Here is a 72,089-nt window from a genome sequence, read left to right as displayed (position 1 = left end):
ATGAAATAGTATTAATTGTAGCTAAGTCACCCAAGATAAAATACCTTAAAAATTTATATTGATATTTTCACTTAAAGTTCAAGACTACAGAACTTTTATTTTGCTGTCTTCTCTGTTACATCATTACCCTCTGCTTCTACAAGACACAAGAATGATAGAATTTGAATATGCCAGTGCTCATTTGTTTTATCCCATATTACAGGCAAAATAGTCTCAGAATAACTGTACTAATCTTACCAGTTATATGGCTACTTGAACACATTAAGTTTTTTCTCCCTTCTCATTGTAACCCTCCATGAACAAACGTTTATAGGAAATAGCTATTGCATACCATACTTTCTTCCTCTTAGCCCTTATTTCATCATAATTCTATGGGCAATTAACTATATCCTCAGTGTTCACCACCAGCCCTTATGTCCATGTCTCTTTAGTCATTTTGGTTGTCTGTACGTTATTTCCTCATAGATTTCTCAGGTAATCCTCATGGGAACAATATTCTTTGAGTTCTTACATATTGATAACAGCTTGTATGTGCCCTTTGTAGTTGAAAGTCAGTTTCATGGGATATAAAATGGTTCACTTATGAATTCTTTGCTTGACTATATTAAACATTGTCTCCATTTTCTTCTTGCTTTACTACATATCTTAAAATTTGTGTGATAATCTAATATGCTTTCTCTAATAAAATATATGCCAGTTTTTCTAGGTTTAAAAAAGATTTTTCTTTCTCTTTCAAATTCAGTAATTTCATTTGAATATGCAGTGTGGTGCTGGTGATGCTGGGAAAGCATTCTTAGGTTCAGGATATGTTATCTCAAGATGTAGTTTCATACTGAATTCTGTTGGGGTTACGTGGAAGAATAGTTTTATAGAATACATTTTTAAGAAAAATGAGACTCCATTAACTTTTAGGATGAAACACATTTAAGGAAAGCTTTGTTAACTTCATATGACTCCCCCTTCTGCTGTTTTCCTCTAATGTTCAAATGAATGACAGCTTATTTTTTGATATATCGTGGTTCTTGACTTCTCCCCCATCTTGGTTTAGATCTTTAAACTTTTTGTCTATATTTTGATCTACTCCCAGAAGTTTTTCTTCACATTGAGGCCCTGTCCAAAATGGAGCTCTTGTGTGTCAGTTTTCAAATTCATAGGTGCTGTACTGCTCCAGCAGTTAAATATTCCTTTTTCATAAAATTTTGATACATACAACTATTCCCTTAGGAGACATTGGTAAAGTGAGAATAATTGATTAAATTGGGAAATATTAACATTTTTAAATGTATTGATATATAATGCCAAGTTTATATCCAGATATTTTGTGCCAGTCTACACCTTTATCACCATGGAAAGGCAAGTTCCATCTCGGCACACCCACGCAGGGGCTGAATGTTGTTTTTCTTCTCTGTGTTTGCCAATTTAATGAAAGACGGTTTCTCATTGTTTTAATTTGCCTTTCAACCTCAATCTCTGTCTACAAAACAGAGTAATGCCTAAGTAATATGATGGTAATGAGTTGGTTTTTTTCATATTTAGAAAAAAGTAGTACATTTGGTTTGAAACTTTGAAATTGAAAGTAATTGCGGAAGGTCTTAGATGTTACATGAGGCAACAAAACCCAGATTGACCATGACTGTTTTTTTCTCCATTATTCATGTCAGAATTAAAGGATTCCTCCAGACTCTTGTCATTAGGCTGTTCTTGCTGTTCTCCTGTTCTCCTGCTGCTCTCCCTTCTCTTCCTGATGATGCTCCTTAATTCTTCCATGTAGTTTCAATACAAACTTCCTCTTTTATGCTACAGAATACTCTTTTACACTATCTTCTGTCCTTCTACCACTTCACTTAAACCCCAACACACACACTCACACACACACACTCTCTCTCTCTCTCTCTCTCTCTCTCTTTCTCACACACACGCACACACACACAGATCTTACTTTCTCATGGGAAGTGTTTTTTGCATTCAACTCTGGACACTCCACCATCCTCAGATCAAAGCTGAAGTTTCATTTTGCAGGCTGGGAGAAGTAAGAAAATGCAATGATTTGGGGCACCTGGGTGGGTCAGTAGGTTAAGCGTCTGACTCTTGATTTCAGTTCAGATCATGATCTCATGGTTCTTGGATTCGAGCCCCATGTCAGGTTCCATACTGACAATGTGGAGTCTGTTTGGAATCCTCTCTCTCCCTCCCGCTCTGCCCCCTCCCACTTGCACACAACTCTCTGTCTCTCTCAAAATAAATAAATAAACTTTTTAAAAAAGAAAGAAAATGCAATGATTTATATGAAGTGGTAGAAACATAAGTTTTGAGTGTAATACCTGTGTTATTGGGAAACCAGCAGGAAGGAAACTAGAATTTACTCAGAAATTTTTTTCTCGGGCACTGCATCTAGTACTTTTTGTGCTATGTTGTTATCAATCCTTAACATCTAGTGAAATAGAAATAATTACCCCTATTTTACAGAAGAGGAAACTGAGGGCTTAAAAACATTACATGAACTACCCAAGGACACAGAGGTATTAGATCACTCTTACACATTACATGTGTGAGAGCTTAGACCTGTTGGATGCCACAGTCAATTTCTTCTCATACTATCAAACCACAGATAATATGTTTCTGTGAGGTCTTTATAACTGATGCTGTTTGGGCTATGATAAAATAGTGCATCTGTTTTAGCTTATTGTGCTTTGTAAAAGTAAACATCTTTTAAATATCCATTTTTGCCTATAGGCACACTTTTGTAACCATCTCATATGAATGAGGAGTTTTCAAATACCTTTCATGGAGATCTTTGAGACTGTTCCTAAGTAAACAGATTTAGAAACGTAAGTCGTGTGTGTGTGTGTGTGTGTGTGTGTGTGTGTGTGTTAAACACATAAAAATGTATAAGTATTTATGGTCTGGACTTCAAATATGATTAAAATTACTTACCTTATTAGTATGCATTTTAAACTGTATATTAAAATTAGAATGAGTCATAAGTATAATAATAACTTGATATTTTCCAAATCTGATTAAAACAGTTATATCATGCTGTAATTTAAATCTGTTCTGTTTTCAGTTCTATGAGTGTTGCCTATGAGGGGCAAAGAAAAGGAAATGAGTAGGTGTGTGTTGGGGTGGACTCCATGATTTTCCTGCAAACTTTGTCTCTTTTCTAGAAGTTTGGTTAACTTTAATGCCCTGTTAAACTAGGCCTAAACAGATTAACTCCTAAACTAGGCCTAGACAGATTAACATGACCTTTTAAGGGAAATTGCATACAATTTGTTAAATTTACCATTAAAGACTCTCTCCCTTCTTAACACACTCCTCCATTCTGCAACACAAAAGTCTTAATTTCATAATTTAATTAATTTCAGAGTACAGTATTTAGAGAAAGGAGGAAGATTTTTACATTGGAAGATTTTTTCCATATTACCACAATGAATACTTCCAGATATATGTTATTCCATTTTTAAAGTTTAAGTCTGGCTAAGCTTTATTGATTCCATTCAATAAAGAGCACTTTAATAATAATAAAAGAAATCACCCATGTTAAGACTATTTTAAAACCATGACAATAAAGAGAAAAATCAAAAAGCCTCCTAGTTTTTACTTTATTTTTTCTCTGTATTTTGCTTATGTGGGTTATATTACAGAATACTTGTTCTTTTCTGAAATGCATAGTAAAAAGATCTAAAATAATTGATTTTATGAATATATTATTATATTTAATGATAACACTTTTTCTCTAGCATTGTGATCAGTATGTCACAATCTTGTTCATTCAGGACTCTGATGAGAAAAGTTTCAAGCCATCCTTCTGAGGCATGAATCATTTAACCAAAAAAAAATATATAAATCAAAATAAACTCTCAATTAGATATGTTAGCATAACCTGGCTTTGCCCCTTCAAGTAATTTTATTGATCTTCCTAAATCTATATGCATGGGGAAACCAGATTGCTTAGAAATTATCCTTCTTTCTAATGTCAAAATGTCATCTGAAACAAACCAAGCTTTCCTGACTTTGATCTTGAGAATTTTAATACCCAGGCAAAGTTATTTGAAACTTTAAAAACTTTCAGTTATTTGAAACTGAAAATTTTGTTTTGACTCCTTCAAGCCTGTGCCTTATATGAGAACTCTTTGACCTTCGTTGTAAAACATGTGTTTGTTTCTAATGGAAATTTTAATTGCTAAATTATACATACATATAGGTATGTATGTTATATATAATAAAATATTAATAATTTTATAATATTATGCAGTTTGAATCACTTGGCTCAAATTTAGGTATCACCATTATATGGTCATGTGGCTTTGGGCAAATAAGTTAATTTTCCTAAATTTTAATTTCTTCACTTGTAAAACAGTAATTAGTAATACCTACTTTATAGGATTTTACAAGTGGTAGTTAGGACAAAATATAATGTGCATATTAAATATTTATCTAATGGAAAACAGTTACTGTTAGAAACTGCATTCATAGTATTATTCTTAATGTTTAAAAAAAAATGTCAAAACTGACCATTGACCAAACAAAAGCTCTACTTCAGACCAGATTTCTAGTCAAATGGATAAAACGTTTTAATGTTTTAGTATTATTTATATTACATATATAATTTGAACAAATATGTATTTTGGTGGAATAATTGCATAATGACTATTTTATATACATACATATGTGTATGTAATATAGCCATTGTATATAACATGTGTGTGTTCATACATTCTTCAAATGAAAGAAGGTTAATATTTATTGGTCATTAGATATGAAGGCACTTAATAAATACTTTAAATGAATAAAAGACTTTGAGAATATATTTTACAATCTCTGTATTTCATATGAGCTTCAAATTGAAGCTTAGAGAGAACAGAAAACATGCACAGGGCCAGCTAGCCAATTGGAATAAAAACCTAACTTTCAGACATAAATTAGTTTGATTTCAAAACCTATGTTTTACTAATCCATGAGGGATAACCTACAATAGGCTGGATTATATGTATTTAGAGACTTGAATAGAAAGAATGCATTTACAGAAACAAAAAACTACAGGAAAATTTTGCTATGTATTATACATAGCTCATTCTGCATTAGAACTTTATGTGAAACAATACTGTCATTAATCCTGTCTTTATGTGATCACAAAATCCTTTATGATCAGATTTGGGGAGTGAATTAGATAATGCTAACCAAAGAATAAAAAGTAAATATATTTGAATTTTTCTTTGCTTTTTGAAATTTTTTAGTAAGTCTGGAAAAATTAATATTGCCAGTTATTTAAATTCATCACTGTTAATATAAAACTCATTTGGGAGGAAGATAACACTGTCTAATATAAGAGCTACTACAAAAATAAGCAGTAAATGGTCTTTAAATGACTTTTATTTTCTATAGGAGAAAATATACTATAATTATATATATTCATATATATTTTAATTTTGAAAGAAAAATATATCACCCTGAGGAATACAAGCACAATATTGACCAAGGTTCTAAGGCAGAAAACAAATGCATAGGTACTTTCATGTAAGATGAGGTTACCAAACTTATCCAAGCAATACTGTCTCATTTCCAGTTTTATTCCATGAAAAGGTATCTTGATTATCTTATCCACCCTGACTGTACCTCAAGATGTTGACATAATATTAGTAAGACCTTATTTAGATACCATTCTTTAATATCTAAAGGAGATTTTTAAAAAAATTCAGTATTGGACTGCCTAGTTCTACTCACATTATGAAATAAATAATATACAGTTTCCTAACATGCATTCATTGATTTTAAAAAATATTTATTGACTCTCTGCTGCAAGTCAGGTAATATATGTCATTGATATGGCACTCAACCAAACCATTCATGTTCTCTGCATCTTGCTAGACATTAAATAAATCTTACCCAAATTGTCTAATAAAAGAACATTGCTAAATAAACTTTTTAAAATCCATGCATGTTATTCTCCAATGTTGAATCTCTTAGTAAATCCTCTTGGCTTTGCCTCCAGAATATATTCAGATCCCAACCTCTTCTTATCATGTCCATTGCTACTTGGTCCTAGCTCCTATTTTCTAGCTCTAGATTAATTATAATGGCTTCCCACTTGCCTTCTTCTCTCTGCCCTCACCTCTACCTTATCTCTCAGTGTTTATTTTCAACACAATAAACTTTAAAAATATGCTAGATGATGTAACTCCTCCACTTAAAATCTTCCAGTGGCATAACATCTCACTCAGAATTCAGATTCTAAGTTCTTGCCATTGCCTTATCTGGAATATTTTTGCCTCTGTATCCTTTGTGACCTCTTCTATCAATCCTTTCCCATGTAGTCCCACACTCAGATGTCACCTTGAGTTTGCTATTTCTGAAATATGCCAAATACAATCCTCCCTTAAATTCATTTAATACTGTTTTGTCTTCAGTTCAGTCTACAACATGTTTTCCTCAGGAATCCACTGGCTTACATTTTTAGTCCCTTCAGAGACCAACTCTTAGGAAGGTCTTCTCTTATCCCTTTTATAGAAAAATGGCTCCAGCCTCCAGCCCTTTATTCCTTTATCTGCTTTATTATTCTCCATATGATGTATCACTGTCGAACATCATTTGTTCCCTGTACAAGTTCCACTATGAGAATCAGCATCTGTAGTCAAGGAAGATGTCTTCTATTATTTAATTATTATATCTCACCATCCTTTACTGTTTCTCTTCCAGGAAAAACAATATTACTTGTATATTAGTGCTTTTGAATCTGTTCTTAAAGGTTCTAGTATTTTTACTTGTTATTTATATATTTTTGTTGTTGTGAGTTATAGTAATTTTTTGAAATTTTGATTAGTTTTAGGACATGCCTATCAGGGTTCCCCCCCACCCCAGTTTTATCAATTGAAATTTTATGTTTAGAAATTATATTATTTCTTTACATTGTTTTTTGTTCTGTGTTCCTCTTCTTGAGACTCATTAATGTTATTCACAAATGTTTTCTACCACCTCAATACAAGCTAACAATTTTAACATTTGGCTTTATGTCCTTACCTTGTATTCATAAATTATTTTAAATGGCATACTTACTTTTATCTTTGTGGACATTGTTTCCCGGGTAAATAAGTTGTCCTGGTGTCTCATGTAGTGGCTACTGGGAGAAAGTGATAAATCAGTTGCAGATGATGAACTTCTCCCATGGATCATTGGCTGACCTGGGAAGAATGGGTAGCTTATCTGATTCCAGGTTTCTTCATGTACAAGGAAGGATCCTGTAAAACACTGTGAGGTAATTAAGTTCACTTGGATAGAACCTCTCCAGTGTTTCCATCAACTCAATCAGACACAGAGAGCCCTACAGCAGAGTACCTTTAGAACTTTCTTCACACCATCAAAGCAATGATCTGACATCTATAATAGTTGGGGTTTTCTGTGGACTTTCTCCCAGATTCTACTGGAAAGTTGGGAGCCCTTGAATTATCTAGGCATCCCAGACAATTTTCCTCTGGGACATTATGGCCTGCAGTGCACTGAGATTTTCCCCTATCTACCCATCTCACTTATTTTATTTTTGAGTACTTTTGGTAGGGACTTAGAAGACAGGTGAGGTAAACATGTATGTTTCCAACATCTTCTCAAAATCATGCTCTGGGTATCATATTTTCTTTACATACTATAAAACCACCTAACAGTCAGTATATGGGAACTAGAAAAGAATGTGTTATTGCATTTAAGGAGGCAAACTTAAAACAATGATTATGATGATGATGATGATAAAAATACCTATCTGCAAAAGGTCAGAAACCATAGACACAAGAAAACTAATAGATCTTGTAATCACGCTCACTCATTCATTCATTTAGTTATTCAGTAATGTTTATTTGCATTCATGAAATGTGAGACACTTTTCTATTGGAGATACAAAGATGAGTAAGACAAAATCCTTCTTTTTAAAGGACTCTCAGTCTCAAAGTTTTGATAACGTTTTTGTAGCAATGTTGTAGTAATAGTAATCAACATTTCTTGCACACCTAGAATATTTAATTTTTTTCTAAGTGCTCTGCATGTGTTTTTTTTAATTTACATGCATTATCTCATTTTAATGTTCAAACTTTTCTATGAGATATGGATCTTATTATCTTCATTTTACATCTTAGAAAACAAAGGCATTGGGACACTAAGCAGCAAGATCGCACAACTAGTATAGGTGTTAGAATTCAAATTCAAGTAGTCTACCTCCAGAATCACATTGCTAGTTACTATGACATATATATAGCATGCATAGTTTATAAATCCATTCAGTAAAAAATATAATAAATGGGGCTCCTGGGTGGCTCAGTTGAGTAAGTGTCTGACTCTTGGTTTCCAGCTCAGGTCATGATCTCATGGTTATGGGATTGAGCACCATGTCCGCTCTGCACTGACAGCACAGAGACTGCTTAAGGTTCTCTGTCTCCCTCTTCTCTCTGTCCCTCCCCCCCACTCTCTCACTCTATCTCAAAATAAATAAACAAACAAACAAACTTTAAAAATACATATTTGCTAAAAAAAAAAACTTGAAAAGTCATCTAGGCAACACAGATAACGTAGGTAGGAAAGATCTGTTCTGTGGAATAGACACCTAAGACAGTCCTTGGTAATTCCTGTAATTATCAACACAACGTTAATCCCACTGGGTTAGCTGAGAAGGTTGAAAAAATATGAGAAAAATTATTACAAAAGAACACAATAAAATAGAGAAGATGTAATGTAGAAATATCTTACAGTTTTAGATGCAAAACTGACTTTGAATCTTCAAATATATGGACAATTAATTTTTTAAAACTCCTTTACATTATGAAAATTAATATGCCAACACTTATAAAATACATTTTGGAGCTGAAGAACACACAAAGTAGTTTTGTGAAAAAAAAAAGAAAAAAATTCTGTCAGATTAAATAATAAGAATCATTGAAAAACCTTGACAAGCAGACACAACTTATTTCCATTTTAGTCAAAACAAAAAGAAAAGTCAATCCTTAGTTTAATCATTTGAACATCTAAGCAAACATGGGTATGATGATATAACAAGTCTTAGCTAGGAGTAAAAGTTTAGTGTTCTATTACTGAAAAAAAAGCAGTGTTAATTCCCCTAATATGAGCTGTGTTTCTCTCACATCTATTCAACCCAACATGTGGCAAAATAAATTGTCAAGCCAAATGAACCCAACAAACCATGTCTATCATATATCAACTTTGTAGAGAATCTTGAAATTATTCTTTATGCACTGCCTTTCTTATGGTGAAAATATATTAATTGACAGAAATAGTAAGGAAATTGAGCTTCATTTTGGGCAGGGTTATGAACACTTCCATTTTAAATTTTTCAGACCCTTCCATTTTAAATTTTTCATGGCTTTATTCCTAACTGAATATCTCAATTTTCTTGGATGGCAAAGATGAAATTAACTTGAGTACCCACAGTCACTCATTGTTATGTACATATCTATGTAGATTTCTTTATAACTGTTATGTATACATTTATGCTATCACAGACGAATGGTTTTACTTTTTTCTTTCTACACTTTTGTAAAATTTGGCCTTGCCTTCATGCACAAAGATTTTCAATTTAATGGTGAATAAAAGTAATAAGACTAAACAACCTGTATTATTCCCAATTTTACTATTTCATAATTAAGTATGATATTAGGTGTATTTTTTAGTGGATGCTCTTTATTGGATGAAGAAAACTCTAGACTATTGCAAATTTGCTGAGATTTTAGAGTTATGAATGAATGTCAGATGCATTTTCTATATCTACTGAAATTTGTACACACATATTTAATCTATTAATATAGTGAGTTACATGGATTGTTTATTTAACACTGAGCCATCATTGTAATATTGTACTTTTAAATACATTGCTGGATTTGTTTTGGTAATTTGTGACAATGATTTTGTCAAGGGTTATAGTGGTGTGTAATTTCATTTTCATTTCATTTTTGGTTACTTTACTTTTCTTTTCCTGACTTCTTTTGTTCTAATCTAACAAGTATTTAAAAGTTTTTCCATTATTTCTCCTCTGTTAGCTATTTTTTTTCTTTTGGTCACGTTTTTAGTATCATTGACTTATTGGTTACTATAAAAATTACAAAATTCAACCTTAGTTTAAAAACAGTCTACTTTATGTTAGCATTTTTATTACCTCCCACAATATGACTGTCTCTTGCATTGCCTTTTGTGATACAAATTGCTTGTATGAGACAACTTTGATTATGTCTGACATCTGTTATGTCCTTGGTTTTTGATTCCTTTTTCTCTCAGTTTCACTCTGGACATTTTCTGCTCTCTGGATTGCTAAACATTTCTTTAACTATATCCAGACTATTGTTAAAGACATACAATATATTCTTTATTTCATATATTTATTACTGTAGCTTAAAAGTGGTAACTGCATTGTTTTATTAGGTTCTACTTTTCAATTTTAAATACTCTACTGATTTATCCAATTTATCCACATATGGTTCTATTAAATCTAGTTAGATTCCTGTTGTTAATCACAATGTCAGGATCACCTCTGGTTTTACTCCTATTGGCTGATTTAACTCTTCTTCATCAGTGAAATTTTTCTGCCTCTCACTATATCTAGTAACTTTTCATTTATGAAGTGCATTGAGAATGATATAATGTAGAGTTTATAGATAATATTTTCCTCCAAAAAGTGATGAGTTACATTCTGTCTGAAGTTATATTACCCATGGATCTTTCTAATGCTATTATTGAAGCATGTTTTTCTGATTCATTAAAGCAAGTCTATTTATTTTTCTCTTTTTTCTAGTCTTTTTCTCCTGTGCTTTACAGCTAGGGTATGTAGTGTACATATTTTCTGAGATCCCAACTCAATAGTCAATGTATGTATCACGATCCCTCTACTATGGCTTGACCTGAACATCAACATTTTTCCAACACTTAGTAAAAATAGCTGATCAGCAATCAGGTTCCCTTCAACTATATTCTCTCTCTGTCTCTGCCTTTGTCTCTTTCCTTTTTCTCACCTCTAATAGTCTCAATCTTTGCAAAAATAGCATAGAAGTTGGCCAAAGATGTAACGGAAATATTTCACAGGGCTTAGGGTTTCTGTTCTGCAAATACTTTTTCTTTGGTACCCTGTTCCTTCCATCATTTTTCCTGCTTTAGTAGTATTGAAGCAAATTAGTACTGAAGCACAGGAGTTCAAAAAGTACCCTCAGACTGAGCACTAGTGAAATATGGGTTTCACCTACTCTGCTTTCCTTCCCTCAAGAATCATAGCTTAGTGTTGGTTACTGTATAGTGCCTGCAGAGAGTTATTTACAACTTTCTACATCTTTTTATTTTGTTCTGCTTATTTTTAGGTACTTAGGAGGGTAAGTTTTTCATGCCCAGAACCAGAAGGCCCATAGTCATTTAGTTATCTTAAAATATTTATTGTAAGAATGAATTGGTTTCTGGGAATCCAGTGATGTGCAAAATAACAGTTTCTGCTTTCAAAGACCTTATGTTTTCATGGGGGATGAAGACAACTGGAGAGACACAGCATTCTGTCTGGCAAGGAATTTTGAAAGTTCATAAAGCACTCCAGAAATTGACTAAAAATATCTTTAAAAGTCATCATTTCCTTTTCCACAATTCTGCACAGAATTGCTCTGGCAACAGAATATAGATAAGATATCCAGCTCTAAATTTCTGGCATAAATTATAAGTCTCTGAAGTTGGTCATTAAAATATTGATGAAATCTTAAAAATACAACATTCTTATTTTATTAAAATTATGACATATATTTCATTGTGCTTTGTGCCCCTATTTGTATATACATTTTGAGATTCATGGCCATAGTTCTTTTGGAAAAGAAAGGTAGAAGGAAGAAACTAGTCAAAGTATCTCAGTCTGCATAAATATTTAATTTGAAATAAACATAATACATATTTATATGTGGATAAATACTAAATAATAGAAATTATTTTTCCATAAGCAACTAAAGTTAGCATTTCTTTCCATATCAAGGAATTAGTAATTCCTAAAACCTTCCATTGTATCTTCACTCTTTATCTTCAGTTAATGTACGTTAAGTCAGATAGTATGGAGTATTCTAGCTATGAACAAGCAGCTTTTAAATGCCTTTTAAGGCAGTTGCATGTAATATCCTAGAATTTGGAGAGTAACATAAGAATTTTTCTTTACCAATACTTTCAAAAAGAAGGATATTTCTCATTAAAGTTTGAATAAATTACTCACAAATTAACATAATTATAGTTATGTCTATGTTTTTCAGTATGTGGTTTTAATATCCCCAATTATTTTCAATAAATTTTATTAATGCTTCTGGTATTTTTATGTAAGGAAAGGCTTACCACAGGTCAACAATTTCTGGTCAAGAAAGTATGTGAAAACTTAAAAAAAAAAAAAAAAAACAAGAACACTGCAGCTAATGTAACATGTGTATGGTTTTACTGAAGATGTGCTGATTTGGTTATTGCTTCATGAGGCTTTTACCGTGCATCTTAGAGTATTTAGATGGCCTTAGTTACCCTGACTTACAGAAAACATATGACCTGCTATATAAGACTCAGGTTATCATTAAAGCACATTTACGAAGGTCTTTCCATTTTCTGTACGCATCTTAAAGATCAGTAGGGGAAACAAGATACTAGAGACGGTTTCTCAAATTCTGCGTCTGTTGTTAATTTGGGTGTGACAATTACTTGTCGTGATGAAGTGTCCTAAGAATTGTTGAATGTTTAGCAGCACCCTTGGCTTCTACATACCAGCAGGTATATATATATTTCCGCAACCAAATTGTGTCCGGTGATTGCTAAATGTGAGTTAGATACAAAATTGCTCTTAGTTAGCAACCATTGTACTGAAGGAAATAACTTAATTCCCACTAGAGAAGCATTGGGAAATATATGTCCATAGTGGCAGAATGGTAGAGCAGAAATGGAACAGCAAAATGACAGGAACTGCAACTAATGCATGTAATGCTTACTATTACTATGTGCTAGGCATTGCTGCAAGTTTTTTGCCTGTATTCAGTTACGTAACACTCTCTACAAGGTTAGTAGTTAGGTATTATTCTCTGCATTTTACAGATGAGGAAACTGAAGAATAAAAATTTTATTGCCCAAGGTCAAATGATCAGTAAGTAACTTTACTCCTAAGAAGCATATTTCTAGCATAAGAACTTTTTTGTTTGTTTTTATATATACTTTTACTCAGAATAGTTTTAGATTTATAGAAAAGCTGCAAAGATAGAGCCAGAGTTCCCACATAACTTATACCCAGTTTTTCCTATTGTTTCCCTTAACTTATATTAGTATGGTACATTTGTCCAAGTGATGAATAACTATGGGTACATTATGATGAACAAAATTCCTATATTATATAAATTTTCTTAGATTTTACCTAATGTCCTTGTTTTCTTCCAGAATCTCACCCAGGATACCACATTACATTTAGTATCTTCTTATTTTAGGCCTCTATAGAGTGTGACAGTTTCTCAGTTTTGAAGCATACTGGTTAGGTATTTTGTAGAATGTTCATTAACTAGGGTTTATTTGATGGTTTTTTTTTTCCTGAGTATACTGGGGTCATGGGATTTGGGGATGAAGAGCACAGAAGTAAACTGACCTTCTTATCACATCACATCAAGAGTAGTACATGCTGTCATGTGAATGGTCACTGCTGATGCTAACCTTGCTAACCGAGATGCAATAGTGTTTGTCAGATTTCTGTAAGATTTCTCTTTTGTTTGCTTGGTTGGTAAGGTTACTCTTCTTTAAGTGTAAAATTACTCTTTGTCCCCCCCCCCCCCTACTTTTCATTAAGTACCTTTGGGAAAAAGGTTGTTATGTGCAGCATAAAATTAAAGAGTCAGAAGTTATGCTCTATCATAAATTTATTTAATTTATGTACATGAACTACTTGGAATTTTTCTGAATATGAAATATGTTTAATATATCAATTATTTATTTTTTTCAATCATCTTCTTATATCAATATGGACTCATGACTATTTATTCTATACTGGGTTACAACCAGTACTACTCTTTTTTACTCAAATTTTTCCAGCTTTGGTCATTGAGGGTTTTTTCAGTTGGCTCTTAGTTCCCTTTGACATATTCTCATCAGTGTGTGTGTGTGTGTGTGTGTGTGTGTGTGTGTGTGTGTGTTTTAAGCATCTTCTTAATTTCTGGCCAAATAGGATGTTCTATGTTCATCCTGTATATTCCTGCCTTGGCCCTAGAATAAACCATTTCTCCTAGTCAATTTTATTGGAGACGGGTATCAGAAAGCAAGATATATGGTAACTAGGCTCTCTCATCTAACAGAGCAAGAGAATACATCTTTCTTTTTTTTTAATATGAAATTTATTGTCAAATTGGTTTCCATACAACACCCAGTGCTCATCCCAGCAGGTTCCCTCCTCAATGCCCATCACCCACCCACCCCTGCCTCCAACCCCCCATCAACCCTCAGTTTATTCTCAGTCCTTAAGAGTCTCTTCTGGTTTACCTCCCTCCCTCTCTGTAACTTTTTTTTTTCCCGTCCCCTCCCCCATGGTCTTCTGTTACATTTCTCAAGATCCACATATGAGTGAAAACGTATGGTGTCTTTCTCTTCCTGACATTTCACTTAGCATAACACTCTCCAGTTCCATCCACATTGCTACAAAAGGCCATATTTCATTCTTTCTCAAGTAGTAATTCTTGCCAAGTAGTAAAGAGAATACATCGTTCTAATCTAACACAGGTATATACAGATATCTATAAGTATTTCTATATGTATACGTCTGTATTTATATTAAGCTTAACAATAGTTCATGTTAATATATTTGTATCTAGTTCATTACATATGAAGAATTCAAGCTTTCTCCTCCTGCTTATCTGTAACCTCCTACTCCAACAGTGAGAAGTCTGTTTACTTAATTGCTCAGTACCATTATAAGTGAATAGCAGTATGAGAATTTTAATCCATACTTATCCTTAGAGAAACAGTGTATCAAGCAGACTACAATTCTAATGTGAAGTTCCTTTTGTCTTTGGCCATATAGTTTATACTCATTTTCAAAATTACTTAAATCAGCAACTTTTTCCCCACCATCCTCAGTAAGTTTATTTTGTACATTTTAAATACAGTTAGATTCTTTTGCTAAGGTCTGTATTTCATTCTTGGGATTCTGATCACCTCAATGATTTTTTTTAATTTCATATATTAAGGTTTACTCTGGTGTAACATTCTATGCATTTTGATAAATGTAAGTATCATATACAACAGTTTTATCACTCTACAATATATCTTGTTTCTTTATCAATTCAAACCTTCTCTGTCCTCAAATCTCTTGCAACCACTGATCTATTTATCATTTCTATCAGTTTACCTTTTCTGTAATCTCATATAAATGGAATACAATATATAACATTTTTAAAATGGCTTCCTTTATTAAGAATTATTCATTTAAGATCAATCAATCATGTATGATTTCATGGCTCATTTCTTTTCATAGCTGAATAGTATCTCATGGTATGAATGTGTTTATCAATTTACCCAACTTCACATAGCCTTTGTCTGAGACTTCCATAAGAAGTTTTGTAGTTTGCATTTACAATTAAGTCTTTGATCCATTTTGAATTTATTTTGTATAAAATATAAGTTCTGTGCCCAAGTTCTTTTTTTGCATATAGACATCTAATAATTTCAGCCCATTTGTTGAAAAGACTATGCTTTCTCTATTGAATTGTCTTTATATCTTTGTCAAAATAAGTTGACAATATTTGTGTGGTCATCCATATTTTCCATTGATCTACGTTTTTATTCTTTCACCAATACTTTCACCAATACTCTTTTGAATATTATGAAGGTTTATAGTAGGAATTAATATTGGATACTGTTGATTTTCTAGCATTGTTCTTTTCCAGTATACTGTGGGGTATTCTACATTCTTTGTCTTTCCATATAAAGTTTAGAATCAGTGTGTTGTTATCTAAAAAAAAGCTCAGTAAGAGTTATACTTGGAATTGTGTCATATCTATTAATCAACTTTGGAAGAACTGACATTCTAACAATATTGATTCTAAGAACATAATCTCTCCATTTATTTACATCTTTGATTTTTTTCCTCAGCATTTTGTAGTTTTCCACATAAAGGTACTGTATATATTTTGTAAGACTTATCCATAAATACTTCATTTTATTAAATGCTATAGTAAATGACATGTATTTTAATTTTTTTAATTCCAGTTGATTGTAGCTGGTATATGTGAAAGTGACAGACTTTGCACATTAACTTTGTATCCTGTGACCTTAAGTATATTTATTTAGTAGTTCCAAAAGAGCTATTTTTATGTCTGTAAATTCTTCAGGGTGTTTTACACTGATGACCACGTCATTTAAATACAGTTTTTGCATGAAGAATAGTCGGTCATCTGAAAAAAAGATTTCTCAATCTCTGGTTGACCATGGGCGACTAATAGTTCTAGACACTGCTCTTCAGTCTCATTAAGTGAGGTTTAAAGTGTTAAAGCTTCTTATTTTGAGCTTTAAGCTTTTGAGAGGAAATCAATTTGTCTGAAACCTTCTAGTGTGCACTTGAATCAACATAAAGTAAAGAATTACAGGTAAAACATAACATGAGTGAACAAAAAATCATGACTGCCTTTTTCAGTTATGCTATCCAAAGTTTTGGTCATCCTTTCTCAAAAATTTTAGTCTTTTTAAGAAAAGTGATACAAATTCCAAATCTACCTTCTATAAAATAATTGCATTAGATACTGAGTTAAGTCAATGTACAGAAAAAAAATCTAAGAATTAACTAAGAACTAATATGACGTGTCACATAAATCATAAGTGTCACCTTTATTGTTACTTGGAAGAAAAGACTATTATTAGGGAGATGTTCTTCAAAATTTGACCAAATAAAGACCATAGTTGAGTTCATAGATAGAAATGGAATTAAGACTGATGTGTAGACTAATCACTCTTTTCTAGTATAAGTAGCTTAGCCAATGGTAGGTCACAAATAAGATTAGTCTACCAAAGAAACAAGATAACCAGAAAACAAAGGCCAGTATCAGCCTTTGGGAATAAGCATATTAAGCAACCAGAGATTAATTAACTCAGTATATTATAAATTGTTCTTTGAATCCAGTATTTAAAGAAAAGTACTTCCTTAAAGTTATATTTTGGTTGTTTTTATTTTTAAAATTAGTTAAAGCTATTGGTAAAGTCAAATGACAAAAAGCATTGTTTCTCTTCTATTTTGACTTCAGTAGCAATACAATAGATAACAAAGATCAAAATGACTTTAACAGAAACTTTCATGTACAAAAACATTTTCATAGTTCTTGAGTCCATAAGCCAGGTAAAAGATGTGAGTGTGTTAGTTATGTTGAATAGCGAAACTATAGAGACTGAGGAGGGTGGTTAAAAGATTTCTCTGGAGGAGGTGTTGCTGAGCTGTTTCTTTACTTCTCGGGCAGGTAAAGGTGAGTATGAGTGTGTGCTATATGTGATTTATGATGAGGATGCCTATGTGACATATTAGAAAAATATGAAATATTATTTCCATAGTTGGGATATTTAGAACACTGGTAAGAAAGAAAACTGATGTTGTCTGTGGCCACAGTATGGAGGTAATTGTGCTGTGATTAGCCTTTGAAACAAGATTGAAGAATGACAAATAGATTGGATCAAACATTTTAGTTTCTGAACTGGGGTTGTATTTGCAACCAATTTGACAATATGTATATTCATTACCTAAAAGAAAATAGAGAAGTCATAAGCCTATTGGAGTTGTTATCCATTCATAGGTGAAGATAACTTTTTTAAATGTCTTATTCACTTTTATATTCTTATTTTTTATTTTATTTTAGTTCCAATGTAGTTAACATCCAGTGCTATATTAATTTCAGGTGCACAATATAGTGATTCAACAATTCCATATATTACTCAGTGCTCATCAAGATAAGTGTACTCTTAATCCTCTTCAACTCTTTCACCCATCTCCCACTCACCTCCCCTCTGGTAATCCTTTGTTTGTTCTCTATTTGCAAATGACATGTCTGATAAAGGGTTAGTATCCAAAATATATAAACAATTTATATGACTCAACACCAAAACAAACAAACAAACAAAAAACCCCACAAATAATCCAATTTAAAAATGAGCAGAAGCCATGAACAGACATTTCTCCAAAGATGACATATAGATGGTGTATAAGAATAACTTGGAAAGGGCAGTGAGTGAAAAAAAATGTTTAAAAAATAAACACATGAGTCTTTCTTTCTTTTTCTTTCTTTCTTTCTTTCTTTCTTTCTTTCTTTCTTTCTTTCTTTCTTTCTCCCTTTCTTTTACATCCCTGTTCAACATATAATTGTAAGCATTTGTTGGAAGCATGTATACAAGTTTTATAATTTTGTCAATTAAATAAAAGTTGAATTTTATTTTTCAATCGGCATAATAATTTTGATGATGTTTTGCCTCTTTGCATGATTTAGTTCTAAGGTGATGATTCCCTTTATTCAACTATGTGTTATTTAAATATTATACAGTAATTTATTCACTTGTTAGAAGCAAGAAGAAACAGTGAAGGAAATAGATTCTCCTCATACACATGAATAAACTGATTAACATTGGAGCTATATCTTTATCTTAGAGCCTATAGTAGCCTAAGAATAATAAATACATCATTCATATTGTAGACATTAGGAATATCACAAATGCTCCAAAAAATGCAATTCACTTTATTCTTTTAATGTTTATTTCTTTTTGCAAGACAGAGAGGGAGAGAGAAACAGAGCATGAGTGGCAAAGGGGCAGAGAGAGAACGAGACACAGAATCTGAGGCAGGCTCCAGGCTCTAAGCTGTCAGCACAGAGCCTGACATAGGGCTCAAACCCATGAGATGTGAGATCATGACCTGAGCCAAAGTGGGACACTCAAGGGACTGAGCCACCCAGGTGCCCTGAGATTCACTTTATAATTAGAGAAAGATTGGTGATGATTCATGAGGATTTGGATAATATAAAAAGAGAAGAAAAAACAGAATAAAACGAACCATGCAATAACAAATAATTCTAAAGAAGGATAAGATAGCAGAAGGACAATCCTGGCATAAAAGTCCCTTTGTTGAAGTCAAATGTTTTAAAATAAGGATGTATAAGAAGGCAATAATCAAAGGTAAATGTAAAACAGTGGTATGATACTTGTAATATATTTTCAGAAAGACAAAACTACACAAGCCAAGAAAATATCTATTTTATTTGCACCTGTTTTGGTTTCAGTAACAGAAATCAACTGGACTCAGCTCTAGAAAAAAAAGAAAAAAGATTAATTATAAAGTGACATAGTTGTCTAATCCAGGGCCAGGAATGTGGTAAAATTCACACACAGGATTGCATCAGGAGCTTAAACGACATCAGGAATTTTTCTCTGCCCCTAATTGTTTTGTATTTTATTGCATCTTCTTCAGTCTCCGTCCTTGGATGCACCAGCTTTCTCTGTTTCTCAGTCCTCATGATAAAGTAAAAAATATGGCCACCATTAGCGTTCGATTTTACATATTACAGATGCAGCTACATAGTGGGAGATGAAGTTTTTCTTTTAAACAAATTCCAGATTCTCAGAAGAGGGATTCTGATTGGCCCACTGGTGTTGCACATTCAAAGCTTGACCTATCAAATGCGGTCCAATGAATATGGTTACAATGACTAAAAGCATGGTGGTAGTGAATCCCAGTGTGAACTTGGTGTCCATCCCAATGGATCGAGGTGGAGCAGGCATCAGGGAAGGGGAGTTGTGACCTGAAGAGACTAACCAGCAGTGCCAAAACCAGCTGAGAAAACATATTTGTCATACATATAGTTGTTGACTCCTCTGACTCCTCTCCTACCATATGTTTCCTGAGAGGGCTGCCTTATGTTCCTGACCACTGTTTATTGGATTATACTTGAGATCCTGACTCAAGGGTTGCAGTCCATCCAATCAAGAATGATATTAATTAGCTATGCCAATCCAGTTCTTCTGTTCAGGATTTTTTTCCCCAATAGAGATAATAGCAATAACAATAAGCAATAACAACTTTTTTAAAAATTCATAAAGCAACTTCATAAGAATAGAGTGAAGGATATCTGCATTAATAACGTTTCTTGTGAGCTGACAATGGGACATAGCTACCTAGAAAATGAATGTAAATCTAGAGTATATCATCTGATACAAAGCCAGCATAGTTTTCAGAAGATAAAACATGATGCCATTATATGCATCACATGTCAGAAAACATTGGAGCATGGTGCTACGTTCTGAGCACAATGTTAAAAAAGAGATCTTAATAAATAGAAGCATGATTAGAACGATGTGATTTGAATAATCAAAACTTCTAAAAACGTGTTGTTTAAGGCAGTTTGAAAGGAATTTAGGAAGGTTAGTTTGGAATAAAACATTTGACGGGATGGAAAATATATGCACTATCTTTATAAATTTAAAGTCTATTTGGTAGAAGAGAAATAAACATTATTTTGAGTAACTATGTAGGGCAGAACCAAGAACAATGTATGTCATACATATATATATGTGTGTGTGTGTGTATGTATATATGTGTGTGTGTGTGTGTGTGTGTGTGTATGGAAACAATTCTACTTTCAACGCTCTATGATAATGTGTAATAGGGGGTGTTTAACAAAGCAGTGAGCCACTTTAATTGTGATCTCTCCATATGTAGATGTGTAAATGAGAGGCAAAATGACCATCTTTATTGATGTTGTGGAAGACTGATACATTCTAAAGTACCTTTTGATTGCAGTTAGGATCTAGCATTAAAAAGAAAGAGTGACGGCTGCTTGGAGCCTAAAGAGGGCCACTGGTACTGGTATAGACTTCAAAGCTACCAGAGGGAGAAAGGTTGTCTGTGTCCTCATCTTCAGGACATGAAGGAAGAACCTTCTCTTCAGGCTGCACACTGGGAAAGTAACTGCTATAATCAGACAAATCCGTTAATTTTCCACTTCCTCAGGTTTCTTATTTCAGACTAAGAGAATTAGACTGGTGCTATTTAAAATCCATTTTGCTTTTAAATTCTTTGAACACAGTATATTTATATTGCAGCGTACCCCAAAACAATAAAAACTAATCAGCATCCTCACATTAGCTGCCTATGCATTCATTAATATATCTATAAAGCTCTTACTATGGTTAGGCACTCAACCAGTTCATTCTCCTTACACTTTGGAGCTCTGTTTGGGAAACTGAGCAGTTATAAAAATATCTGTAGAGCTATATCATATCTTTGGAACTGGTTTCCACACCTCAATATAGTGTATTTGTAAGGGAATTTTAAAATCATTTATTTTAAATCTTTCATTTAATAAGAAAAATGAGGCATGGAGCATAGTCTGAAGCCAAAAAAAAGATGAGGGAATTTCATTTTAGAGGTATTTAAAACTGACCTGAAAGTAGAAGTAATTATTCTGGGAATAATTAGAAAATATCCTGCCCTCACGTAGGATACTGCTTCTTATCATTAAATTCCATCCACATTAATCCCATAATGTCTGTGTGTGGTAGAATCATGTTCACTGACATCTAATCCTTTACTTCTGAGACTCAAGGAAGGCCACATGTACCAGCACTTTTACAGCCAGACAAAGTGACAGTGACACTTCCCTTTTGGGTCGAGGCAGTGAAATCCTGAGTGACTTTGCAGTTCTCCCTTCCCTTAAGGGAAGACAAGCATGAAATTATCATTTTGCTTTTGTTTATTTAATAAGCAATTAATAACTGACAATTTCTGTTAGGTTTCAGTCACTTTGAAATGTATCATTTCAATTTTAATTCATTGGCACATTGCTGGAAAATTATCACGATACACAAATTTCTATCTTTTCATATAAGTAGTAATGTGCTAACAGTACTTCGTTCTTTTTTGTGGTTTATTTATTTTTGAGAGAGAGAGAGAACGCATAAGCAAGGGAGGGGCAGAGAGAGAGAGAGAGAGAGAGAGAGAGAGAAAGACACAGAATCTGAAGCAGGCTCCAGGCTCTGAGCTGTCAGCACAGAGCCTGACAGAGGGCTTGAACTCACAAACCCTGAGATCATGACCTGAGCCAAAGGATGTTTAACTGACTGAGCCACCCAGGCGCCCTTCCTTAATGTATTTATTATACCAAGAAATTACGTGAGGACCAGGGACTAAGGAATTAATGCTGCCTTATAAAAAGCAGTTTAGATTATACACATTGACTGAAGGGTTGAATGCCTGAACTGGTTTATATTAGTCTTTACTCTTTGAAAGTCCATGGAGATGTCTAGTATTCCCATGGGTTTGGCATCTGAGCACATGTACTTGTTTATATGATTATGGATTTTTCCTTCTTGCTGCTTCAACCAATGTTTTTCTCTCACATTTCTACCATTTTCACTTTTGAGAGCCATCATGCATACCTCTTAATTTGGACAAAGAGAGTGAGAGAGGTATCATATATCATTTCTAGACTTTCAGAACTACTGTGTGATTTACTTCCCCATCTTTTTTATTGCTTTGGCAATTGTGGAAGCATATGTCAAGGTGGAGCCTCCATCAGTGTGGGTTCCTGTGAGAATAAAAATAGCAATCTGCCTGAAATGTATTAGATATGTTACACAAACAAGAAATACACATTAATTGATATAAGCCACTAAGATTTTGGAGTCATCGGTTATCACAGCATAACCTAGAGCAACTTGAACAATTTTTCCAGATGTGTTCAGATACAGTAGTCCATTTTTCAGATAAATACTTAACTCTTACACTTTTTTTCCTTCCCCAGAAGATTGTAGCCTGAGAAAATAGGGATTGTATCTTTTCCTACTTAGTACTTCAGTAGTGCTTGATGAAAAGATTCACACTTTGTACATGAAGTTTTATATTATTATTATTAAATTGAATGGTATTTACAGCTGACTGGCTATAGTTCTGGGCATACTAAGTGATTCGAAATTGACAATGAAAAGCAAGAAGTATTAAAAGAGAAAATACCTGTTAGTAGAAGAAAGGAATTATCTCTTGAGGGAATTTTTATTTTTGTTGGTTGAGTCTGCATTTAGCATGCTGGGAGAGTGAAGTCTATATATAAATTAGGAAAATTACAGGGAGTTCATCTATCCCGGTGGAAGAGTTTCAGATACTCATGAAAATGGGAATGGCTAAACTAGAGCACATAGAACGGTGACAAGGGTTTTGAAATGGGTACATTTAGGCAGAGTAAGAAGAGATTCTACACACACACACACACACACACACACACACACACACCATCATCATCATCATTATATAAATAACTAGAAAACTTCACATGTAAATTGCATCAGAGCAATAGTTGCTTTGAAGAGTTCACCTATTGATACCTCTGAGGAAAGTGTAATTGCTTTAAATTACTTTAAATTGTACTTGATACAGTCTCAATGGCAACTTAAATGTCTTACTCAAGTAATGTTTTGTATTAAACATAGTTTCACATTTTTGCTCAGGATATATTTGACACTGAAAACCTGAATACATACACTTACTTATTACTGCTCTATAGCTGGAGTCTGCAAGCTCCAGAGGTATAGTACAAGAACTGACCATGGAACCATGGAATGGTGTTTGTTCAAATGCAATCCCTCCAGACTATATCAGAATCTTCTAAAATAAATAAAGCCATCTCTGGAGTGCTTCTATAGATCAGAAGAAATGGCAGGATACTTTCAGTGTAAGTTATGGAGATACTAAATGAAACAGTAAAACTAATTCAGTTGAAAAACAAACATTTGTGGGGTGCCTGGGTGGTTCAGTAAGTTAAGCATCCGACTTCAGCTCAGGGCACAATCTCGCAGTTTGTGAGTTCAAGCCCTGTGTGGGATGCTGTGCTGACAGCTCAGAGCCTGGAGCCTGCTTTGGATTCTGTGTCTCCCTCTCTCTCTGCCCCTCCCCTGCTAGTACTCTCTCTCTCTCTCTCAAAAATAAGTAATTTTTAAAAAGATTTAAAAAACCCAAACATTTGGAAACTAAGTATTCAAAAACAGACAATGCATGGATATTATCTTTGAGAAGTCAAAATCAGGTCTGGAATGGAGAGATCACACTGTAATACATGCTCTAATGAAGATGGATGTTCAATACTACAGAGATGTGAGAGCAAACAGATGTGGTTAGAAGGTGGAATGGGGAGAAGAGATTGCAATAAATAAAACAGCAAGCTATGTACTATCACCTCATTGCCCAACAATTTAATGCACAACTCTTAGATTCTGATTGTACTTATAACTAAAATCAGTAATCTGAACGTGGTGAAATGAGAACAAAAACAATACTGTTTCCATAGTGCAGTTTTCTGTCAAGGATGATATGCTCTTGGATGTGCCTAACACCAAAATGTGATGTTAAAATTTTAGGGCTCTTGTAAGACTCTACATTTTAGAATAAAATATATCTTCTGGAGAAAATTATATCATCTTGCATATTTGGCTACAAAAAATGTAGAGTAGAAAACTAGAGGCTATTTGGGGAAAAAAAAGAAGGGCTGGAATTTGTTTCATTCAAGGAAACACAAAATGTCTCCACAGTCCATCAGGACTGGAGAGATCAGCTGTGCACCCATCATAACAATCTTTATTACGTATTTCAAATATTAGCTATAAAAATTAGTAAGATATGAGCAGAAGATGAGAACAGTAGATTGCAGCCTACAAATCTGAAGTGGGGAAAATTATTTTTTCCTGAAAGATAAAATAATCATAAAGAATGAGATAAAATAACAAACATTACCAAAAGAGAAAATGGTTTTTGATCGTTGGGTTCCACCCTATGAATGAAAGGTGCATGAATGTATAAAAGAAGAAGGATAGGGGACCTCTGGGTGGCTCAGCTGGCTAAGTGTCTGATTCTTTATTTCTGCTCAGGTCATGATCTCAGGATCATGGTTTTGAGCCCCACATCAGGCTCTGTGCTGAGCATGGAGTTTGCTTGGGATTCTCTCTCTCTCTCTCTCTCTCTCTCTCTCTCTCTCTCTCTCTCTTTCTCTCCCTCACTGCCCCCCCCCCAAATAAAGAAATAAACAACAACAACAACAACAAAAGCGGAAGGATAGAACAGGGAGACAATAGCCAAGCAAAAATGGTCCAGAGAACAACTACAGCATTAAGTGGGGGTTGTGCAGGAATGCTGTCATTATGGACAGTGAGGTATGAAGGCAGTGTGCTGATAGGCATTCAAAACACACACGAATTGAAAATACAAGTGGCCCTTTTTATTCTTGTTCCACATGCACCAAGAACTCTTTTAATTTGACTTCACAATAGCTGCCTATAAAAAGAGATTCTCTAATCAAGTCAGTATGAGGCAGTGATAGTTCTTGACAGTTATACTTCTCTTTGTAAAGTCATATGTCATCTTCTTAAAAATTCTTCAGGCATATTTTATATTTCATGCAATGCTTACTTCCAGGCGGTTACTGTTCAGTGATAAACATATAGGACGACTTGCAACTTATGCTTCTTAAAAATCATAACATTTCTTTACCAATTGGGCAGAAAACCACAAAAATGGCAAATTGACAGCGACCTCAAAGAAACTGCAGCCCATTTTGTTATCTGTTGTGTTAACTAGAGGGACAGGGAGAAAATGTTCTAGTAGTAAAGAGGCACTTTACCTAGGAAAGAGTAAACAGGACATAAAAGCTATTGATTCTCACTTTGATGCCTATATCAGAAGTTGGTGTTTGAAAAGTAAACATGTTAGAGTCCTGGAACTCCTCTCAGTCTCCCATTAGACCTGTATTCAAGGTTTATTTCAAGCTCTGATGTACAAATAAAAACCTTGGGTTCTCTGTGATCACAGAGAGAGCAGAAGTGGCAGTTGTGGCAAGAGCTTCTCTACCACTGAGCAGTTGGGAGCTTCCAGTTTCTTCCTTCTCTCCAGCTCAGCCCTGCCCTCCCACAGCCCCGCCTGCTGTGCATCTGATTCCAAACCTGGGGCTGTCCTCCCCTGGAGACTGCTGTTATTTCCTTCTGAACTGAGGGCTCTGGCAACAGTTTTCATCAGAGAAACTGTTCCGCTTAGTGAATTCAGGAACGTACTAGGAAGCATAAGGTGGAGCGGCAGGGTTAGAAAGGATATTTCATGTCTGCCACCTCGGTCTGTGGGCAGACTGCCATTGTCAGTGGACTCAGGCAGGGCAGCAATGCCCGGAGGTCTGGATGTGGCTGAAGGAGCAACCCTCCTCTGGAGCCTGCCTCACCTCTCCTCATTCTCTGATCTTACACTGATTTACAACAATGCTCAACTTGCTTTATTTGCTTAGATTAACCATGTGAACAATATGTCATTAACACAGCAAAAATATAATGATGTTAAATAATTTGAAAGCATTAAGTTTCAGAGAATTAAGTCCTAGAGAAATGTACAGGCATTCGTAATGAACTGAGAATTGCCCAGCAGATTATAGCTTCAGTGCTGGAAAGGCCCTTTGAGAGCCTCTTTGCTCAAACCTCTCATTTTGCACATGAGGAAATGGATCTCCAGTAGCTGTGGCCTGAAAGTGTAGATGTGGGAAAAGAAAGTTAATTCATTATTGGGTATATTAAATTTCAGTGACTGGTAAGATGCCTAGTGGGAAATATTAACTGGGCTTTAGGCAATGTGATCAGAGAGCCAGGCTTCCTTCTCGGTATGGTGTTTATTTTTAAATAAATTTTTCCTAAGATATTACAGCTCTGATAAGTATCACACATTTGTGCCTCCAAGGAAGGTCATATTTCTTTGTTATTTATTGGGAACAAGGAGGATAAAACAACGCCACTTCTAAATTCCAGTGAGAACTTTCTTCTCAGGATCATATGCGTGAACCTATACAGCGAGCCAAACTTCTCTATAGGTAACCATCTACTCTGCAAAAGGTTACTCTAGAACTTCTAGACAGCTGTCTTTGTGGAAGCCTGCATCCTCCATGTGAACGTCAGCAGGTTGTGAGTGCATGGCAGGCTGAAGGTCTCCAGTTCCAATACAGAAATCTGCATGGGTACATCAGCACTTAGGGCTGGTGCCACTCAAGGGAGTTACAGTATAGGGGGAAAATTGCAGTCACATGTTTGTGACTTTCCCCTTTTTCAAGGGAAAAGCTTCCAGGGCATCTACTACAGGGCTGTCAGTGAAGCATTCGACTCTTGATTTCGGCTCAGGTCGCGATCTCACAGTCATGGGATTGAGTCCCTCCTCCAGCCCCACATTGAGCTCTGTTTGCATAGCGCGTGGAGCCTACTTGGGATTTTCTGTTGGCCTTTCTCTCTGCCCTTTCCCCACTCTTGCACTCTCTCTCTCTGTCTCTCTCTTTCAAAATAAACAAACACTTTTTTTTTTTTAAGGGAAAAGCGGGACACCTACATGGCTCAGTCGGTTGAGCGACTGACTTCTGCCCAGGTCATGATATCGCGGTTCATAAATTTGAGCTCCGCATCTGGCCCTGTGCTGACAGCTCAGAGCCTGGAGCCTGCTTCAGATTCTGTGTCTACCTCTCTCTCTGCCACTCCCAGCTTGTGCTCTGTCTCTCTATCTCTCAAAAATAAATGAAAACATTTAAAAAAAAATTTAACAATATAAAAGGGAAAAGGGAAAATCTTCCTAATATGAAATGTTCTTGGAGCACATTTTTATGGAAATGTCCTGGTCTCAAGTGCTACCTGGTTGCATCTTCAAACCCAGTGTTTTTAAACTCTTGATTGCCCATAAGAATTACTGGGGGAGTTTTTGTTTTCATTTTGTTTTTTGTTTTTGTTTTAATACAAATGGCTGAATTGCACGCAGACTAATGTAATCAGTGTCTTTGAGGGGGCCTTTGGGGGGACTCCAAGCAACTGTAGTTTTGAAAAACTTCCCAGGTAATTCTATGGTACAGACAGACATGTTGAGAAACCCAGCATTAGCAGTCTGTATAATAATCTCTACTTACCCCACTCTCTGTGACTGCTTCCACTTCAGTCTTCAAATTTCCCAAGTGACAAATAATGACTTAGGAATGAGACAAAGCTGGATGGTAGTTTTAGCAGAAAAATAAGTGATAATTGTCTTTGGCAATCCAATGCCGGAAATAGGGAGGGATTTTGGTGCTCTGGGTCCCAAAGTGCAGTTCATCTTATATATGGGGACAAAAAGCACATATTCTCTGGCATTTCTCAACCAGCCACATGCACCAATCAGCATAGATTGCTAAAATAGTCCTGTATTTTTCAATTTTTCCAGTGGGTAAATATTGTATAAATCAAATGGGTGAGTAATACACACACACACACACACACACACACACACACACACCTTCTTAGAACAACATTAAATCTCAGAGACCATAGCATCTACTTAAAATGCCTTGAAGACTAGGCAGGTAATGCATATTTCAGAATCAAATCTGTGTAAAACAACAAGGAGTGGTGAAGGCTATAGTGACCAGAGAGAATGTGTCATAATCATAACAACAACAGAAAAAAAACCACAACAATAGGCTGGTGAAATAAACCAGAACACTTGGCAGTATTCATGACCTTGAGCTCTAGACCTCATTTCTTGATTCATACTTACAAAACCACCCTTTTTCCCGTAATGGAATTTGTCTATCACTTTACTAGGCATAGAAGTGTTAGTTCCTTCGCTTTTTTTAATCCACATCTCCTTGTATTTGTCAACTGTGCTTCTTTAGTCCTCTGAGGAATAATATGCAGGCTCATTGCTGAGCCAGATATTTCTTAATGACTACTACATAAAGACCCATCCAAAACTTGCAATTGCTTTCTTAAGGACTCCATTAATTGATTGGCTTGGGGCCATTTTTATCTCTAGTCTCCCTCTCAGTGGAGGGTAGGGAGGAAATTTGTTTATTTTTTGGCTCTTCTATGCCGATTGAAGGCAAACCACTCGCTGATGCAGGATCAATCAGTTACTACAGAAGGTCACACTGTTAAGTGTGGACATCAACTACTATTTATTAACTGGATTTATGCAATTTTATATCTTTAAATATAATACAATGTGTTGATAATTAGATACGTATATATGATAACATCCTTTGAAGAATCCTATATGTAGCCTCCCAAAGAAGACAAAGCAATTGCAGGAGATCAATTCTCTTATTTTCTTAAATAGGATGCAAGATTGAAGACAGGAAGTATCTTTTAACCCATGTTGGTTTAGTACATAGTGTTTATACAGTGTTGGGCACATCACACCCAGGAAGCATTAGTTAGATCATATTATTTAATTTTGCATTTTGTATTATGCAAAAGAATTATAAGGCATAGTCTCACTGGGTGGATATAAGTATATGGCTGGTTCTTCTGCATTTAAGACATGATCCCCTCAGAAATAATGGACACTGTGGTAGTAGTCTCACATGGCCTACTGGGGCCCAGGAAATGTACCTCAACTCTAGTATACTAATATCAGAGGTGGCTTTATCATATGCATATTTTTTCCAAGAAATGTCTTTTTTGTACTTAATATTGTTTGCAGGCTTATTTTATTCTTTTTGATTCCAGTATAGTTAACATACAGTGTTATATTAGTTTAAGGTGTACAGTAGTGATTGACCAATTCTGTATATTACTCAGTGTTCATCCTTATAAGGTACTTTTAATCCCCTTCAGTTATTTCACCCATCACTTCACCCATCTCTCTGTGATAACCACCAGTTTGTTCTCTACAGTTAAGAGTCTATTTTTTGGTTTGTCCCTTTTTTTCTTTTTGTTTGTTTGTTTTGTTTCTTAAACTCTCCATGAGTAGAATCACATAGTGTTTGTCTTTCTCTGACTTACTTCACTTGGCATTATATCCTCTACACCCATCCATGTTGTTGCAAATGGCAAGATTTCACTCTTTTTTTATAGCTGAGGAATATTCCATTGTATATATATACGTACATATATACATACCACATCTTTTTCATACATTCATCAATCAATATACACTTGGGTTGCTTCTCTAGTTTGTCTGTCATAAATGATGCTGCTAAGAAAACAGAGTAGTGCACACATATTTTTAAATTAGTGTTTTCATATTCTTTGGGTAAATACCCAGTAGTAGAATTACTGTATCATATGGTATTTCTATTTTTAATTCTTTGAGGAACCTCCATAATGTTTTCCAGAGTGGCTGCTATAGTTTGCATTCCCATGAGTGCAAGAGGGTTCCTTTTTCTCCACATCCTTGCCAAAACTTGTTTCTTGTGTTTTTGATTTCAGCTATTCTAACATGTGTGAGGTGATATCTCATTGTGGTTTTGATTTGCATTTCCCTGATGATGAGTCATGTTGACCTTCTTTTCATGTGACTGCTGTCCATCTGTATGTCTTCTTTGGCGAAATGTCTGTTTGTGACTTCTGCCCATTTTTAAATGGATTATTTATGGGTTTTTTTGATGTTGAGTTGTATAAGCTCTTTATATTTTAGATGCTTACCTTTTATTGCATATGCCATTTTTAAATATCTCTCCCATCCAATAGGTTCTGTTTTAGTTTTGTTGACTATTTCTTTGGCTGTGCAGAAGCTTTTTATTTTGATACATTCCCAATAGTTTATTTGTGTTTTTCTTTCCCTTACTAAAGAAGACATATTGGGAAAATGTCCTTTGTCAGAGACATTACTGCCTGTGCTCTCTTCTAGGGTTTTTATGGTCTCATATTTAGGTCTTTAATCCATTTTGAATCTATTTTTGTGTATGGTGTAAGAAAGCGGTCCAGGCATTCTTTTGCATGCAGTTGTCCAGTTTTCCCAGCACCATTAATTGAAGATACTATCTTTTTCCCATTGCGTATTCTTGCCTCCTTTATCAAAGATTAAATGACCATACAATTGTGGGTTTATTTCTAGCCATCCATTCTGTTCTATTGATCTATATGACTACTTTTGTGTCAGTACCATGCTGTTTTGATGACCATAGTTTTGCGGTATATCTTGTGATACCTCCAGGATTTTTTTTGTTTTTTGGTTTTTTTCCAAGATTATTTTGACTAATCAGGGTATTTTTGTGATTCCATACTAGTCTTAGGATTATTTGTTATGCTTCTGTGAAAAATGCCATTTATGTTTTGATGGGGATTGCATTAAATCTGTGGATTGCTTTGGGTAGTATAGACATTTTAGCAATATTTGTTCTTATAATCCGTGAGAGTGGAATATCTTTCCATTTGTTTATATCATCTTCAGTTTCTTTCAGCAATGTTTTATAGTTTTTCGAATATAAATCTTTCACTTCATCAGTTAATTTTATTCCTACATATTTTATAATTTTTGGTGAAATTACAAAGAAATCATTTTCTTAAATTCTCCTTCTTCTGCTTCATTATTAGTGTATAGAAATGCAACAAATTTATGTAAATTGATTTTGTATCCTATAATCTTACTGAATTAATTTGTATCCTATAACCTTACTGAATTCATTTATCGGTTCTAGTAGTTTTTTGGTGGAATCTTTAAGGTTTTGTATGAATAGTATCTTGTCAGCTGCAAATAGTAAAACTTTTACTTCTTCCTTACAAATTTGGATGCCTTTTATTTCTTTTTCATGTCTGATTGCTGAGGCTTGGGCTTCCAGTACTATGTTGAATTCAAGTTGTAGGAGTGGACATGCTAGTCCTATTCCTGAACTTAGGGGAAAGGCTCTCAGTTTTTCACCAGTGAGTATGATGTTAGCTGTGGATTTTTTTATAGATGGCCTTCATTATGTTGAGGTATGTTCTCTCTAAACCTACTTTGTTGAGTTTTTTTTTATCATGAATAGATATACTTTGTCAATGCTTTTTATGCATGTATTGAAATGATCACATGTTTTTGTACTTTCTCTTATTGATGTGAGGTATCACATTTGTTGATTTGCAAATATTGAACCACCCTTACATCTCAGAAATAAATTCCACTTGATCGTGGTGAATGATTTTTTTAATTAATGTATTGTTGGATTTGGTTTGATAATATTTGGTTGATGGTTTTTGCGTCTATGTTTATCAGAGATACTGGCCTGTAATTTTCTTCTTTTGTAATGCCTTTATCTGGTTTTGGTATTAGAGTAATGCTGGCTTCACAGAATGAATTTGGAAGCTTTCCTTCCTCTTCTATTTTTTGGAATAGTTTGAGAATAGGTATTAACTCTTCATTAAATGTTTTGTAGAATTCATCTTGAAACTGCCTGGTCCTGGACTTTGTTTTGGGGTAGTTTTTATTGTTTAAATTTCATGGCTGGTAAACAGGCTGTTCAAATTTTCTATTTCTTTCTGGTTCTGTTTTAAGAGGTTATATGCTTCTAGGAATTTATCCATTTCTTCTAAGTTGTCCAATTTGTTGGCATATAATTTTTCAAAATATTCTCTTATAAGGCTTTGTATTAATGTAGTGTTGGCTGTTATTTCTCCTCTTTAATTTCTGATTTTGTTTATTTGAGTCTTCCCCTTCCCCTCTCCCTTTTTTTAATTAGTCTTAAAGGCTTATTCATTTTATTGATCTTTCAAAAAAAAACTCCTAGTTTCATTGATCTGTTCTATTATTTTTTTTATTCTATTTTGTTTATTTCCACTCTAATATTTATTATTTCCATCCTTCTACTGATTTAAGGTTGTGTTTGGTGTTCTTTTTCTAGCTCCTTTACGTATATAGTCAGGTTATTTATTTGAGATTTTTCTTGGTTATTGAAGAAGGCTTGTATTGCTATGAATTTCCCTCTTAGAACCGCTTTTCCTGCATCCTAAAGGTTTTGAACTGTTGTGTTTTCATTTTCACTTGCTTCCATGTATTTTTTTTATTTCCTCTTTGATTTTTTGGTTGACTCATTCTTTGTTTAGTAGCATGTTATTTAACTTCCATGAATTTGTGTCCTTTCCAGATTTTTTCTTGTGGCTGATTTCTAGTTTCATAGCATTATTGTTGAAAAAGATCGTGGTATGACTTCCATGTTTTTGAATTTGTTGAGGTTTGTTTTGTGTCCTAACATTTATCTGTTCTGGAGAATATTCCATGTGCACTTAAAAATAATGTGTATTCTACTGTTTTAGGATGGAATTTTCTGAATATATCTGTTAGATACATCTGGTTCAATGTGTCATTCAAAGCTACTGTTTCCTTGTTGATTTTTTTTTTTTGGATGATCTATCCATTGGTGGAAGTGGGGTGTTAAAGCCCCTTATTATTGTTATACTACTATTGATTACTTCCTTTAGCTGCTTTATGTATTTGGATGCATCCATATGGGGTGCATAAATATTTACAATTGTTATATCTTCTTCTTGGATTGTTCTCTTCATGATAATGTAGTGTCACTCTTTGATATTTGTTTTAATGTCTATTTTATCCCATATAACTATTACTACTCCAACTTTCTTTTCACTTCATTTGCATGATAAATTCTTTTGCATCCCTTCACTTTCAATCTGCATGTGTCTTTAAGTCTGAAATGAGTCTTTGTAGGCAGCATATAATCAGGTCTTACTTTTTTATCCATTCTGTCACTTTATGTGTTTTGATTGTAGTGTTTAGTCTGTTGATTCCAGGTTAATTAAAGATAGGTATGTACTTATTGCCATCTTTTTACTTGTTTTATGGTTGTTTTTGTAGTTATTCTCTGTTTCTTTCTTCTCTTGCTCTTTTCTCTCATGATTTGCTGGCTTTGTTGTAGATAGCAGTTTATATTTAGTTGATAGTCACTTAAGTTTGAACCCATTCTTTACTCCCCTCCTCTCCGTGTTTTAGGTATATGGTGTCATACTTTATATCCTTCTATTTTATGAATTCCTGGATTGACTTTTATAGCTATACTTTATTTTATTGCTTCTGTGCTTTCTACTTTTCTTAATTGGTCTTAGCGTCTTTCCACTCAAAGAATTCCCTTTAACATTTTTTCATAGGGCTGATATAGTGGTGAGGAATTCCTTCAAATTTGTTTATCTGGGAAACTCTTTATCTCTTCTTCTATCCCAAATGATAGCCTTGTTGGATAGAGTATTCTTGGTTATGTGTGTTTGTTTGTTTGTTTGTTTGTTTGTTTTGTTTTCAGCCACTCCTTTCTTGCCTACAAAGTTTGTGTTGAAAAATCAGCTGATAACCTTATGACATTTCTTTTGCATGTAATGATATCCTTTTATTTTCCTGTTTTTAAAATTCTCTCTTTATTACGACTTTCTGCCATTTTAACTAATATGTGTCTTGGTGTGGACCTCCTTGGGTTGATTTTATTGGGGGCACTCTGTGCCTTCTGGATTGGATTTCTGCTTTCTTCCCCAGATCCAAATGAAATGCTTAGTGATTATTTCTTCAAATACATGTTCTGCCTCCTTTTCTCTTTCTTCTTCTTGGATCCATATTATGTGAATGCTGTTATGCTTGATGCTGTCAGTGAATTCCTTTGTTCTATTTTCATTTTTTATTAATATCTTTTTCTTTCTCCCATTCAGCTTGATTGTTTTCCATTATTCTGTCCTCCAGATCACTGATCCATTTTTCTGCTTCCTCTAGTCTACTCTTTATTCCCTCTAGTGAATTTTTAATTTCAGTTATGGAATTTGTGATCTCTGATTGGTTATTTTTTATGTTTTCTATCTCTCTGTTGAAGGTCTCTCAGGTTCTCCACTTTTTTCTTAAGTCCAGTGAGGGTCTTTATGACCATTTCTTTAAAGTCTCTATTACTATTTCCATTTCATTTAGCTCTCTTGGTGTGATTTCATCCTATTATTTCATTTGAAACATATTTCTCTTTGTCCTCATTTTGTCTAACTTTCTCTGTCTGTTTGTATATGTTAGGGAAGTCAACCATTTCTGACTGGCTGAAGGGGGCATGTCTGCATTATAATACAGGGACAGGGCATGCCGTTAGCAAGCTAGGTAACAAGTATTGGTGCTGTGTTGGTTTCTGCATGTCTTTGTGTGTCCAGGATGTGGTGTGGGATAGGGAAACAGCACCTGCCAGCTCTTTTGTATCTGGACAAGTCTCCCAATGATCCCTATGCCTCCAGATTAATAAAAAAAATCTCCCTCCCATATACTCCAAGCATTTTTTTAAATAGCTGCTTCTGTATCTCAGTGGGGCATTTAGTTGTACTTTATCCTTAAGTTTGGGGATTCTGTTTCCTCTTGCCTTCAGAGCCATGTCTGCTGATTTTTTTAAACATTTTTATTTATTTTTGAGAGAGAGACAGAGTGTGATCAGGGGAAGGACATAGAGAGAGAGAAGAACAGAGGATCCACCTCTGAGAGCACCTAGGTGGCTCAATAGGTTGAGTCTGACTCATAGCTTCAACCCAGATCATGATCCTAGGGTTGTGAGATCAAGCCCCACATCAGGCTCTGTGCTGAGCATGGAGCCTGCTTGAGATTCTCTCTCTTTCCCTTTGCCCTCCTCATCTGCTTGCACTGTTTCTCTCTCTCGAATAAATAAATAAGAAAGAGAGAAACAGAGAGGAAAGAAAGAAAGAAAGAAAGAAAGAAAGAAAGAAAGAAAGAAAGAAAGAAAGAGGGAGGGAGGGAGGAAGGAAGGAATTGTTCGGTTCTAAATTCCCCATTTAGTTTACCACTGGCTATAATTTCTCAAAATCACTGTCTAAATAGACAGGAATACAAGTAAACAAGAAAAGTTATTACTTCAATTTATTCATTAATTTCAAAATTTTATTGATATCCTACTTTGTGCCACATATTATTCAGAAAGTTTGGTATACATCAGACAAGAGAACAAAAAAATCTCTTACAATTATTGAGTTTTTATTCTGTGAATGGAATTCTTTCCAAGTATAATTAATTTTTTAATTAATTAATTAATTAATTATGAAAGACAGAGAGACACAGTGTGAGCAGAGGAAGAGCAGAGAGAAAGGGAGACACAGAATCTGAAGCAGGTACCAGGCTCTGAGCTGTCAGCACAGAGCCGATATGAGGCTTGAACCCACAAACCATGAAATCATGACCTGAGCCAAAGTCAGAGGCTTAACCGACTTAGCCACCCAGGCACCCCTATGTTTTATTTATTTTTGAAAGAAAGACAGAGTGCAAGCAGGGGAGGGGCAGAGTGAGAGTGAGACACAGAATCTAAAGCAGGCTCCAGTCTCTGAGCTGTCAGCACAGAGTCCAACGCGGGGCTTGAACTCATGAACCAGGAGATCATGACCTGAGTTGAAGTCAGATGCTTAAACGACTGAGCCACCCAGGCACCCCTTGAGTGTAATTAAATTTTGATGAATACTAGCCAAGTATTGTAGTTGACAAATGTTAACTAATTATTTTGCAGATGTTTAGTTATACATTTATTCATTTCAGTTTTGCAGTCTTCTTTTAGCATTTTAAAGCATATGTAGATACACATCTATATGCAGTGCATATGCTATATATTTACATATAAAATTATATAATTTATATTATATAAATATAAATTATGTACACTTATATTTTATATGTAAACTTTATACTTATATAAATATATAACATATATTTATTTAATTTGGGCATAATTTTTTTCTTTTTATCTTTCTTGGGCCCATGAAATTTTCAGACGTTCTAGGCATTCTTCCTAGTTCGTAAAAATGGTAAAATAGTTCTGATTTTAATTCAATTTAAGAAATGTTTAATTGAATTAAGAAATGTGGATTGGCTCAGTGCTCAAATTAGTTTATAAAATATAATGAAAAAAAATTCTAAGTGGAGCAATGGCTGTGATAAGAAAAATATTCTTGTGCATTTCTTCTCTACTACTCAGACAGAATAGTTCATGACTGTTAGTATGGGTCACCAAATATGTCCCCCCCCACCCCCACCCCCACCACGCACACACTCCAAACAATTCTCTGTGACACCAGCAGGGCCTCTTGCAATTCAATTCAATTTCACCCTAACCAGAGTTAGTGCAGACCCCACACGTTAAGGACCAATCCTGTAAGACTTTCCCCCACTCCAGACACTAATTGCAAATAGTTGTTAGTCCCTTGGTTACCTGCAACATCTGACTGACTTGTCTATAAATTGGAGGTTCTCGTGAACCTCCTGCTTGGATTCAATCATTTGATAGAACAGCTCACAGAACTCAGGCAAACAATTTATGCTTAGCAGTTTATTATATAATAAAGTATATGATAAAGGATCCAGGTAAACAGCTAGATGAAGCTGTAAACAGCACCAAGTCTGGAAGGGCCCTGAACACAGAAGCTTCTGTGGGCATACTACCCTCCTAATTTGTGATCATATTCACCAAAATGAAAGTTCTCCAAACCCTGTACTGTTGAAATTTTTATGGAGATGCTCTCGAATAGGCACAAGTAATCATTAAGCTAATCTCCAACCCATCTCCTTTTCTTAGAGAATATGAGGTGGTGCTGAAAGGTTCAAGCTTCTAATCATGGCTTGGTCTTTCTAGTGACCAGCCCCCAACCAGGAGCCCACCAAGAGCCACCTCATTAGAACAAAAGAAATTTGTATCACCTAGGAAATTCTGAGAGATTTAGGAGTGTGGTGTCAAATGCTCCTATCACTCAGGAAATTACAAATGTCTTAAGAGGTCTGTGTCAGAAACTGGGGTCAAAGATTAAATGTTAGAATAAAAGATAATTCTAGTACCCTTATTTACAAAGGTTTTAGGAGTTTGTGTCGGGAACTGGGGGCAGAACTCAATATATAGTATATTGTTAATATTATATTGTTAATATTAATACATTAATATTGTAATATTTCTTATTACTTCACACTGTGATAGTATAATTCAGTACCAAAATAGTGCAGAATACATCAAGATAATTCACATAATTATTCCTATTAAAAACCAAATCTTTTAAACTTTTTTTAGAGATTTTTTTTAATGGTTTTTATTTTTGAGACAGAGAGAGACAGAGCATGCGTGGAGGAGGGGCAGAGAGAGAGGGAGACACAGAATCACAGCAGGCTCCAGGCTCTGCGCTGTCAGCACAGAGCCCAACCTGAGGCTTGAACCCACGAACCATGAGATCATGACCCAAGTTGGATGCTTAACCAACTGAGCCACCCAGGCACCCCTAAATGTTTTAAACTTTAAAAACATTTTGATGTCGGGGCGCCTGGGTGGCTCAGTAGGTTAAGCAGCTGACTTCGGCTCAGGTCATGATCTCGTGGTCCGTGAGTTCGAGCGCTGCGTCGGGCTCTGTGCTGACCGCTCAGAGCCTGGAGCCTGTTTCTCATTCTGTGTCTCCCTCTCTCTCTGACCCTCCCCCATTCATGCTCTGTCTCTCTCTGTCTCAAAAATAAATAAACGTTTAGAAAAAAAACATTTTGATGTCAATGAAATTGTGACATCAGGCTAAGAGAGAGTATTTTTCATTCTTTTTAAAAAGAGGGAAAACCTATGCTAGTACTTAATTTCTTTCACCATTCACTAACTTGAGATAATGAATACAATAGCAGTTATATTTGCTAGTATAACAAAGCACATTTTCTTTGAATTAAAAAAAATTGGTGAATAATTGTCCACATGGAATTTTTTTTAATTCTTCACCTTTTATTTTTTTCCAAGACCTGCAAAAAAGATAACAATGTTTTTTTTTTTTTTTTTTTTGTCATGGCATTGGTTTCCTGCAGCAATTCTGGAGGTAGAACATGGCAGCCATAGCTTCATTTCTCATTGCCTAGAGCCACAATAAATTCTCTATATATGCTCCAGGTTTAAAAGACTTCTATAAAATGACTAACAGCATGTATGTAATCAATATTTCTATTACCAGATATAACTGTCCCACTTTAGAGAGTATTCTGTGTATTTCTGTAGAGAATTTAGACAACTTTGCAAGTATTGAAATCCTTTTAATATTTTTCTACCTTTATGTTAACAAGATGTGTTTGAGTAACTTTATATTTTTTAATGTAACTCTCAGAATTATCCATTAGTTCATTGGGTCCAAGTTATATGTTGAATTTCTTCTTTGCTTTAAGTTTGAAGAACTATGTATATCCTCAGAAAGCCAGTGACCTTGGAATAATAGTCCTCGAGAGTACAGCCTTATGTTCACAACTAATGTCCATCATAAATGCGTTAGGAATTCTGGTATTTTATGAGATATGTTTGCATGATCACATCAAAAGAAAGGTATAACCAGGAAAAACATTCTGGTTTATTTCTACCTTATTCTCAGCAGACTAATACCAATAGTCAGCACAGAATATGGAAAACCTTTTATTTGTAAATAAATTTCATCTTTTCTTTTCCTGCTATAAAATTTTAATACATATAATGAAATATGAAATAATGAAATATGAAGTAATGAAAATATGAAAAAAATAACACCTATAGCAATAAAAATCACCCATGGCCCAATATTACAGAAATACCTGCTAAAAATATTTTTATATTTGGGGTGCCTAGGTGGTTCAGGTTATGATCTTGTGGTTCATAAGTTCAAGCCCCATATTGGTCTCACTGCTGTCAGTGCAGAGGTCACTTCTGATCCTCTGTCCCCCTCTCTCTCTACCCTCCCCTGCTTGTGCTCACTCTTTCTCTCTTTCAAAAACAAATAGAGATTTAAAAAATATATTTTAAAATATTTTTATATTCTTCTAATTTTTCCCTATGATAAATTATTTAGGTGTATTTTAACATTGTGTTTGAAACATAGTTAACAACACCATATTAGGTATCTATTACTATGTAATAATATTACTACAAATTTAGCAGCTTAAAACAACACATTCGTATATTTTTTACATTTATTTATTTATTTTGAGAGAGATAAAGACAGTGCAAGTGGGGGAGACACCGAGAGATTGGAGAGAGAGAGAATTCCAAGCAGTTTCCATACTGCCACACAGAGCCCAACGCGGGGCTCAAACCCATGAAGCCACAAGATCATGACCTGAGCCGAAACCAAGAGTCAGATGCTTAACCTACTGAGCCACCTAGGTGCCCAAAACAGCACATTTATAATATCACAGTTTCTTTGTAAGATTTTGCATTCTGAACTTAGTAAATTATTATTTTGTCTTAAAAATTTTCTGCATTACTGGCCCTTGAACATTATCTCTGGATTCTGTCTTATACATAGGAAGGAAAGTAAGGCAAAGCAACAAATAGAACAACAAAGATGGTCTCATTAAAGAGTCAAAAGAGTAACAAAGACAGTAAAACTGAAGTTTGCACTCCTAGAGATCTTCTCTATATTCTTTTCAGCATTCTGCTACACCATTCCTCCACTTTCCACCAAAATATAAAAAAATATAAAATATAAAATATAAAATAAATATAAATTAAATATAAAATAAAACTAAAGTTTCTGTGATTATGATGAACAGACTCTAGAAGCATCTTTAAGTATCCCCACCTCTATGTCTCCATGTATTTCCTCTTGGTTTGAGTTTACATGGGAACTATAACTTGTTTCTAATCAATGGAATATGGCAAAAGTTACAGAATATCCCTACCATAATTACATTGTATAAGACCATAAAATTGCCTTGCTAAAAGAGCCTATCCCATTTTTGGATTTGAGCCACCAACAAGTGGCCATGTTGGTATACAAATAATTAAAAATAGTAAAGCTAATTGATTGAACCTCTCTAAAATGAATGAATTAGTGGGTGTATTTAAATCTGTTTTCCCTTTTGAGCTTTTGTTTCAATACATAAGACTTGTCTAATAAAAATGTTCATTTACAGAGGGGTTACTTTCCTGTAAGTGCTTTCTTCTGATATTATACCATATGCAACCTTGAATTCATCAAGCCAAGAATACACTTCAAGGCAAAAAATTGATCCCTTTGTCTTATGTTTATTTCCTAGGAAAAGTAAAGAGAGATGAAATATTTAATCTGTGGGAGTCTTTCAGTCTTGAAGGACAAAAAAAAATCTGAATGTAAAAAATAGAGCGAATGAAAATTTTGCTTACATTTTTGTTATTGAATGTCTTATTGATCTTTTTAACAATATACACAGTTCACTTATAATTTAACTCTAAGTAGTTACATTTTTAATCAATTCATTCACCAAATTCATAGGGAGACTTGAATTATTGTTTATACATTTACTGTGGTGCATAAATAAAACAATTTAAAAACATATATATCTGTGGGAATTAAAGGAAATTATTAAAGAATAATTCTTAACCTGGAGTCGATGTACTATCTTATTTGTCGGCCCCTCTTAAAATAGGTCAGGATTCCAGGTGTGGTTTTATCAGTGGGTGAAAAACAAATAAGGAGTCTCTGCTCTTGTCCTTTTATCTGGATAACATTTCACTGCATTCCCTTTTGTCTCACTTTGACCATGCCATCAACTGACTTCCTAATTTAGAAACCAGTGAAATATTTGTTCAGTTTTCATGAAGCTTTTTTTTTTTTTTTCTGAAAGAACTGCACACTCCAACAGTTATGACTCTGTCACCTATCACTGCCTTAGCTGCAACTGATTGGACCAGTGTGGACAAATCTTACTCTTTTTCTATCTGGAATTTGGAATCGAGACTAAGAGATTTGCAGGAGGTCTGCTTAGAGCAAGACAGGGAATTAAATGTAAACTCAGGAAGCCAGGATTTCTGATATGTACATGAAGAGTCAGAGTGAACAAGCATGCAAGGAAAGAAGAATGAATCAGACAATAAAGAGATGAAAATATAGAGATGGACAAGGATGACTGTCCAGGTTTCCGATGACTTTCTAGTTACTAGTTCAGTCATGTCTCTAGTTATAAGGATCAACTGCCTTCAGTTTCCTTGAAATAGCTAAGGTTTCATCAAGTACATTTAATTATTTTGCTTAAGTAATTTCAGGGGCTTTCTGTTTCTTAAAATTCATGACAAAGATATTTTTTAGGTCTCCTTCACATTAAAAGAATGTTCCCATACTGGATTAATAGGATAATTTTTTAGACACTAATTGGAAAAATCATTGTGTTTTACTAATAGTATAGATAGATATAGATAGACAAAGATAGATATTTAAGCTTGTTCTCTAGCCTATTGAATTAATTTTAACTTTCAACCAAATATATTATCTCTCTTCCCCATGTTTGCACCTCCACAAACATTGTAAGCCTTCTTTGTGTTTCACTAATTATGTATAGAAATATTAAATAACATGTGTCCTAAGACAAAAATCTGTACTACACTACTTGAAATATCTCTGAGTTTTCAAGATCCTATTAATTAATAATTGCCTGGTATGTTTGCTTAAATAGGCATACCTTCATCTTCTGTTATCAAGACCACATCTGTCAGGTTCATATCAATATATGTTTATACGTACCTATGTACATATATGTATCTGTCCTATACCTATATCTGTATCCACATATCCATATACCTATCCTGATACACGTATCTGTATCTATATCTATCAGAAATTTCACAAACACTGATAAAATTCTTATTAAAACAGATGCATTAGGCCAATAGCATTCCCCAGGTATCATGATTTTAAGAAAGGAGAGCAATGTTGGTTTATCATAACTTGTACTTAGTGAAGTTTGTCTCTACGTTTTCCATTTCTGGATCTCTCTTCTTGTTGTCCTTCATTTCACCAAAAGTGTTTTCATTCATTTAGTGATATTTTATAGATGTCCTACAAACTCTGCAAAAGATATTGTTCTCTGTTCTTTCTCCAGCAAGTTCAGTCCCATTAAGAGAATAGGTGAGTGGTTGGTCAGATTTCCACTGTCAGACATGGACATCATGGCTCCATAAACAGGGACATTACATAGAGGAAATAGCACTTTCTTTAAGCAGTCTCTTCATTTCTGAAGACAATATGGAACTATGGTAATGGTTAGTGTACGTCAGCATGGCCTGTGATAACTGCATTCAGAAAGATAGATCCATGGTTTTGAGCAGAGACCAGCTTTGTCAAAGTTTATTGAAGTCAAAGTTTATTAAACCATCCTGGATGATGTTTTTAATACAAACTTGTTTCCCCATTTTTGCAGTCTCCAAACTTCATGAGACTTTCATGATTCACCCTAGTCTTACTACAGGGACTTCTTAGCACATCTTACTATCCTCAATTATTCTCTTTATTGAGTGTATCAGGTAGCACGTTGTATAATTAATCATCTCCAAATCTCATATCTTATTATCTATTACTACTTGATACACTACTTTAGGTGTTATTAAAGTTGAAATTTTTACCGTAACTATCAATATTCTCTATCATCCAGCCCACATTATCTTTAGGATTATATTTCTATTCTCTCTAGCTATTCCAGAAATTTTATCATGCCAGCTCAGTTTCTCCCATATTTTACCCAGTTAGAAATTCTGTATCACACCTACCTGACAACCCTCAGTTTTCATTACTATTTGTCATAATTATATATTAAGTGTTTTTAATATATCATCTCAATTAATCCTTAAAACCTTATCCAACATGAACTACTGTTCACATTTTCAAGTGAGAAAATAGATATTTTACCCAGTGTCAACAGTTAATTTATGATGCGTTAAGATAATGCAGAATATCTGCCCTCTTCCAGAAACTACATTCTTAATGATCATTCCCAAAGACTTGTCTTCATCTCCCTATGGTCTTTTTTCATAACTTAAATTATACTAGTTTCTATTTAGGCAATGTTTATCATATGATTATCAGCTTTTTGATATTGATTTAGAATGACCCTGATCATTCAAGATGGATTTGAGACACTGCTGTGGGATCATAAATTCATTTTTGGTTGAGTTCCACAATATTTTATTGAATATGTATTTTAGGTCAGCAGGGAGACTTAGTAATGAGGAAAATATTTTGCCTTCTAGAAGCTTAGTGTAGCAGAGAATATATATACCAGAAGAGAAACATTTAAACATTTGTTTTTGATTTTTGTAATTTAGGATAAAATATAGGACCAGTTAGGGGTGCCTAGGTGGCTCAGTCAGTTGAGGTCCAACTTTGGCTGGTCATGATCTCACAGTTTTTGAGTTTGAACCCCCCATAGCACTTGCTTCTATTAGCACAAAGCCTGCTTTGGATCTTCTGTTCCCCTCTCTTTCTGCTCCTCCCCCACTCATGCTATCTCTCTCTCTGTCTCTCAAAAATAAAATAAAATGAAAAAAACTTTTTGGGACCAGTTAACAATGGAGAAGTGGGCTATGAAAGGGAGAGTCTTAAGAAGATCTCTCACCTTCCCCCCTTTCCTGGCTCTAAGTAGCTCAGTAAGATGAACACTGAGTATATTTTAATGCCTCAGAAAATTTTCCAAGAATAAATGAAATAATATATAGGAAGATTCTACTTTGGAAAAAGGCAGTTCAATCTGTCTGTAAATGGAGGAGAAACCTAGAATTTGGTTTTGGAGATTGCTTTTCACCAGTTTATTCATGATTTGTATGCAACAATAGATATAATTTTGTATCCTACTACTGGGCTATGGTTTCTAGCAAATAAGCATAATTCATGTCATATGTGGTAATGGCTTGTACTTGTGATTCACACATATCTGTGCTAACCTGCAATTTGGACAGGCAAAACAGTCACATTGTTCATAAACATGTGGGCAGTGCAATTTTAGAATAGGCTGGATTCTTTAAAATAAAAGGGAAATATTCTGTCCATATTTTAAAAATTAAAATTCAAAACACTTCATAATGCCTGTTAACAATACCATTTACTGTTTAACACCCACGCTGTCCTTGGTGTCATTGAATGTGTGACATATCAAAAGAATAATCTGCTTTTGCCCTTAGGGGATTTTTACTTCAATAAGGCAAAACCATTACACAAATCCTTTCCCTTTATTCAAAATGTGCTTTCCATGCATTAACTCATTTGCTCATCCACTTCTACCCATCTCACATGATTTGGCACTTGAACGTGTGAGAGAGGGTAGGATCGGCTCCACAAATAGGAGAGAAACAGTTACGAACAGAATGAAGAGTGGGTCATCTAGAAAGACCAAGCAGGAGAATAGGATAGAGGAAAAGCAGCCATAGGCAAAATTTTAATTAGTGAGGCATGGAAGATCTGAGTATCTTGAAGATGAGGCTAGGTGATAAAGGTTCTATAAAATCTGAGCACAATTAATTTATATTTACCAGAGAGACTGAGAGTTTTGTGAAGAGAAATTTCCTTCCTGAAAGGAAGAAGTGAGGAAAAAAGGATTTTGAAAGTATCTTGAGAGCTTTCTTACTGTTTTGAAGGGTTGAACTCTAACCTATTTCACTGCCCAGGGAAAGGCTGAAAAAGAGGGAAATCCAGGGAGCTTGGCTTGGTACCAAAGGAGATTGGCTATGTCTTGAGGGAAAAAAAGGAAAAAGCAGGAGATTCAAGGAAGAAAATAAAATGATCTAGAACAACTAAATAAAGGAAAAGAGGAGGTGGCAAATTCCATAAATACAAAGAGGAAACAAGGAAGATGAGTAAGAACTGGGGATAGAGTGTGGGTGATGGAAAAGACAGTGTTCATTTCATCCCAGTGGTGTACATTCATCCCAGTGCTTCTAGGGAACAATGGAGAAGGGCCTGTGGGAGGATGTTCATTTGTCAAACCTGGTGAGGAGAGCAGAGGAGACGGAAGAGGAGGCTTCCAGAGTGGGCATGAGGCTCAGGAGTCAAGGCCTGGCCACTGAAATCCCCCGTCCTGAACCGAAGGAGGTCTGAACCTCCTTGCAACTAGGTTGGAACTTGGTTTTCTTTTGTTTTTTTTCTTTTCTTTTACTTTGGGGTAATAGTCTGAGTGGTAATACAGAAAAGTAAAATATCTTAATTGTAGGAAGGTATAAAATACAAACACACAGATACTAATTATCACAAGTTAGGCAAAGATATTAGCTTATCCTCTAGCAAAGAGTATTTTCCCTCTAGACAAAAAAAAAAAAGTAAAAGAAGTGAGGCAAAGAAAAAGATAAAAGATGAAGCTTCATGCACATTTAAATGAGGAAATAAGCAAAAAGCCAACTTCCCTTCTTCCATACCAGCATCCAGATGCCTCTGAGTTTTCTTGCATTGTTTCCTCTTTGCCTCATTGATAAAAATCTCATTCATAAAGCCCAGGTCAGGCCTAATTTTCTCTCTGAAGCCTTTCACAAATGTTTATCTAAAAAACAACATTGCTTTCAATTAATAAAGGTCTAATTTCAAAAAAAAATTCTGAGTGCACAACTTTAGAATCATCGACCTAGAAAGCATTAATGTTCCCCTCATCTTGATTAAATTTAAGACAGGCTTCTTCTAGATTCTAGGCCCCTGACCTCCCTTTTCTTAAAAAATCTTTAGTTTTAATTTTTATTTTTTTGAGAGAGAGATTGAGAGAGAGAGAGAGAGAGAGAGGGAGGGAGGGAGTGTCAGAGAGAGAGGGAGACACAGAATCCAAAGCAGGCTCCAGGCTCTGAGCTGTCAGCACAAAGCTTAACACAGAGCTGGAACCCATGAACTGAATCCTGAGATCATGACCTGAGCCAAAGCCAGACCCTCAACTGACTGAGCCACCCAGGCTCCCCTGACCTCCCTTTTCTTAAAGCAGTTAATTTAGAAAACTTGGAATTGGAAATTCTTCTCTGCCCTTTTAAATGCAGATAAATCTTCTCCCAACCTCTAGCCAGTTTTACCACCCAGGAATGTTTTTCTCAAAGACTTAGGAGCCATCCTTTTGAAATGTAATCATCAAGAAAGATAGCACCTCTACCAGTTTCTAGGAGAGGTAAAGAGCCCAACTTCAGTAAACACCCCCAGGCACCTAATCATAGAACAAAACATTTGTAATCTCAGGAATACTCAGTGTTGTCCACATATTTCATTGATCAACTTCCCTTGGCCCCTCAATGTCATTTGTAAATTCTCCACTAGCTAACTGTAGCATATAAAGAGCCTCCCCCCTTTTGTTTTAGTGAAGTTGAGTTCAATCTCTCTCCCCTATTACAATAGTCTTGGATTACAAGCATGTTTCCCAAACAAATTATGCTCACAACACAAAGTTTTGCTGTAGGACAATTTATCCGTTCATCCATCCATTATGGACATTTAGGTTGTTTCCATGGCTTGGCTATTGCAATGATCATGGGGTTCATATATCTTTTTGAAATCATTTTTTTCATTTTCTTCAAGAAAATTTCCAGAAAGATTTGCTTGATTGCATGGTAGTTCTATTTCTGATTTTTTTTTTCAGGAACTCCATATTGTTTTCCATAGCAGCTGTACCAATTTATATTATTACCACTGACACACAGCATTCCCTTTCTCCACATGCCTGCTGAAACTTGTTTTTTCTTGTCTTTTCAATAATAACCATTCTAACAGGTGTGAGATGATTTCTCATTGTGTTTTTGATTTGCATTTCCCCGATATTGGTGATGTTGAGCATCTTTTTATATACCTGTTGCCCATGTGTATGTCTTTAAAAAATGTCTATTCATATCCTCTGCTCATTTTTAACTAGATTTCTGGTTGTTTTCTTATTGAGTTGTACAAATTCTTTATATATTTTGGGTATCAACCCCTTATCTGATATATGATTTGCAAATATTTTTCTCCCATTCAGTAAGATGACTTTTCATTTTGTTGAAGGCTTCCTTTACTGTGCAGTTTTTTTTTAGTTTGATGTAGTCCCACTTGTTTATTTTCCTTTTGTTGCTTTTGCTTCTGGGATCAAATCCAAAAAAAATAATCACCGACACCAATGTCAAGGAGCTTGCCACTATATTTTCTTCTAAGAGAAAGAATTGGATTTTTGTTTGTTTGTTTGTTTTTATGGTTCAGCTCTTACATTCAAGCCTTTAACCCACTTTGAGTTTATTTTTGTTTATAGTGAAGGAAAGTGGTCCATTTTCATTCTTTTGTATATGACTGTCCACTTTTCCCAGCACCATTTGTTGAAGAGACTGTCCCTCCTCTTGTATATTCTTGGTTCCTTTGATGAAAATTAGTTGAATGTATATGCATGGGTTTATTTCTGGGCTGTCTATTTTGTTCCATTGATCTTTGAGTCTGTTTTCATGCCAATACCATACTGTTTTGATTACTATCATTTTGTAGTATGTTTTGAAAGCAGAATGTGATGCCTCCAACTCTTTTTTTCTTAAGATTGCTTTGGCTATTCAGGGTCATTTGTTTTATTCTTAGGACTTTAGGATTTTAGGATTGTTTTTTCTATTTCTGTGAAAATGACCATAGGAATTTTGTTAGGAATTGCATTGAATCTATAGATTGTTCAGGTCAAAGTACTTTTATATATATAAAATAAATGTTTCTTTCCTAATTCTTGTGAGATAGATTTTATTATTATTTCATAGATAAACACACTAAAGCCAAATGTAAATAATTTGCCAATGTTTATACATTGATGGTTGAAACAGAAAGTTATGAGTCCCGTGTTCTTTAACTTTGTCTTGGTAATAAAATGAAATGAAACAGAATTTACTGGCCTCGGCCATTAATGAAAAATGTGAGAAATATTGAGAAAATGAGGCTTAAGAGTCTATAAGCACCTAGCTTGCCATTTCATCTTGCTAGAAGGAGTAGAAGAGGTTTGCAAACATTTACATACCGAAAAGGATAAAATTTAAATTAAATCTGTACTTATTGTTTACTTTATTATCATCAAATTAGCTTTTTAAACCTGTTTGCAAAACAAAATAAAGACCTATTCTTTACTATAAAATTTTTGTTTGACTAGTTTCAAGGCTTACTGACTTATAACATTACACTGGAATATTCTTGTTATAGAAAACCACATTTGTGTGAATGTTTGCTGAAGGAAACTGTTCACTTAAAGCTGTACACTGTCTCTGCCAAAGGAGGTTAATTTTACCTACCAACCTGCTAATTAGCTCACTGTGACCTAACTGAAATTGCTCTAGTTAATTACATTGGCATAAAAGAACTTGCAAAAAATGTTAACATTAGAAATATTAGCTAAAGGCAATTCCTTCTTTATACAAATGTATTTTACAAGTAAAAATAAAATGATTAATTATCCCAATAAGAAACATGGTACATTCAAATAAGGATAGTTAAGAAAAGTTGAATGAGGGGACGATTTATAGATTTACAAAAGAAGCTGGTAGGGTTCAGGAAAATGAACAGAGGATGGTAAGGCACGCTGGATTTGGCAGGGAGCTCCTACCACTCTACCTCTGTGTGGTTAAGAAAAAGGAGCAGTTACAAGTATTCAGAGAGAGAGAAGCTGTAGCTGGGGTGGGGTTCTTGGATAGGCTTATCATGAAAAATGATGGAGAGATAAACATCCTTCACTCTGCCAACTCTCTGATCTTCTACTGGTGACTCTCATAAAACCAACCCAACCAGAAGCCAGTGGCCAAAATAACCTATTGTTCTATCTGAAAAGGTCTGCATTTCAAGGCACAGAATGTGGTGCATAGGGTGGAAAATGGATATGGAAGAACAGAACAAAGTTTGTTGATTTTTGTCCCTTACCATCCATCCTCATCATTCATCCAGATGAAAAAATGTGTATCCCCAACTCAGGGGGTATGCAAGATCTTATCAGCTACCATATCATAAGAGAGTCAAGTCAATTCAATTAAAATCATACCTTAAACTTAAGGCAGTAATCAAAAATGGGGGAAGGGGAACTAATTCACATAATACATAGCTGCTTAGGCCCCACTTTTGTAGGTATGCAAAAGGACTTCTTTAATAAGCAAAACTGCATTCTCCCAAACCCATTTTATATTCTTCTTATTCTCTGCTTCCTAGTAATATATTTGGGCAAGTTGTGACCCAACATTTTATTCCTATATGATCTGAGTCTTTGTTGCTCCTTATTTTATTGGGCCACTGCAGTTCTCTATTAACAAAGACTATAGTACAAGAAAGCCCAAGAGAAATCCCAGTGAATACTCTGGTTCTAGACATGGTCTCCTTGTTCCTATTAATTTAACCTCAATATCATTTAATGATTCAAATGCATTTCCATGACCATTGACCTCCTTCTCTACTTATTTATTGGTTCACTGGCATAAAGAGCCACAAATTGTCAATAGGCAGCGTCAACTTTCAAATTAATAAAATAATAGCTTTGGTACCTGGTGGCAACAATTCCTTCCTTCTATAGTAAGCCCTCCAAACCAACTGAGCCCCAGATCAGATGGAATGGTAAATTAAAAAGAAATCCTTTAAGTGGAATCCACTGCTGTCTATGGGCAGGGGTGGGGGGGGGGGAAGCGGGGGCAGCACCATATATTGACTGTTAATTTAAGGCATGTATCACATTTTATAGAATAACATCCCAACCATACAGCTGTGGTCTCCCAGCTGGATTTTTAAGTGAATATTTACTAGATCATTCCACCAGTCTGTCTGGTGCCTGCCTTCTTTCTGATGACACAAATATAAGTCTTTATCTTATAGGTATGAGACTTGCACATGCTTTCTTGCCATCAAATGAGTTCTCTGGTCAGAGGCAATGTTGTATTGGTATACAATGTTTCCATGGAAATAGAAAAGGAATTTTTCAAATTGATGAATGGTAGCACTAGCAGGACTGTTCTGAGAAGTGAAGAAAAGTCAATATCTACTTCTGTAACTCTTTCAGCTTATAAGCTATCTCCTTCTGGATCAAGCCTTGTACTTTTCTATCTGGGCCATGTTGAACTCTCTCTAACTCTCTCTATAGTCCTGAACCTATGAGGTCCTGAGAAGAAACCCCATAACTTTGTGAGACAATTATAAAATCATCAAAAGACTTTTTATTTTCTGGTGGAAGACTGCTTCTCTCATGTGGGGAAAGTGGGGAAAAGGCTGTTTCCGCAGTTAAGAAGAATCTTGGAGTTTAATATTCTCAACTCTTTCTGGATATATTCACATGTGCCTCTCACACATGTTTGGGTCCCATTTCTTTCCCTCTAGTTACTTTATTTTACCATAAGAGACTTGGCATTTTTCACAAGATTGGTGATAAAATTATACCCTTATAGTCAGACCCTTAGCTTGGTCCTCAACTATATCTATCCTTAGGCTACAAGACATAAGAGAGTCCTTCAAAGATAGCATAGAGATTTTTGTCTTCCCACCCATGTTTTGAATTGGACATTAAGGCTAGCAGTTTGTCATTTTCCCTCTGTATGCTTTCTAGGGCCATCAGAAGCAGCCATCTATTGTCACAGTCTGTTTTACGAACTGTTGTCACCATAGTGACTAAATACCACAGCCAATTTCTCTACCAATGCCTTGACCTCCACTTGTACAACATTCCATACAACTACCTATGATAATCTGGATAGTCATTATGAGGCTTTATGGTCCAGATTAACACTTTCTTATTCTCCATAGGGCAAGGAAGTTATTCATGTGCTTTTCAAATATGTGACCAAAGCTGAGTTTCTAGACTTTGTTAGAGGAATACAGCCACTTCCAACACAAGACCTAAAAGGAAGGGTCTTGGTCTTTTTTTGAAGTTGCTCTTTCCCTGCCTTCCAAATTCACACTTGTGATTTTCATTGGTCAGAGTCAAACTGAAGGAATGTGACAAGAAGCCTGTTGAGGTAGTCCATGTACCTGGAATATACAGCAGGGTGGAGAAGGGTAAAGTAGATATGAGACAAGGCAAACAAAATATTCAGCATATTTATAGTGTATTTTAAACCATAATGCAGAATCTTAATCAAAAATTATGTTTCTTGGAATTAAACCTATGTTGTTTGATTATGACAATGTTCTTCCCATTGCCTATACTGTATAAACTCACTTTGATTGTTGTTTCCTAGCCCACTGTCACATCTCACTGTAGACCTTTACAGTGAAATAATTAAGAAACTAGTAAGTAGGATGAGATAAATTAATACTTACAATATCACAGACATCTCTAGTTCTCAGCATGCACCATCAAATCCATTTTGTATTTCTTTGCATGCCATATTTAACTTACGAATATAAATGGAGATAAAAATAAAAGTCAGTGTGAGTAGCTGCTAAAAAAGGAGATGGCATAGGAAAGTAGATAGGTTTCTATTCTCATTAGCACTTTTCTGATCCTTTGAGATTTGGGAATTATTATCCATTTGCAGCTACTAAAATCGTTGAATAATATCTTGTTAAATAAGTAACAAGTTTTCCCTCTGTAACCCCATAATCTCCCTGAGAAACCTGGATTAGCCTCCAGGCCACAAGTGGAAATTTGAGGCCTCGGTGAAGAACAGTGTGGACAGAATTAAATTTTTAAACATGTTAACTGACAATGCTTATCTGATTTGCCCCTTTGTCATGGAGATTGGAGGAATAGCAAGTGACTATTTGCCCACTTGTCTCACTTCTCTTCCTTCTTCATTTGTTCTCATTGGCAGATGTTTTCATATACTCAACAATTAAACTTAGATATACTTCTCTGAAATTCTCCTTTGGCGAATATACAAAATACATTACTTCTAATACACTTCTCAGTTGTGGAAAAAATCTGGATTCTCAGTTACCTTGGTAATAGAAGCAACAAAACTATAGAAGTTCTTTGTAAATATGATGTTCAGCAAAATGATTTGGGAATTCTTTGTGAATTTAAAACATTTAAATTATTAAAAGCTTTCTCAAGAACTTTACTCTTGAATCTACTAATAAACAAATAGGTTACAAGTAAATGAGTTATAGCACCATTTCGTGCTTGAACTTAGGACTTTTTTTTTTAAATGAAGCTAACCCATTTTACCTCTTGAAGAATTTTTCCCACTTAATGGCGGACTTGACCAGTTAGTACTCCTTGACCCTAGTTCTCATAACCAACTCAGCTTTGTGACATGAGTCTAGTCACTGACTCATGTCAACCCTACAGAACTTTCACACAGGTATCAAGCTAATTCTCAGCCCTGTATCCATGCTGTTGCTGTTATGGTTTCCTCTTCTGCCCACACATTCAGTATGTATCCATCTTTGACTTTGTGTATAACTGACATATCTTCCACTTCTTTCGAGATGTCTCAATTCCTCCCCCGTGAAACCTTTCCCAAAGTCTTCAGTCTGCATTAATATCACTCATGAAACATTTGCTTCTATATTATCATTAGTACTTCATTTTACACCAGGCTGTTTGCTGTGGTCTAATTATATAAACCATACAATGTAGTACTTTATTAAATAAGAATACAATGTAGTTCCATAAAATTCAAAAATTTTAAAAATCAATCTATAATTCAAGACTTAATTTAGTGTTTCCCAGTCTTCCAGGATCTCAAAAGGGGGAAAAAATGTTGGAGGTATCACTGCATGTGATTAAGGCTATGAGGATGTCAGGACACTACACTGAGCATCTCTGAAATGATCAAATTCTTAGGTCAATAATTTCCTTCATTATATAACATAGCATCTAAATTATCAATAAGGCAACTATAGGGAAATGAGAAGATTATTTTTAAATGACCCTGGGGATTTAGTTAGGGTTTTCTAGACAAGGTAGTTGGGACAATAAGATCCAATTTTCCTCAGAGGAAGGGGCTTCCACCAAGCTCATCTTTCCATAGGACCAGTGACTTTCCCTCCATGGCAGGAGTCTGCAAATTTCTATACCCCTTTGGGTCTCCAGAGCCCATGAATCCAGGCACCTTTGCTCCAACAGCTTCTAATCTCATTGGCAAGTCTGCTTTCCTCACCTGACCTTTTTTAAAAATTTTTTTAATGTTTATTTTATTTTTGAGAAAGAGAGAGAAAGACAGAGTGCAAGCAAGGGAAGAGCACAAAGAGGGAGACACAGAATCTGAAGCAGGCTCCAGGCTCTGAGTTGTCAGCACAGAGCCCAACTCAGGGCTCGAACCCATGGACCGCAAGATCTTGACCTGAACTGAAGTCAGTCACTTAACCAACTGAACCACCCAGGCGCCTCAACTCACTTGACCTTAAACAGGGAGAGAGGAGAGTGTCTCTCCACTGGAATAGACACCCACACTACAGGACCTGCAGCACCCTGGCCCCAGAGCACACCTCTGAGGGATGATGGGGACATTATAAATCATGTACCTGTGTCCTTCCTGCTCTTGCTAACCCTAGGCTTTTGAAAAATTTCCAAATGAAGTCTACTTCTAAACTTGGCTTTGTGGCATTTGTCTCAAATTCTAGTGCAGGATAGAAAATCCAAAAAGGACCCACCTTTCCCGGCAGAGACTAAAGAATCATGTTAAGTGTAGAGGTTTTGTTCAAGGTCTTAAAATATGGTTAAAGCAGGAGAGAATCCTACAAATATCTTAGATCTGAACGATAAAATGCTTTATAAGGAAACTGAGCCTCCAAACAAACTCACGAGGAAGTAGAACAGAATCATCTCTCCCCAGTCCTGGGCACCACATTCTGTTCAGAGAATGCGCATACACAGGTCACCATGCTGCTGTAATCTCTGTGAACTTCCCTTCTCCCTGTGGAAAATAAATCTATGTTTCTTGACATATGATAATTTTCATGATCTGTCTGTCCCCTGCCTATCTTTCCAGACTCATTTGTCTTCACATTTCCTTTATTCTCTAGCAACAAAAGAGTATCCATGGCTCCTAATACTCACCATGCTTTTTCATGTTACTATCTCCCTGAAGGCTTCTCTTTCTGCCATAGCTACTTCTCATCTCAATGCCCTGACTCTAATTTAAAAATATCAATTTATCAAAGGCAATTCAAGGCCTTCCTTGTAAAACTTTCCCTACTCTCTACAGGCATTCACTTCTCTACTGGTATTTGTATTTTGGTGCATACATCTATTTTTACTCACCATTTTGTACACACACACACACACACACACACACACACACACACACACACTATGTGTATATATTTTGGTGCATACATCTATTTTTATTCACTATATATATATTTTTTTCTCCTACTTTGGGGTTTATTCCTTTATATCTCTTGCACCTGGCATGAGGCCTGATCTGTTGTGAATTCCCAGTAATGACCAGTGGTGACATTGAATTATATCACTATGTTTTTGTTTTGTTTTGTTTTGTTTTGTTTTAAGGCTAAAATTGAAATTCTACTTGACCTTTATCACAGCTGATAAAAGTCATAGTCAATACTTGAAACTGTCTTTAACCCTAAGCTCAAAGTTCTTTCTACCACTACAACTACCACAAAAACAGTAATGATAATAATATATGTGTTTTTTTTTTAAGAAGTTACTTTTAGGGGAGTCTGGGTGGCTCAGTCGGTGGAGAGTCTGACATTAGCTCAGGTCATGATCTCATGGTTCGTGAGTTCAAGCCCTGCATAGAGCTCTGTGCTGACAGCTCAGAGCCTGGAGCCTGCTTCAGATTCTGTGTCTCCTCCTCTCTCTGCCCCTCCCGTGCCCATGCTCTATCTCTCTCTGTCTCTCAATAATAAATAAACGTTTAAAAAAATAAGTTACTTTTAAAAGATAGGAGGAGAACAACCAAATGGTTAGGAAACTGTTTCCATGCTCACTTGATTGATTGAACAGATTTAACTTTGGAAATATTGTCAAAATGTAGCTTGGTATCTGGTGGCTATGTGAAACTTTATTATTTAACAGATTTAACATTGGAAATTTAACAGATTTAACATTGGAAATGTTGTCAAAATGTAGCTTGGTGTCTGGCAACAATGTGAAACTATTATTATTTGATGACAAATGTAGTGTTATTGACATCTGGATGTAATTGCCATACCCTTGCTGTCATAAACTAATTTTTCACAGGATTCTGATTTTGTAAAATCAGATCACTTATTGAGGGAATTCCAGAAATACTAAGTATACTTTTTCTTTTTTTTTAAAAGAGGCTATTTACATTATTACACCCTGTAAGATAGTATTCTCCAAATTATTTTTCTTATTTAGTTGAAAAACACTCTAGTTTAAATAACTTCGGGAGTTACTATATACTTTATCACTTTATATAGATTTATCAAACATATTTGCAAAGGAAGCAAATATACAAAAAACAACACACAAAATCTGAAATAAAACTATTAACTTGGTTTAATCTAGCATTTCTCAAACATTTGTCCACTGAACTTACCCTAGTATAACACTAAATAAAATCGTATTGATATTGGTTTAAAAACACTTTGCTAAACACTGCTTGGTGTTTGTTATACTGTTTGTATAATGAAACAAATAACAACAGTAAATCATGGATTGCTGATTAATAAGAATTAAATGTTTCTGTCAAATTATTACTGAAGAAACTGATTCTAAATTCTGAGGTCAAATAGAATCAGTCTATATCACAAATAAGGTGAGACATTTCTAATAGGAAATACTTTTTCCTTTGCTCTAAATCTTAGCAAGAGTGGTCTGAGAAACAAGTCCCTTCTTTTGCTTCAAGGAAAGCTAAGGGCCTGAGGTTCTGATTTAGTCTGAGTTGAGAAAGGAAGGAAGGAAGGAAGGAAGGAAGGAAGGAAGGAAGGAAGGAAGGAAGGAAGGAAGGAGGGAGGGAGGGAGGGAGGGAGGGAGGGAGGGAAGGAAGGAAGGAAGGAAGGAAGGAAGGAAGGAAGGAAGGAAGGAAAATCAATCCCTGGGTATTTTTAAGTCACAAGGTCTGATGCAAGGTGTAACTGAAGTCTGTTTTAGGGGAGAGCACTCTAAGAATTTCAGTACAGGTTGAAATGAAGTCTTACAGGGTGAAATTAAGGGTAAGAACTAGATTGAAAGCAAAAGTTTGTCCCAGAGAAGGGACTTGCTGGAGAAGTATAGATGGCTTCCTAGATGAGATGGGGTACCTGGAGGGATGCAATCCCTGAGCCCCTCAGCTACTCCCCTGAGTGGTGGACACCTGACTGGGTACAAGGGCTAAGATGAGGGGTGGGAACCTGAGACCAATCAATACAAAACTCTATTGACTTGATTGAAATCTATCAATTGCACTGATGAGTATACAGTTGGTCATTCTGATTTCTCCAAGACCAGAGTAACAAAGTCCTTGTGCAATTGTGTGTAGTCCGCTGTGCTACACTTTACTGCAAAAAGCATAGTTGGAGCTGCAGCAACTGGATTAACACATTTGGTGTATGAGTTTTTTTTCCCTATTAGCTTCAAATCTAGGGCAACCTAAATTTAATTCAGTGAGGGTGGAAATCAAATACTTAAAGTGTTTTTCACATAATCAAAACCTAAAATCAGTGAAACTATTTTACAGGACTGAGGTCTGTTTTGAAAACACCCATGGATAAAAGCTCATCTATTGTTATACAAAATGAGAATGTAGTCCAGTCAAATAAAAGCTACCTGATCCTCTTTATTTTTGTAAATACTGCATCTTTTCCTCTAAGCATTGCCTTTGAGAACTCTCGGAAACAACCAGATCAAGTTTATTTAATTTACATCATTGGATAAAAGATTTTGGCCTTTTTACTTTATATATATATATTGTAAAGAGGTGTGTGTAGGTGTGTGTGTATACACTCGCGTGTATATATGGTAAGTATATATGGTAACTATATATGTATATAATTGTTTTAATTTATTTTGAGAGAGAGAGAGAGAGAGAAAGAGAGGGAGGCTGGTGAGGGCAGAGAGTAAGACAGAGAGGGAATCCCAAGCAGGCTCCGCACTGTCCGTGCCAGAGCCCAAGACAGGGTTTGAACTCAGGAACTAGGAGACCATGACCTGAGATGAAATCAAGAGTTGGATGCTTAACTCACTGAACCACCCAGGCACCCTGGTATATATGTATATAAGCATAACAAGAGAGAGAATAGATATGTGTACCCTCTTAGCCGAGAGGATTTTGAATAAATCTGTAGAGCATTGATACATACTCAGCAACTACAGAATTCCTAAACATTAAAATATTTTTTTCTGATTCTGTGAGGCTATTTTGAAAGCTATGTTATCATATTGATGAGTCAATATACTGAGTTATAGAAATATCATTTTATATTTCCTAACAAGAATGTTCTGGAATAAAAATGAATTTACTGAATGGCAGTTATGTGTATTTCATAAGGAATGAGATCATTGGCTTCCCAATGGCAGTATAAGAAGCAATTCCATTTTGGGTGCCATTTTTTAAAGAAGATACTTACCAGTTACAACCAAAAAGGGTAGCAGAACAGAGTGCATAGTTAGATTGATCTGGTTTAAGTTCCTCTTTAAAATCCCTGAATCAGGGGCTCCAGGGTGGCTTAGTTGGTTAAGTGTCTGACTCTTGGTTTCAGCTGAGGTCACGATCTCACAGTTTGTGAGTTCGAGCCCAATGTGTGGTTCCACACTAACAGCACACAGCCTGCTTCAGATCCTCTGTCTCCTTCTCTCTTTGCCCCACCCCTGCGCATGCTCTTTTTCTCTCTCAAAAAAATAAATAAATAAACTTTAAAAAAATAATAAAAAGAATAAAATCCCTGAATCATATGGATTATCTGATGCCTCTTTTACTCAAACATTCTTACAGAGACCTGAGATAATAATCCAAAAACACCTAAATAGAGCATGATAAGAAAGATTGTAAGGGATGTTACATAGTAGATAGGTTAGCAAGGATTGACCTTATTGAAAAGGTGACATTTGAACAAAGGTAGGAAGGAGATGAATAAGGTAACCAAATGGTATCTTGGGGGAAGAGAATTTCAGGTGGAGGAAATAGCTCTTACCTAGTCCCTAAGGTGGGAGTATAGTTTACGTATTGAGGAAGAGTAAGAACACCAGTGTGGCTGGAACAAAGGGATCAAAGAAGAAAGTAATTAGAGATAAGACTGGAGAGTAAAGAAGGTGAGGGTAGAGATCATGTCAGGCCATATAAACCATTATCAGGACTTTGACTTATGCCCTGAGTGAGATGGAATATCAATGGTTTTGAACTAAGGAGCACCTGAGAATTAGAAGGATCAGCTGGATATTGTGTAAGTAACAGAAAGTAAAGGTCAAGAACAGAAGCAGAGGGATCAGTTGGAAGGCTATTGCAGTAATTCAGGTGAGATATGATGGTGGCTTGAAACAGGGAAGTAGCTGTGAACATGGTGAGAAATGGTTATATTCAGCATATATTTTTGAAGATAGGTCCAAAATAATTTCCTAAGAGATGGAATAAAGGGTGTAGGAGAAAAAATCATCAAGGATAGTTCTAAGATTTGTGGTCTGAGTAATTGGAATAATATTACTTCATGGTAAACTTTCATCTACCTAGATTCCCAGTTAATGTACTATCCAATTAAGGAGGATGTACTTTGATGACAATTAGCATGAATTCCTTCTGTTCAAATTTGTACCAATTCAGAACACCTGATTTTAGAATATTCTTCCTGCAGTTGTATAATCTTTTGGCTAACTCCCACCCAAAGACCCAAAGCCATCGGCTATACAACAGAAAAATGACCTTGTTGCATTCCATCGTAACATGTGTGACTACAGTGTCAGTTTGTATATTTACCAGAATCTATTTGCAGTAGAACTGGGCTGAAGACATTATTTAGGAATGGCTAGAGTAGTCTTTCTGGTCTGGTTAATGTCCAGAGGCAGAAAATTCTAAGAGCCAAACATGAGTTTTGGAATGAAGCTCAGCTAACTTTGAAGTCTAGCTCTAGCCTTTAAGAAGTTAGCTTTAGGCTCTCATCTGCGAAACAAAGAATATTACTTCCTGTGTTTTTGTTTGTTTGATTGTTTGTTTTTAGTTAGATTTAATGAAATACATACAGAGTTCTCATATTCTGGTTTTTATTTTCCCTCACGCTGCTAACTTCTGACTAGTATTGATACTTTGTACCATGCTTCAGAGTCTACCACAAAACTCATCGAAGCCGGGGCACCTGGGTGGCTCAGTCAGTTGAGCGTCCGCCTTCAGCTGAGGTCATGGTTTCACGGTCTGTGGGCTTGAGCCCCATGTCAGGCTCTGTGCTGCCATCTCAGAGCCTGGAGCCTGCTTTGGATTCTGTGTCTCCCTCTCTCTGCCCCTCCCCTTGCTCATGCTCTTCTCTGCCTCTCAAAAATAAATAAATGTTAAAAAAAATTAAAAAGAAACCATCAAAGCCAGCATCCTTTGATATTCCAGCAGTCCTCTCTTGGGTATGCTTTGGTAATTACAGAAAGGTTTCCTGCTTAGACTTGGTCAAAATCCTATTCTTTAAAAATAGGCTTTCTGCTTCTATTACCTTTCATTTCTAATTTTACTGCCCTTTTGATTTACATAATTGTTTATATCTGGTGTGTGACACATAGCAAGAACTCAATAAATGTTATCTAACATTTATCTCAATAAATGTTATGCTATTGTTACAATAGCAACATTATATTTAGACAAATAAGCTTATGCATGCCCATAGTGGGTGAAACTTTTTTTTTACCAAGGAAAAGTGATTAAAAGATGTTTTGTGATATTATGTAGGAAATATAATTCTAATACCTATGGCTGAGTTAAAGACCTCCCTTTTCTTAGGCATCCTCTCTCTTATCATTGTGTCTTGTCTTCAGTTGGAAATGTCCTTCCTTGTTGCTTATCTCAAAAGTAATTTTGCTGATACAGCCTTGGATTTACTGCTCTTATGTTTTGTGATCTCCTTATATGCTCCACACAGGTGTGAATCTGAGAGTTGTTCAAGTGAATGAAATAGGATTGGGTAAAGTTAACAGAAGAAATTGAGCATGGGAATGGGAGCAGGGTTCTGTGTAAAAGCAGGGTTTGCAACATGTACTAAAAATGTAAACTCAGATTTCCATTTTGTGGGTTTTTTTACATGAAATTTATTGTCAAATTGGTTTGCCCAGTGCTCATCCCAACAGGTGCCCTCCTCAATACCCATCACCCACCTTCCCCTCCCTCCCACCCCCCATCAACCCTCAGTTTGTTCTCAGTTTTTAAGAGCCTCTTATGTTTTGGCTGCCTCCCTAGCCTTTTTTTTCCTTCCCCTCCCCCATGGTCTTCTGTTAAGTTTCTCAGGATCCACATAAGAGTGAAAACATATGGTATCTGTCTTTCTCTGTATTGCTTATTTCACTTAGTATAACACTCTCCAGTTCCGTCCACGTTGCCACAAAAGGCCATATTTCATTCTTTCTCATTGCCAGGCGGTATTCCATTGTGTATATAAACCACAATTTCTTTATCCATTCATCAGCTGATGGACATTTAGGCTCTTTCCATAATTTGGCTATTGTTGAGAGTGCTGCTATTAACATTGGGGTACAAGTGCCCCTATGCATCAGCACTCCTGTATCCCTTGGGTAAATTCCTAGCAGTGCTACTGCTGGGTCATAGGGTAGGTCTATTTTTAATTTTTTGAGGAACCTCCACACTGTTTTCCAGAATGGCTGCACCAGTTTGCATTCCCACCAACAGTGCAAGAGGGTTCCCGTTTCTCCACATCCTCTTCAGCATCTATAGTCTCCTGTTATGTTCATTTTAGCCACTCTGACTGGCGTGAGGTGGTATCTGAGTGTGGTTTTGATATTTATTTCCCTGATGAGGAGTGACATTGAGCATCTTTTCATATGCTTGTTGGCCATCAGCATGTCTTCTTTAGAGAAATGTCTATTCATGTCTTCTGCCCATTTCTTCACTGGATTATTTGTTTTTCGGGTGTGGAGTTTGGTGAGTTCTTTATAGATTTTGGATACTAGCTCTTTGTCTGATATGTCATTTGCAAATATCTTCTCCCATTCTGTCAGTTGCCTTTTAGTTTTGTTGATTGTTTCCTTTGTAGTGCAGAAGGTTTTTATCTTCATGAGGTCCCAATAGTTCATTTTTGCTTTTAATTCCCTTGCCCTTGGGGATGTGTCGAGTAAGAGATTGCTACGGCTGAGGTCAGAGAGGTTTTTTCCTGCTTTCTCCTCTAGGGTTTTCATGGTTTCCTGTCTCACATTCAGGTCCTTCATCCATTTTGAGTTTATTTTTGTGAATGGTGTAAGAAAGTGGTCTAGTTTCATTCTTCTGCATGTTGCTGTCCAGTTCTCCCAGCACCATTTGTTAAAGAGACTGTCTTTTCTCCATTGGATATTCTTTCCTGCTTTGTCAAAGATTAGTTGGCCATACTTTTGTAGGTCTAATTCTGGGGTTTCTATTCTTTTTTAATTTTTTTTTTAACGTTTATTCACTTTTGAGACAGAGAGAGACAGAGCATGAACAGGGGAGGGGCAGAGAGAGAGGGAGACACAGAATCCGAAACAGGCTCCAGGCTCTGAGCTGTCAGCACAGAGCCCGACACGGGGCTCGAACTCACGGACCGCGAGATCGTGACCTGAGCCGAAGTCGGCTGCCCAACCGACGGAGCCACCCAGGCGCCCCTGGGGTTTCTATTCTATTCCATTGGTCTGTGTGTCTGTTTTTGTGCCAATACCATGCTGTCTTGATGATGACAGCTTTGTAGTAGAGGCGAAAGTCTGGGATTGTGATGCCTCCTGCTTTGGTCTTCTTCTTCAAAATTGGCTATTTGGGGTCTTTTGTGGTTCCACACAAATTTAGGATTGCTTGTTCTAGTTTCGAGAAGAATGCTGGTGCAATTTTGATTGGGATTGCATTGAATGTGTAGATTGCTTTGGGTAGTATTGACATTTTAACAATATTCTTCCAATCCATGAGCATAGAATATTTTTCCATTTCTTTATATCGTCTTCAATTTCCTTCATAAGCTTTCTATAGTTTTCAGCATACAGATCTTTCACATCTTTGGTTAGGTTTATTCCTAGGTATTTTGTGCTTCTTGGTGCAATTGTGAATGGGATCAGTTTCTTTATTTGTCTTTCTGTTGCTTCATTATTAGTGTATAAGAATGCAACTGTACATTGATTTTGTATCCTGCGACTTTGCTGAATTCATGTATCAGTTCTAGCAGATTTTTGGTGCAATCTACCAGGTTTTCCATGTATAATATCATGTCATCTGCAAAAAGTGAAAGCTTGACACTATCTTTGCCAATTTTGATGCCTTTGATTTCCTTTTGTTGCCTGATTGCTGATGCTATCTAACACTTCCAACACTATGCTAAACAACAGCAGTGAGAGTGGACATCCCTGTCGTGTTCCTGATCTCAGGGGCAAAGTTCTCAGTTTTTCCCATTGAGGATGATATTAGCTGTGGGCCTTTCATAAATGGCTTTTATGATGTTTAAGTATGTGCCTTCTGTCCCAACTTTCTGGAGGGTTTTTATTAAGAAAGGATGCTGAATTTTGTCATATGCTTTTTTCTGCATCAATTGACAGGATCATATGGTTCTTATCTTTTCTTTTATTAATGTGATGTATCACTTTGATTGATTTGCGAATGTTGAACTAGCCATGCATCCCAGGAATGAATTCCACTTGATCATGGTGAATAATTCTTTTTATATGCTGTTGAATTCGATTTGCTAGTATCTTATTGAGAATTTTTGCATCCATATTCATCAGGGATATTGGCTTGTAGTTCTCTTTCTTTGCTGTGTCTCTGATTTAGGAATCAAAGTAATGCTGGCTTCATAGAATGAGTCTGGAAGTTTTCCTTCCCTTTCTATATTTTGGAACAGCTTGAGAAGGATAGGTATTATCTCTGCTTTAAACGTCTGGTAGAATTCCCCAGGGAAGCCATCTGATCCTGGACTCTTATTTGTTGGGAGATTTTTGATAACCGATTCAATTTCTTTGCTGGTTATGGGTCTGTTCAAGTTTTCTATTTCTTCCTGTTTGAGTTTTGGAAGTGTGTGGGTGTTTAGGAATTTTTCCATTTCTTCCAGGTTGTCCAGTTTGTTGGCGTATAATTTTTCATAGTATTCCCTGATAACTGCTTGTATTTCTGAGGGATTGGTTGTAATAATTCCATTTTCACTCATGATTTTATCTATTTGGGTCCTCTCCCTTTTCTTTTCGAGAAGCCTGGCTAGAGGCTTATCAATTTTGTTTATCTTTTCAAAAAACCAACTCTTGGTTTCATAGATCTGCTCTACAGTTTTTTTTAGATTCTATTTTCTTTATTTCTGCTCTGATCTTTATTATTTCTCTTCTTCTGCTGGGTTTGGGGTGTCTTTGCTGTCCTGCTTCTATTTCCTTTAGGTGTGCTATTAGATTTTGTATTTCGGATTTTTCTTGTTTCTTGAGATAGGCCTGGATTGCAATATATTTTCCTCTCAGGACTGCCTTTGCTGCATCCCAAAGCATTGGGATTGTTGTGTTTTCATTTTCATTTGTTTCCGTATATTTTTTTAATTTCTTCTCTAATTGCCTGGTTGACACATTCATTCTTTAGTAGGGTGTTCTTTAACTTCCATGCTTTTGGAGGTTTTCCAGACTTTTTCCTGTGGTTGATTTCAAGCTTCATAGCGTTGTGGTCTGAAAGTGTGCATGGTATGATCTCAATTCTTGTATACTTATGAAGGGCTGTTTTGTGACCCAGTATGTGATCTATCTTGGAGAATGTTCCATGAGCATTTGAGAAGACAGTATCCAAACCATAAGAGCCTCTTAAAAACTGAGAATAAACTGAGGGTTGATGGGGAGTGGGAGGGAGGGGAGGGTGGGCATTGAGGTCGGCACCTGTTGGAAGGAGCCCTGGGTGTTGTATGGAAACAAATTTGACAATAAATTTCATATTTAAAAAAAAGAAAGTAGATTTTAGCTGCACTCCTCACACAAAAAAGTGGCAACTATGTGAGAAGATATGTTAATTAGGTTGACTATAGAAATCATTTAATTGTGTGTAATATACGTATATCAAATCATCATCTTGTATACATTAAATATGCACAATTTTTTATTCAAAACATAAATAAATGCTTGGAATTAACAAAATAAGAAATAAATAAAAGAAAAGCTAGGAACCCAGAATACATAGGCTAAATTGAGCTTCCCACCATTTCCTGTGTGACACTTCAAGTTAGATCTTGACTTATGCCATGAGGCTGCCCTGACATAAAGGGATACAGAATGGGGCTGTGTCACAAGGCTTCTTTTCCAAGCTGCATTCAGATGGTTCTGTATATTTAAATTAACAGCTAACTGGGAGCAAGTCACTCTTTCCGGAAGGTGGAGGAGGACATTGTGAGAACTTCACACAAGGGCATACATGTATTCAGAGTGCAGTGCACAGCAAGGGCTGTAAAAAGTGAAACTTTAGCAGACTACATGGGAAAAGGAGGTTATATGTCCATCAGATATGACACTAGCTGCCTGCTTCCTTCTCCATTTCCCTGGGTAGGGTGTGACCCTGAATTGGGCAGAAGGGGTTAGCTCCCAAGGGATTCTGCTTCAGGAACATCAAGGAAGCTTCTCTCAGTCAAAACATTTCCTGACTCAGTTCACACTCAGGCCATGCATTCTTCTAAATGAAATCAGGCTATTTTCTAAGAGATTTCTTTGAATGAAATCTCTTAAAAAGACAAAGGTCTGTGTATAAGGGCATTTCACTATGCATGCTAGTGTTTGTGCACATTGACTCTGAAGCCATACTGCCTGGCTCACAGCTGCCTGGCTTAGATACTTTGGGCAAGTTGCTTAAGCTGTCTCTATCTCTGTCCTTCATCTGTAAAATGCAGAGAATACAGTGGGAATCATTCAGGGTTGGATGAGGATTAGAGGGGTAATCCCCTTAAAGCAGAATGCTTGGCACACAATGCCTTCTCAGTAGTCTTTGTATTGTCTCTCACACCATTTCATGTCACCGAATTTATTCTTCAAGGAGAGGGAAAGGAAAAGGAAGAGTAAGCTTGTTTCATGATGTTGCCTACAGCCAGTCTGAAAAGAGCCCTTTTTTCCATGAAAGATAATTATGAAGACAACAATCATGACTATTTTAAAATTCTTCTTGCTGTATTATATATTTAAACAAAATGGGAGATGTTCTGTCACATCATTCATCATAAGCCTGGTGACAAGTGGCTCAGAGCATCTTTATCAAATAAACACGAATACGTAATAAATCCTTTAAGGCATCAGTTAAGGATCTTTATATTACAAATCCTGCATTTCTAAATTTGTTTATATTTCTGTTCTTTCAGCATGTTTGTACCATTGGTTGACCATTTCATTTCAAAATGATCTCACTGGTGTTCTAGGCTTTGTGTGGGCCAGAGAATGCACAGGGAGTCCTTCGTTTCTGGAGCTCCCGGCCACTATGCTGCCTTTGCCATGTGGATCTTGTACATGTCTCTGGGAGAGAGTTTCAATATTTCAATCTAATGGTCCTTCTTCCAACCGAAACTATTCCCAGACACATGGCCTTAGCTCGCCAAATGTCATCTCTTCTGAATAGGTCAGCTGCAGCTGCAAAGATCTCTAGAGCTATTGTATCCTGGAGTGGCATGACATTTTGTGGTTCACTATAGTTAAATAGAATGCTCAGCTACAGACACCACAAACTCAGTTATTGACTTGACCAATCCTGGCTTGACAAATTAGCAATTTACACTAAATTTACACTAAAAAGTCTAATGGCTGAGGATTCTGTAGATCTGAGTTGATTCCCAAGTACTTGAGTGATTTTGTAAAACAATTCAGAGAGAGATATGAATATAATAAAAATAAAGTTTAGTCATAATTTTCCTTGTAATTATAAAGATATATAAGAAAATATGTATCTAAGATATGTAGAACATGTATGTATATTATTAAAATGACACTGAATTAAACAAACATAACAGAAATTGTCTTTTGAGGTCAATACTTTCTTTTTCCTTTACAATTCTATATCTATCCCATTACTTAATACAGTTTTTGAAGTTTCCATATAAATTTATAACAATTTTACATTTGTACCTGGTCAAATTAAATTTCATTACTTAGTTATATTCATTCATTAATTCTCTTAACAAATCTTAAAAAAAATCTTGATGTGGCCTTCTATATGCCAGTCCTAAATTTAGCACTGGAATTCTAGAAATCAAGATCTAGATGTTCCTATCCTTAAAGAATGATGGGCTAATAAGAGTAGTAAAAGCATTCATTTCTTAAATAAATCCCACTCAAAAGACAATATGTTACAATTGAGAATGTTCAGATACATTTGTGTTTAAAACTAAAACTGATTCCACAAGTAATCCCAGGGAGCAGTTCTAGTTAGAAATATTCAAACATTATACCTTCCCAGGGTAACAGTTTCGAGCTTAGCAAATAAAGTTTTTGCTCAAAACAAGTACTACTTCTTTATAGCTGTACTTTACTTTTATACATGCATTATTTCTCTCATGAAGCCTGCATAACTCTAAAGCCCAGGTGATCTTTGCACAGCCTCCAAGATAAAGAGCAGTAAGTCACATTTTCCTCCATTTATGTGGTAGCACATTTAAGGAATTTACCCCAAAGGATAAACAAGTCACAGATGAAACCAAATATACAACCTAAATATCCACCTGCAAAATATTCTAGTTCTTATACCAGAGTTCCAGGTACTTGCACATGAAATTACACCTGAAATCTTCAAGGATTGAGAGAGTACAAGTTAGCAGTTGTTTCTATTATAAAGATATCTGGCTATCTGGATAATCCCTAGCCTCATGAATTTGTTATACGATGTCATAGGTAGATAATCTTTTACGAGCTATATTGGTTTAAAAAATGAAAACTAAGACTAAAGTTTATTGAAAATTAATGTTGCCTAAGATATGTAGTTAAGGACAAGCAACAGGGGTTAGAGCAATTGTGAATCTGTGGGAAACAATTCAAATTATACATTCCAGTTAAGGTATTCAACCACTTAGAACATCCCCTCAACACCAGCTTCTCATGTTGGAATGTGTTTGTGAGTCATAGGGCACAGGGAACGAGAAGGTGGGTCTCTTTTAAATATAGATTCTTAGTCTATAGGTGACCTATTGTCTTCACTGTCAATTCACTCTTCTGTACTCTGTGTTTCCCAGATTGATCTATGTTAGGCTCTGTTGGTAGAACACAACATGTAGACTACAAGGATGAAAGAAAAAGAGCTCCTTCTTTTCTGCTTCCTTTGGGTTTCCTGCCTCCTTCATGCTCCCATGAAGGTCAATTTAACAATACCATTTCACACTGACAGGAGTAGTTCCTTCCTGTAGCAGCAGCTGAATCCAGTTTAGATTTTCTAACATTTGTTGAGTCAGCCTCACTTCACCACAGGAAACCAGCACCAACACTAGTTCATAGAGTTCTCCCTCAGAGATGTGATTTTCAGGTTCAAGGCATCCCTTATTCCAGCTGAGATGCCAACACCAGCTGCCCAGTTGCCTCTCCTCGGGACTATGGGTCCAATGTGGCCCTTCCTTCTTGTTTAGAATCACCAGTATCAGCTGACCAGCACCCTATTTTAATTGGTCTGCTTTTTAGCTACATGGAGCCTCTCCATGAGCCCAATATTTAATAATTCTAACCAGCCCTGGGAGTCAGAGATGCCTCCATAATACCTTTCTGTTTTCTTTTAGCTTTTTTAAGTTATCTATATAAAAACTTCAATTCTAGTTATTTATTAATATTAAATTCTATCTTTTTAAGTAAAAAGTGTGTCTTTTGTGTACTTACTGGACCTTGACTGATACAGTAAGTCTGGGATTGGCCTTGATATTCTGCCATGGTTAACAAGCTCTCAGGTGTTGCTAGTATCTCTGGTCCAGATGTCATACTTTGGCAAAGCAATATGGCTGGGAGACTTATGAGAATTCGTAGTATATGGTATTTCCATGCAAATCAAATGGTAAATATAAACACTGAACATTTATAAGTGCAAGGATTCACAATAGTTGTAAATATTAATGAATGCCTTAAATGCAGTAATGCCTTAAATACCTTAAAAATACAGTAGCTACACCCAGTGCAAACATCTTGGGAATGAGAAAAATAGGGACACATTGAGAAACATCTTCAGATCTTGAGAGAAGTGGGATCCAGATAAACTCAGAACAGATGTCACTCTCTGACATGACACTTGTTTCATATGGAATGTGCACGGTGGGAATATATTTTATAAGTGGAGCAGTGTTTTAGCAAGGGGCTTAATTTGAAAAGTGGGAAAAAGAAACCACTGACTGTCTAAATCTTGAGCTGCTCAATCTGACATGGTGATTTGAAACATAATCAGCATTTAAATTTATCTGCCAATAATGTGTTTGGTAGAATCTTTCATAACCAAATATTTGGATATTTAATTAATTAAATAGGATTCCAAAATATACACACTATATTGATAAATACCTGCTCAATTGTTAGAGATAGGACTTCAGACATGTCTGAAATATAACTCTAAGAGGGATCATCAGAATCCAGAAACATGTACTATTAGCTTCTGATACAACCCAGCTAACTACAAATCCAGGGATGTGCTAGGAATGCCTTGTACTAGCTATAAAAGCCTTAAGGTAGTAGGAAGCATGAGTATAAATGATTCTGTGGCAAAATGCACTCATCTGGTAGGTTTACTGTTGTAGCCTTGTGCACCAGTCTGTCAGGGCTGCAGAGAGTCAAGATTGCCAAATCATCCCAGAACACCCAAGAATGACCAGAGAGATATAAGGAGACCCACTACTCTATGGTAAAAGGAATAGGTTTATTTTCCCAAAAGAACTCAATAGGATTATCACCATGATGAGGTGGATAGAGCATTAGGATCTACTTTCTATATGGATAATGCTGCCTTTACAAAGTTACATAGTTTTATCCTTAGTATACATTAAAAGAATTAAAAGGCACCTGGGTGCCTCAGTTGGTTAAGCATCTGACTTTGGCTCAGGTCATGATCTCGGGGTTCATTAGTTTAAGTCCCACATCGGGCTTGTTGCTCTTAGCATGGAGCCCGCTTCGGATCTTGTGTCCCCCTTTCTCTTTGCCCACCCCGCGCTGGTTCTCTTTCTCCCTCTCAAAAAAACAAATAAAAAAAAAACTTTAACAGAAAAGAAAAGAAAAGAAACAAAAAGAACAGAAATAATATAACTTGTGACTTTTTTTCATCTTTCCTTCAGTCGGCTACATTTGTGACAACTATACAGTATTCAAGAATTAGGCATTTTTAGAATTTAGACATTCCTTCAGTAGAAACCTGCAAAAAACATCATGATAAAGAAAGGCAATTTAAATACTTGCCTAGAAAACCGGATAAGTCACTTTGGAATTTGTATACCTTAGGAGGGATCAGAAGTCACTGAACATACTCTGCCTGTCTGTAAGGACATTGTTCATCCTGTCCATGAAGCCACTGGTCCTGGTACCTAGGAAATAGCAAAATTCCAATAATAAATTTTGAAAAGTAATGAAATATGTATTTAATGAATTGTTAATCACCCTCGTTCAAGAAATCAGTGTTTTGTAAGGTTATTAGATATGACAATAAAAAATAATATCTCTTATGAAAGAATACAGAAAGACTAGAAATGAATAAACATGACCTTAGAGAATAATTTCAGTAAGTTAGCAGAGGAAGGCATTGTACGTTGGACCTTTTGAAGGAATTGTATTTGTAATCCAGATAGCTGTCCAGTTTTCCAGAACATTTTGAAATATGAATATCCCTACTTCATAAAATGGTCCATTTTGTTGTTGGTTGTTTTAAATTCTTTGAAAGATTTTCCTTATAGAAGTCAAAATGCCTCCTGGTACCCTTTGGAACTAGTTCCGCTTGCTAAAACAACTCATAAGCCAGCAAGTCTTTCACACGGCAGCACATCAATACTTGAAGATCGCTATGAAGTTCTCTGAAAACTTCTTTCCTCTCACTGACTCACTGCTGGAACCCTCCATAAAAGAACATGGTTTCTGAATCTTAATCCACCTTGGGAAACAAATTTTACTTGGCCAGTCTGTTTTCTAAAGTCTAATGCCTTCCCCAGACTGCTTAGAATATTGAACCTCTTAGACATATTGACTGAACATAAGATTGATATCTTTCCCCCACGACCTATTTCTATAATGCTACCACACACTTGAGTTTATCTTAATTTTGACTGTCATCCAAAATGTGTATTTTGGAAGTAAGGATGGAGGAGCATTTTGTTTTGTTGTCATTACACAAGTCTGGAAACTGTAAGGTGAACTGCATTTACTTTGTAGAAATTATGTGCTTACATGCAGCTCCAATTTTTAACGTATAGTGTTTTCATGCCCTCCACATCTTCAGCATAATTATTGAAAATAGGGAAATGAAAGACTGATTTGAACCCAGGTTCCTCTGAAATTTCAAAAGTGATCATTTTAATAAGAAGCTTTGGGAGAAGAATTGCTAAGAAGCTTTCTACTCTTTAGTCAAAGTTTTAGCAATGGGAGATGACAGGGATCTTTCTGAATGAATCATAAGTCCCCATGAACAACAACCATAAGGAGGTAGAATAAAAATTCCTCAGAGGCATTGACCATAAAGCTAAAATATTTCTCTAAAGATATTTTTAAGGTCATAACAGTCCAAAGAATAAAGACTTCCTTACATTATTTTTAAAAATAGTAAAAGTCGCCTATAAGACATTGCTTATTCTAATTCACTGGGTACTTCAAACATACCATGATTGTCTAACATTAGGCTTTTATTTAGAAACATTCAGGTCCTTCTTTTTTGAACTAAATAAAATAGGAGACCCATCAAAAGTTCTTATACCTGCCAATCAGTGTGTTTCCCCAAGGTCTTTTTCAATAATTATATCAGTGGTTACGTTATGCCTTAGGTGTAACAGTTTGATTTTGAATATATTTGAACTCAGAAGTCATGACTCTCTCCTTTGTGTAGTAAAGAAACGTCAATGAATCTGTGAAACCAGTGAATATGTACTGCTTCCTTTATCTCTGTTCCTTTGTGTCCAGGCATTTTTCTCATTACAGAGGTTTGGAATGCCTTAATGCATTATAATGATCTCATTTGTACCACTGTCACATCTTCAAGTGCTTAGCAAAAAGAGTTAAGATTCAGGCACAAAATGAGTTATACCAGAAAACGATAATATTAGTGGTTAAAATCTAGCAACCAGAAATGGATCATTTTTCACACTTGTATGAAGCATTAATGTTGCAAACAGCATTCCAAGGATTGTCAACACAAACTGATGAGAAACCTGAGGGGGATTAAGGTTATACACCAGCCTAAACAAAGATAATTCTTCCCATTCTCTGATATTTTTGCACTGAACATAAAACCCAAAACTCAGTCATGGAAGCTTAAATATCCTCTGGGATTCTAGAAAACAGATTTTCCCTCTCTAGTTTAACCCTAAAATAGAGGCATCAAACTGGTGGTTCACTGCTCAAACTTGGCTTACTTGGGTGTGTCTTTTGTATTGACTCACAGTGAGATTTAAAAAATCTTACTTGCAAACATGAAAACACTAGGGTATTTCACATGTAAATATCAGAATTCACTTCAAAAATAGAAAGATCTGACAACATAGAACACTCCCTCCACGTGCAACTATATTCTAGAGCAGAGTAGGTATTATAT

Source organism: Panthera leo, chromosome B2 (genome assembly GCF_018350215.1).
Source record: "Panthera leo isolate Ple1 chromosome B2, P.leo_Ple1_pat1.1, whole genome shotgun sequence".
NCBI lineage: Eukaryota > Metazoa > Chordata > Mammalia > Carnivora > Felidae > Panthera > Panthera leo.
This window is presented reverse-complemented; position numbering follows the sequence as displayed.